The 71,080-nt window shown below is 47.6% G+C and overlaps 1 protein-coding gene across 5 annotated transcripts; it reads left to right on the top strand.

Annotated features, from left to right (window-relative positions):
- Window positions 1-25,181: 25,181 nt before the first annotated feature.
- Window positions 25,182-67,830, top strand: TBC1D9B (TBC1 domain family member 9B). 5 transcript variants are annotated; one of them, XM_010593261.3, is made up of 22 exons: window positions 25,182-25,314; window positions 28,793-28,903; window positions 32,758-32,876; window positions 38,121-38,349; window positions 39,304-39,562; window positions 41,110-41,317; window positions 44,389-44,601; window positions 48,571-48,741; window positions 49,224-49,374; window positions 49,880-50,094; window positions 52,377-52,494; window positions 53,861-54,146; window positions 55,663-55,792; window positions 55,922-56,020; window positions 57,019-57,087; window positions 58,176-58,416; window positions 58,792-58,857; window positions 61,061-61,132; window positions 63,543-63,605; window positions 64,145-64,251; window positions 66,340-66,451; window positions 67,162-67,830. In XM_010593261.3, exons 1-22 carry the CDS (start codon window positions 25,197-25,199, stop codon window positions 67,203-67,205), a joined length of 3,201 nt encoding a protein of 1,066 aa, XP_010591563.1. In that variant the 5' UTR covers window positions 25,182-25,196; the 3' UTR covers window positions 67,206-67,830. The 5 variants fall into 5 exon arrangements, with proteins under 5 accessions (XP_010591563.1, XP_010591556.1, XP_003404753.2 ...); XM_010593254.3 differs by having other exon boundaries at window positions 66,340-66,456; XM_003404705.4 differs by having other exon boundaries at window positions 48,571-48,729; window positions 66,340-67,279.
- Window positions 67,831-71,080: the final 3,250 nt, after the last annotated feature.

Below are 71,080 nucleotides of genomic sequence, written 5' to 3'. Positions count from 1 at the left end.
TAGAAGACATCAAGGAGGGAATAAGGAAATTCTTAGAAAGCAACGAGAATGAAAATACTTCCTATGAAAACCTCTGGGACACAGCAAAAGCAGTGCTCAGAGGCCAATTTATATCGATAAATGCACACATACAAAAAGAAGAAAGAGCCAAAATCAGAGAACTGTCCCGACAACTTGAACAAATAGAAAGTGAGCAACAAAAGAACCCATCAGGCACCAGAAGAAAACAAATAATAAAAATTAGAGCTGAACTAAATGAATTAGAGAACAGAAAAACAATTGAAAGAATTAACAAAGCCAAAAGCTGGTTCTTTGAAAAAATTAACAAAATGGATAAACCATTGGCTAGACTGACTAAAGAAAAACAGGAAAGGAAACAAATAACCCGAATAAGAAACGAGAAGGACCACATCACAACAGAGCCAAATGAAATTAAAAGAATCATTTCAGATTACTACATAAAATTGTACTCTAACAAATTTGAAAACCTAGAAGAAATGGATAAATTCTTGGAAAAATACTACCTACCTAAACTAACACATTCAGAAGTAGAACAACTAAATAGACCCATAACAAAAAAAGAAATTGAAATGGTAATCAAAAAACTTCCAACAAAAAAAAGTCCTGGCCCAGACGGCTTCACTGCAGAGTTCTACCAAACCTTCAGAGAAGACTTAACACCATTACTATTGAAGGTATTTCAAAGCATAGAAAAAGACGGAATACTACCCAACTCATTCTATGAAGCTACCATCTCCCTGATACCAAAACCAGGTAAAGACATTACAAAAAAAAGAAAATTTTAGACCTATATCCCTCATGAACATTGATGCAAAAATCCTCAACAAAATTCTAGCCAATAGAATCCAACAACACATCAAAAAAATAATTCACCATGATCAAGTGGGATTTCTACCAGGTATGCAAGGCTGGTTTAATATCAGAAAAACCATTAATGTAATCCATCACATAAATAAAACAAAAGATAAAAACCACATGATCTTATCAATAGATGCAGAAAAGGCATTTGACAAAGTTCAACACCCATTTATGATAAAAACTCTTACCAAAATAGGAATTGAAGGAAAATTCCTCAACATAATAAAGGGCATCTATGCAAAGCCAACAGCCAATATCACTCTAAATGGAGAGAACCTGAAAGCATTTCCCTTGAGAACGGGAACCAGACAAGGATGCCCTTTACCACCGCTCTTATTCAACATCGTACTTGAAGTCCTAGCCAGGGCAATTAGGCTAGACAAAGAAATAAAGGGTATCCAGATTGGTAAGGAGGAAGTAAAGCTATCACTATTTGCAGATGACATGATCGTATACATGGAAAACCCTAAGGAATCCTCCAGAAAACTACTGAAACTAATAGAAGAGTTTGGCAGAGTCTCAGGTTATAAAATAAACATACAAAAATCACTTGGATTCCTCTACATCAACAAAAAGAACACCGAAGAAGAAATAACCAAATCAATACCATTCACAGTAGCCCCCAAGAAGATAAAATAGTTAGGAATAAATCTTACCAAGGATGTAAAAGACCTATACAAAGAAAACTATAAAACTCTGCTACAAGAAATTCAAAAGGACATAGTTAAGTGGAAAAACATACCCTGCTCATGGATAGGAAGACTTAACATAGTAAAAATGTCTATTATACCAAAAGCCATCTATACATATAACGCACTTCCAATCCAAATACCAATGTCATATTTTAAGAGGATAGAGAAACAAATCACTAATTTCATATGGAAGGGAAAGAACCCCCGGATAAGCAAAGCATTACTGAAAAAGAAGAAGAAAGTGGGAGGCCTCACTCTACCTGATTTCAGAACCTATTATACAGCTACAGTAGTCACAACAGCCTGGTACTGGTACAACAACAGGCACATAGACTAATGGAACAGAATTGAGAACCCAGATATAAATCCATCCACATATGAGCAGCTGATATTTGACAAAGGACCAGTGTCAGTCAATTGGGGAAATGATAGTCTTTTTAACAAATGGTGCTGGCATAACTGGATATCCATTTGCAAAAGAATGAAACAGGACCCATACCTCACACCATGCACAAAAACTAACTCCAAGTGGATCAAAGACCCAAACATAAAGACTAAAATGATAAAGATCATGGAAGAAAAAATAGGATCAACCCTAGGAGCCCTAATACAAGGCATAAACAGAATACAAAACATTACCAAAAATGATGAAGAGAAACCAGATAACTGGGAGCTCCTAAAAATCAAACACCTATGCTCAATCTAAAGACTTCACCAAAAGAGTAAAAAGACCACCTACAGACTGGGAAAGAATATTCAGCTATGACATCTCAGACCAGCGCCTGATCTCTAAAATCTACATGACTCTGTCAAAACTCAACCACAAAAAGACAAACAACCCAATCAAGAAGTGGGCAAAGGATACGAACACACATTTTCACTAAAGATATTCAGGCAGCCAACAGATACATGAGAAAATGCTCCCGATCATTAGCCATTAGAGAAATGCAAATTAAAACTACGATGAGATTCCATCTCACACCAACTAGACTGGCATTAATCCAAAAAACACAAAATAATAAATGTTGGAGAGGCTGCGGAGAGATTGGAACTCTCATACACTGCTGGTGGGATTGTAAAATGGTTCAACCACTTTGGAAATCCATCTGGCGTTATCTTAAACAGTTAGAAATAGAACTACCATACAACCCAGAAATCCCACTCCTCGGAATATACTCTAGAGATACAAGAGCCTTCACACAAACAGATATATGCACACCATGTTTATTGCAGCTCTGTTTACAATAGCAAAAAGCTGGAAGCAACCAAGATGTCCGTCAACAGATGAATGGGTAAATAAATTGTGGTATATTCACACAATGGAATACTACGCATCGATAAAGAACAGTGACGAATCTCTGAAACATTTCATAACATGGAGGAATCTGGAAGGCATTATGCTGAGCGAAATGAGTCAGTTGCAAAAGGACAAATACTGTATAAGACCACTATCATAAGATCTTGAGAAATAGAAAAAACGGAGAAGAACACATACTTTTGTGGTTACAAAGGGGGGAGGGAGGGAGGGAGAGGGCTTTTTATTGATCAATCAGTAGATAAGAACTGCTTTGGGTGAAGGGAAAGACAACACTCAATACAAGGAAGGTCAGCCTAATTGGACTGGACTAAAAGCAAAGAGGTTTCCAGGATAAAATGAAAGCTTCAAAGGTCAGCGGAGCAAGGGCTGGGGTCTGGGGAACTTGGTTTGAGGGGACTTCTAAGTCAATGGGCAAAATAATTCTATTATGAAAACATTCTGCATCCCACTTTGAATTGTGGCGCCTGGGGTCCTAAGTGCCAACAAGCGGCCATCTAAGATACATCAGTTGGTCTCAACCCACCTGGAGCAAAGGCAAAGGAAGAACACCAAGGTCACACGACAACTAAGAACCCAAGAGACAGAAAGGGCCACATGAACCAGAGACCTACATTATCCTGAGACCAGAAGAACTAGTTGGTGCCCGGCCACAATCGATGGCTGCCCTGTCAGGGAGCACAACAGACAACTCCTGAGGGAGCAGGAGACCAATGGGATACAGACCCCAAATTCTCATAAAAAGACCATACCTAATGGTATGACTGCAACTAGAGGAATCCCAGAGACAATGCTCCCCAGAACTTCTGATGGCACAGGACAGGAACCATCCCCGAAGACAAACCATCAGGCATGAAAAGGACTGGTCAGTGGGAGGGAGAGAGATGCTGATGAAGAGTGAGCTAATTAAATCAGGTGGACACTGGAGAGTGTGTTGGCAACTCTTGACTGGAGGGGGGATGGGAAGATAGAGAGAGAGGGAAGATGGCAAAATTGTCACGAAACGAGAGACTGAAAGGGCTGACTCAATAGGGGGAGAGCAAGTGGGAGAAGGGAGTAAGATGTATGTAAACCTACATGTGACAGACTGATTGGAATAGTAAATGTTCACTTGAAGCTTAATAAAAATTAATTAAATAAATAAATAAACTACAATGAGATACCATCTTACCCCAACAAGGCTGGCATTAATCCAAAAAATGCAAAATAATTAATGTTGGAGAGGTTATGGAGAGACTAGAACACTTATACACTGCTGGTGGGAATGTGAAATGGTACAACCACTTTGGAAATCCATTTGGCGCTTCCTTAAAAAGCTAGAAATACGCATCGATAAAGAACAGTGACGAATCTGTGAAACATTTCATAACATGGAGGAACCTGGAAGGCATTATGCTGAGCAAAATTAGAGGCAAAAGGACAAATATTGTATAAGACCACTATTATAAGATCTTGAGAAATAGTATAAACTGAGAAGAACACATACTTTTGTGGTTACGAGGTGGGGAGGGAGGGAGGGAGGGAGAGGGTTTTTTTACTGATTAATTAGTAGATAAGAACTGCTTTAGGTGAAGGGAAGGACAACACTCAATACATGGAAGGTCAGCTCAATTGGACTGGACCAAAAGCAAAGAAGTTTCCGGGATAAAATGAATGCTTCAAAGGTCAGCGGAGCAAGGGCGGGGGTTTGGGAACCATGGTTTAAGGGGACTTCTAAGTCAATTGGCAAAATAATTCTATTATGAAAACATTCTGTATCCCACTTTGAAATGTGGCGTCTGGGGTCTTAAATGCTAACAAGCGGCCATCTAAGATGCATCAATTGGTCTCAACCCACCTGGAGCAAAGGAGAATGAAGAACACCAAGGTCACACGACAATTAAGAGCCTAAGAGACAGAAAGGGCCACATGAACCAGAGACCTACATCATCCTGAGACCAGAAGAACTAGTTGGTGCCCGGCCACAATCGATGACTGCCCTCACAGGGAGCACAATAGAGAACCCCTGAGGGAGCAGGAGATCAGTGGGATGCAGACCCCAAATTCGCATAAAAAGACTATACTTAATGGTCTGACTGAGACTAGAGGAATCCCGGTGGCCATGCTCCCCAAACCTTCTGTTGGCACAGGACAGGAACCATCCCCGAAGACAACTCATCAGACATGAAAGGGACTGGACAGTGGGTAGGAGAGAGATGCTGATGAAGAGTGACCTAATTATATCAGGTGGACACTTGAGACTGTGTTGGCATCTCCTGTCTGGAGGGGGGATGGGAGGATAGAGAGAGCTGGAAGCTGGCAAAATTTTCAGGAAAGGAGGGACTGGAAGGGCTGACTCATTAGGGGGAGAGCAAGTGGGAGTACAGAGTAAGGGGTTTATAAACTTATATGTGACAGACTGACTTGATTTGTAAACGTTCACTTGAAGCTCAATAAAAGTTAATAAAAAAAAAAAAGCTAGAAATAGAAATGCCATAAAAAACCCAGAAATAGAAATGCCATACGATCCAGCAATTCTACTGCTTGGAATATATCCTAGAGAAATTAGAACCATCACACAAACAAATATATGCACACCCATGTTCATTACAGAACTGTTTACGATAGCAAAAAGGTGGAATAAACCAAGGCGCCCATCAACAGATGAATGGATAAATTATGGTATATTCACATAATGGAATACTACGCAATGATTGAGAACAATGATGAATCAGTGAAACATCTCATAACATGCTGAGTGAAATTAGTTGCAAAAGGACAAATATTGTGTGAGACCACTATCATGAAGACTGAAGAAAAAGTTTAAACACGGAAGAAAATATTCTTTGACAGTTATGAGTGTGGGGAGGAGGGAGAGGGGTATTCACTAATTAGATAGTAGACAAGAACTATTTTAGGTGAAGGGAAAGATAACACAGTACAGGAGAGGTCAGCACAGCCGGACTAAACCAAAAGCAAAGAAGTTTCCTGAATATAACAAATGCTTTGAAGACCAGAATAACAATGATGGGGGTTTGGGGCCCATGGTTTAGGGGACATCTAGGTCAACTGGCATAAGAAAATGTATTAAGAAAATGTTCTGCATCCCAGTTTGGTGAGAGGGACTTGGGGTCTTAAATGCTGGCAAGTAGCCGTCTAAGATGCATCAATTGGCCTCAACCCACCTGGAGCAAAGGAGAATGAAGACATATGGTAAAGATGAGCCCAAGCGACAGAAAGGGCCACATAAACCAGGGACTACATCAGCCTGAGACCGGAAGAGCTAGATGGTGCCCAGCTACCACCAGTCACTGCCCTAACAGGGAACACAACAGAGAATCCCTGATGGAGGAGAACAGTGGGATGCAGACCTCAAATCCTCGTAAAAAGGCCCGACTTCATGGTCTGAGACTGGAGGGACACTGGAGGCCCTGGTCCCTAGACCTTCTGTTAGCCCAGTACTGGAACCGTTCCCAAAGCCAACTCCTCAGACCAGGAATTGGACTGGAGTATAAGACAGAAAATGATAATGGTGAGGAGTGAGCTTCTTGGCTCAAGTAGACACATGAGACTATGTGGGAAGCTCCTGTCTGGAAGTGAGATGGGAAGGCAGAGGGGGACAGGAGCTGGCTTAATGGGCACGGGGAATACAGGGTGGAGAGGAAGAGTGTGCTGTCACATTGGGGGAGAGCAGCTAGGAATACATAGCAAGCTGTGTATAAGTTTTTGTATGAGAGACTGACTTGATTTGTAAACTTTCACTTAAAGCACAATAAATAAAAAATAAAGAAAAGAAAAAGGATACTGTCGAGATTGGGATTGTATTATATCTATATATTGCCTTGGGTAGTATTGACATTTTCACAATGTTAAGTCTTTCTATCCTATGTTTTTCCGTTTATGTAAGTCTCTTTTGGTTTCTTGCAATGGTGTTTTGTAGTTTTCTTTGTATAAGCCTTTTACGTCCCTAGTTAGATTTTTTTCCTAAGTATTTTATCTTTTGGGGGCTATTGTAAATGGTATTATTTTCCTGATTTCCTTTTCACAGCTCTCTTTATTGGTATAGTGGGATCCAACTGATTTTTGTATGTTTATCTTGTATCCTGTGACTTTGCTGAATGCTTCTGTTAGTTCCAGTAGCTTTCTTGTGGAGTCTATATGTGCATACAATCATACCACCTGTGAACAGGGATAGTTTTACTTCTTCCTTATCAATGTGGATGCTCTTTATTTCCTTTTCTTGCCTTATTGCTTTTGCCAGGACTTCCAGTACAATGTTGAATAAGAGTGGTGATAAAGGACATCCTTGTCTGTTTCCCTTTCTCAGACGGATTGCTTTCAGATTCTCTCCATTGAGAATAATATTGGTTGTTGGTTTTGTGTAAAATCCCTTTATTATGTTGAGGAATTTCCCTTCTATTCCTATTTTGCTGAGAGTTTTTATCAGGAATGGGTGTTGGAGTTTATCAAATGCCTTTTCTGCATAGGTTTTAATAGGTTCATGTTATTCTTTTCCTTTGTTTTATTTATATGGTGGATTATGTTGATTTTCTAGTGTTGAAGCAACCTTGCATGCCTAGTATGAATTTTTTTTTTTTAATATACTGTTTTATTCCATCTGGTAGAGCTCTGTTGAGAATTTTTGCATCTATATTCATGAGGGATATTCGTCTGTAGTTTTCATCTTTAGTGTTGTAATTGCCTGGCTTTGGTATTAGGGTTATGCTTCATAGAATGAGTTCGGGAGTATTTCTTCCTTTTCTGTGTTCCAGAATAATTTTAGTAGAATTGATGTCAACTGTGAATGTTTGGTGGAATTCTCCAGTGAAGCCATCTGGACCAGATGTTTGTTGTTGTTGTTGTTGGGGGGGGGGGGGTTTATGGTCCTTTTTTTTTTTTTTTATGGGTCTGTTCAGATTTTCTACCTTAGTTTGTGTTAGTTTAGGTAGGTGGTATGTTTCTAGAAATTTGTCCATTTCCTCTAGATTTTCAAATTTGTTGGGGTACAATTTTTCATAGTATTCCATTATGATCCTGTTTAGTTCAGTTGGTTCTATTGTAATGTCACCCATCTGATTTCTTCTTTGGGTTATTTGCATCTTCTCCTGTTTTTCTTTTGTCAGTTTGGCCAGTGGTTTGTCAATTTTATTAATCCTTTCAAAAACCAGCTTTTAATCTTGTTGATTCTGTTTTTCTGTTCTGTTTCATTTATTTCTGCTATAATTTTTGTTATTTCATCTTTTTTGGCTACTCTAGGCTTTTTTTTTTTTTTTTGCTGCTATCTTTCTAATTGTTCAAGTTGTAGGGGTAATGTTTTGATTTTTGTCCTTCTTTTTTGATGCGTGCATTTATTGCTATAAGCTGACCTCTGAGCACTGCTTTTGCTATGTCCCAAAGGTTTTTGTATGTTGTGTTTTTGTTCTCATTTGATTCTAGGAGTTTTTGAATTTCATCTTTAATTTCTATTATTACCCAGTAGTTTTTAAGCAGGGTGTTATTTAGTTTCCATTTATTAGATTTGTTTTCCTTGGTCTTCCTGTTATTGATTTCTCCTTTAATAGCATTGTGGTCAGAGAATATGCCTTGTATTATTTTGATGTTTTTTAATTTGTTGAGGCTTGCTTTGTGGCCTAAAATGTGGTCTATTCTGTGGAATGATCTATGAGTATTAGAGAAGAATGTGTACTTTGCTGCTGTTGGGTGATGTGTTCTCTGTATGTCTATGAGGTCAAGTGGTTGATTGTGGTGTTTAGATCTTCTGTGTCTTTGTTGAGTTTATTTTTATTTGTTCTGTCCTTCACTGAGAGTGGTATGTTAAAATCTCCTAGTATTATTGTGGAAGTGTCTGCTTCTTTTTTGGGTGTTGTTAGAGTTTTTGTTTTATTTACACATATCGTTTTATGTATTTTGGAGCTCTGTCAGGTACATATGTATTTATTATGGTTATGTCATTTTGGTGGATTGACCCATTAATCATTATATAATGTCCTTCTATGTCTTTTATGGTGTATTTTGCTTTAAAATCTATTTTATCAGAGATTAATATTGCCACTCCTGCTCTTTTTTGGTCATTATTTGCTTGATATATCTTTTTCCATCCTTTTCAGTTTTAGTTTATTTGTATCTTTGTGTTTAAAGTGTGTCTCTTGCAGATAGGTTGTGGTTTTTTAATCCATTCTGCCACTTTCCATCTCTTTACTGATACATTTAAGCCATTTACATTCAGTGTGATTATTGATAGGTATGAGTTTATTGCTGTCATTTTCTTAGGATTTTTTTTGTGTTGCTGACTGTGTTTTTGTTCCACTTAATTTTCTGTGCTGAGTTTTTGGGTTTTTTTAATTGTGGCTTGCTTTTTCATTTCCTTGGTTTTGTGTGTACTGAATCTTCATGAACTTCATCTTTTATAATTTGAAGGGTAGGTTTGTTGACTTTGTGGTTATTCTGAAGTTTACCTTTGTCTTCCTAAGTTTAAAGCAGTAATTTATTTCTTGATATCACCTTGACATCCTCTCCATATGGAAGTTCTAAACCTATCCCCTTTATTCCCCCTTTATGTTTTGAAATAGTCGTCAATTACAGATTAACGTCACTGGTTCCCTGTTTTCCATCTTTTAGCTTTATTTTATTTTTGAAAGTTTTTTATCTGGATTGATATTTGTCTGATGTTGTCATGTATTTTAATCTCAAGTTTTTGTCTGGTATGTTATAAAAAAAAATTTTATGTTATTAGTATTCTGTCCAAAGGACTCCCTGTAATATTTCTTTTAAAGTTGGTCTGGTTGTTACAAATTCCTTTAATTTCTTTTTATCTGAAAATGCCCTAATTTCACCATCATATTTGGGGAATAAGTTTGCTGGATATGTAATTCTTGGTTTGCAGCTTTTTTTCTTTCAAGGTTTTATATTTATATATTTTTTATAAATATAATTTATATATATGTATTTATATACATTATCTTTCTTGCTTGAATGGTTTCTGCTGAGTAATCAGAATTTAGTCATATCAGTGCCCCTTTGTAGATGATCTTTTATTTTTCCTGAGCTGCTTTCAGGATTCTTTCTTTCTCTGCAATTTTGGAAAGTCTGTATGTCTCAGTGTTCTCTTGGAATCTATCCTGTATGAGGTTCGTTGTGCTTCTTTTATCTTCTCGTCTTTCATATTAGGGAATTTTTCTGTCAACACATCTTCCACAATTCTCTCTGTACTTTTTGTTGACTCCTCCCCTTCTGGATCCCAGTCACGTGTAATTATTCCTCTTTCATGGCGTCCTACATAACTCTTAGGTTTTCTTCATTCTTTTTTTTTATTGTTCCTCGAACAGATTAGTGTCAAGAGATTGGTCTTCTGTTCCACTGACCCTGTCTTCCATTGTTTCAGTTCTTCTCCTGTGACTTTCCATTGAGTTGTCAATTTCTGCAGTTTTATTGTGAAGCTTCTGGATTTCTAGTTGCTGCTTCTGTATCGTTTCCAACTGTGTATTTATTTTGTCCTTTTGTTCTTGTATTGTTTTTCCTGAATTATTCTAGTATTTTGTATGTGCATTCCTTGGTGTTGTCTATGTTGTCATAGTTTTGTCTGTGTTTTCCTTCATTCCTTTGAGGACCCTATACATAAGCCTTTTAAATCCCTTATTAGGAAGCTCCATTACCTTTTCTTTCTCTGGGAGGATTTCTGGCTCTTTATTATGGTCACTTGCTGGGGCCATCTTGCCCTGCTTCATTAGTTGGTTTGCTATTGCCTGTTGTCTCCAAGACATTAGGGGTTATTGTGTTTATTTTTTATTTGTATAATTGTTTGCAGGGTCCTGTTTTTGTTTCCTTTTTTGTTTGTTTGTTGTTGTTTTGCTTTGTTTTGGTGATTCCTGGCAGGTGTGGCTGAAGTGGTGCTCTGGTCACTGGACTAGGCGTGCTGGAGCCCTCCCTACCTGTCTTTCTTTGGGTGGGTTGAGTTGTGGGTAGGTATGGGAGCTCGGGTCTGTTTACTGATCTTGCAGGGCAGCTAAGGGTGGGTTGGTTTGGCTTTGGCCTCCGTCCGTCTTCAGTTTGGTGGCTCAGGAAGGGGAATAATGCTGTAATGCTCTCCATGCAGGTGGAACAGCCCATGTTATGGGTGTGGTGGAGCTAGTGGGAGCATACTCCTCTCCTCTCCCTAGTTGGAGGGGCAGTGGTAGAGGGAGAGCAGCAAGGGGATGTTCACACAGTGTTCTATCTTCCCCTCATCCTGGGCAGGGGGAGGGAGGAAGGAACAGCAGGCAGGTGTTCACTCAGTCTCACTGCATCTGTCAGTTGCAGAAAGAGGGAGGAAGGTACAGCAAGTGAGCAAGTGGGTACATGCATACTCAACTCTTCTTCTGCCCTGCTCTGGGCAAGGGGAGGGAGGAAAGGGCCTCGCGGGGGGGGGATGCACATGTAGTCATAGCTCCGTTGCCCCTTGCTGGGCAGGACAAAGGATGGTGTAGTCCGCAGCTCCTCTGCCCCTTGCTGGGTGGAATAAAGGATAGATTCAATCCTGGCGGATGCACTGTTGCACATACAGTGGTGTTGCCTCATGTCAGGCAAGGGGAGGAAGGAAGGGGCTGTGGAGGATGCACGCATATTGCATCTCCTCAGCCCCTCCTCAAGCAGGTTAAGAGATAGAGTCATATATGGCGGGTGCCATGCTCAGAGGTGCTTCCTCCCATCAGGCAAGGGGAGGGAAGAAGAAGCTGCTGGAGGATGCACGTGCGGTCGCATATCCTCTGCTCCTCACTGGGTGGGTTAAGGGAGAGGGTTGCACCTGGCAAATACAAGTGCAGTGGTGTCACCTTGTGTCAGTTGGTGGGGAGGGAGGAAGGGGCTGTGGTGGGTTGTGCACACAGCCACAGTTCCTCTGCCCCTTGCTGCGCAGGTTAAGGGAGAAAGTCACGCCCAGTGGTTGAGCTCACAGAAGTGCCACCATGTGGTGGATGAGGGGAGGGAAGAAGGGGCTACGGGGGTATGCCTGCACAGTCATGGCTCTTCTGCCTCTCACTGGGCAGGTTAAGGGATGGAGTCACACCTGGCGGTTGCACCCACAGAAGTGCTTCCTTGCACCAGATAGGGGGAAGGAGGAGGGAGCAGGCAGTGAGCTCTCTCACCATCCCGCTGCTGCTGTCCTCTGCCTGGCCCTCAGGGCAGGGAGTAGGTGGCAAGCGGGCATACACATGGGGGCACACCCAGTCTTGCTGTCAGGTGGACAAAGAGGAGTAGTGAACTAGTGAACGGGGTTGGCTGAGGTGGGGGGAGAGGATATGCTCATGTTATGGGTCCCCCAGTCAGAGAAAGCATTTGGGATATGGAGCCCTCTTCCGCCCCTGATCAGGAGGTTGGAGTGTAGGGGAGTGCATCCCTTCAGCTAGGATATGTAGGTGCCATGGCACCTTATGTCCGCTGCAGCCAGTGAGTGGGACCTGTCCTCCCTTGAGTGTGAGGAAAGGGACCGCCCAAGAACCAGTTGGGTGGGAGAGCTTCCGCCGACACTGCAAGTCCACCACCTCGTGCATGCGCTCACTCTCTGGGGTCAAGGTCCGCCACTCTTGAGTATCTCCAGTTCCGGATCTGGCACCCACCCTTGTTTCTGCTTCTTTCCGTATGTGTCTAAAGAGGTTTCTCTATCCGCTTTGAGAAAGTCGTGAAATTGCCTTGTTGTTTTATTCACCCAACTTCGCTGCTGGCTTTGTCCTAAATTAGCTGCAGCAGCCAGGACAGCTGGCTGAGCTCTACTGTTCTGTTACTCCTTTTTCATTGCTGCCCTTATTTCTTCCAGTCAGTATTCAGTTCAGTCCTTACTTTCTTTTTTGATGTTTAGGGTTCCTGGATTTTTATCTGCTTCTGTTTTCTTGGTTTTTTTTTTTTTGTGTGTGTGCAGGGGGACGTTATAGTGCCTGTGACTAACATCTTGGCTCTGTCCCTTCCGGAGATTATTCTTAACACTTGTGGAATTAATTAAACCCTGTAAAGTTATAGCCTTAATATGAATAAGAACTTTAAAATACATTATGAGAGCCTTGAAGCCACAGCCCCCAGTCTGCCTACCCCAGAGCTAATGGAGGTTCAGCCCAGAACAGGTTTTCAGACTGGGGGTAGGGTACATGGAGGAAGTTCACCATATGATCATGTGTCCCTAGGAAGAAGTCTTAAAATTTGAAAGCAGAGTCTTTGTAATAGCACCAGGAAGCTGTAGAGCTTCAGTAATTAATCTTGTGATCCTGAGTGTTGGAATTTACACCTTTAAAGTGTGCTTAAATTGGAGGAGGCCTGCGTTCTTCTCATTTCTCTCATGATAAGCACCCGAAATGAAGGAGATATTTGAGAAAATGTGATGCCCCAAAGGAAATCTGCACTTCTTCCTCCAAGCCATGTGGGAAATGTAGACCTGATGACCTAGTAAGTCTATTTTTCTTGTTCCTTTTTCAGGTGGCCATTTCTTTCATCGAAACTCTTTGTCCCCTCGGAGTCTGGTGTATGAGAGTGAATTCTCCACGATCGAACCTTCTTTGGACATGTATGATGAGAACAAAACCTGATTTTAAAAAATGGGCTGTTGGGGGTCACTTCTTTTGTGATTTGGTTTATGATCACCTTTCTTATTTTGTATTCTCCTGTCAGCTTCTGTTTCGGAAGAATGGCAGCGCTTTCCAAGTACAGGTTGGGTCGTGGGGCTAAATTGCAGAGTTCCCCCAATGTGGGCCTTTGAGAACAGCATCATTGCCCAGGTGAGCCTCGCAGCACAGAAGACCCACCCAAAGCTGGCCCTGAATGCTCCTGGCTGTTTCCAGAGAAGAGGCGGGGCCAGGGGTTAATGTTGCAGACATTGTCTCTTGAATGATAACCATAACGTGCTCTTCTGGGTAGGTGTGAAGTTGGAGTTTTAAAAGTCCTTTTTGTGATCCCTACTTAGTGCATACTAAAGCCTGCCCGGTGAAGCTTCTTATTGATGCAGAAGATCACAAGCTGCTGCCGCTTGACATGCTCCATACTTTCCTCTGCCTCTTATTTTCTTACTGTTAAAAGGCCTCATTCTAAAGGGAGTTGAGAGAAAGCAGTGCCGTCTGCGTCTCCTTGGAGACTCTGGCCCAGTTTCCTGCCAGAGCACCACCAGGAAGAAACAGCAGTGTTGGGGCTGGGGGCTGGGCATGGGGGAGGGTAGTCATCTGCGCTGTCGTTTTCCAGCCTCCATTGTTGAGCATGACGTATGGTGGCCAGTGCATTTACAACCCCTAAAATACTGAAGGCTTCCCTGTGCCCTTAGCCTGTGGACTTGTTCTGTGAGGAGGTGGCACCCAGAGCCCAGTCAGGTAGCCCCTCTGGGGACACTGATCTCATGGACAATGACCAGCAGGTCAAAATCAAAACAATTTTGAATTTTTTATGGTGAAGATAAAGCCACCTTCATGCCATTAGATGCCAGATAAGCACCTCTCTTCAGTTTGCACTGGCCCAGCCCAGTCGCCTCCTGCCAGCAACAGCATGAAGAAGGCACAGGAGGATCAGCAGCCAGGTGTACAGACAGACGTGGAGGGCGCAGCCTGGTGGACATCAGGGACACACATTGTCTTTCCACACATCTCAGATGGCAGCAAGTTAACGACTTCAAGAGAAATGCTTATCTTACGAGGAACTGCCAACACTGAACCATGATGAATAAATTTGTAAAACAAATCTAAGCACCTTTTTTGCTAAAGGACATGCCATAGTTTAGTCTGCTTCTCCTTATTAACGTGAGTTATATAGATGTGTGAATGCTTTGAGGTCCTTGTTATGAGAATAGAGACTTCAGTCTCTTTATGCCTGGACTTAAATTTGACAGCAAACCAAGCAGACAGATGAATCCCCTGCCTTGTTATTTTTTGACTCCGTGGAACATAAATTTGAAGTGAACACTTGCATCCTTCCACGTGCGGCTTTTCCTCTTTAACAGTGTCTTTTCTTGTAACATGTGCTCCAGGATTATCTTCCTCAGACTCAGGTGTGCCTGACACAGAAACTCTCAGAGGTCTGGGATGGTCACAGCCTTTAAGAAGGTCACCAGGGAGTGAGTAGCAGCATTTTATTTTTAATAATTTGAGATTGGGACAGTGCAGATTTTTAAGGTCTTAGCAGCTTTTTCTTTCCACCTTTTACCAAGGGCTTTTTGTTTGTTTCCTTTTTATAGTCTTTGTACTATAAAAATATTTTTGATAAACAGTTTGGACAGCACATCATTCAGAAAGACAAGTTTGCCCTCCCTGGGTTTGCAGTGAGAAAACACGTCTCCAGGAGGTTAGAACTGTCTGCAGGGTTGCTGACCTGCACCTGCCCTGTGTTTGGTTTGGCTCATCTGACCAGTAAGATAACTGGGTCTGATTATGCCCATGTTGTTCACAGCATGACCTTGTTTTCCTGAACCAAAATGCACCTCCCATTATTGTAGCATTTTCTTCTGATTTGTATAGTACAAAGGCGTATACATCAAATTCCTGTCAAGACAGTTTATTTACTGAAAATAATAAAATTACTTGAGAAAAAGTTAAAAAAAAAAAAAAAGGCATTCACTGTAGAATTACCAGGAAGGCATTTCTTACAGGGGAATTTACTCAGAGCAGTGCTTCAGGTCCCCGCTTGACACCCTTTTCCTGAAAAATTGGGGCTGCCTCCCTGTGTAACTACAGAATGGCCTTTGTTAGGAGTGGCACTGACTTCTCCATGAAGGTCATATACTTGAGGAGTAGAGAAGATGGCATTATTTATCCCAAATAACAATTGTCTCTTTACTAGCCGCTGTGCTGAGGGGAAATCCTCCACTGAGCCACCCCTGGGGCCTTGGAGCGGAGGTGGGGGGTGGGACCCTGTCACTGAGAAGCTTGAAGTTTGTGGAGCAGAGTTTATTGACAAATGCAAGCATGCTTGGGGGTGTGGAGAGACACTGCTTCCGCAATGTATTAGCATCTCAGTTGCTGTAAGCCTTATCGCCAGCAGTGGTTATTAGCCAGGAAATGTATGATAACCTCTAATTGTTTTCTTGGGGGGAAAAAATCTATTTGAAGAAAGGAAGAGGCAGAAGAGCAAGCTACTTACATTGCATACCTGCCTCTGGCCAGCCAGTGGCTGGGCCTGCAGTGTTCTTCAGGCATTGCCATCCCTGTGGCAGTTGCTGTCCCTCAGTGGACTGCTCTGAACTATTTGTCTCAGCCCCTTCTGCCCTGGCCCCAGGCCTTTGCCCCCTCCCCAAGGCAGAGCAGGATGCACTCAGAGGGGCCTGTAGCAGGCAGAAGCAGCAGCTGGAAATTGGACTGTGACAGTTAAAATGCAAATAATTAAGATTTGGTGATTTTTAACTTCTAAGGGAAGGGCTGCCCAGCCCTCCTTTCAAAGAGGAGAGGTGGTTGGCCAGACCACAGCAAAGGGATCAGCAGTAGGAGGGGCTGGGCTTGATGCCAGGGCTGACAGCCTCTGTCCCCACTGGGAAGTGAGGCTGAAAGCAGCCTCTCAGAAGACCAGCACTGCCACTCAGTGGCTAAACACCTTGCAAGGGTCCCACTTTTGAAGACAGGCTCCATCTGACCAGGGCTCCATGGTCACCCTCAGGCCTAATCCTCAGCACTTCTCCTGATCACCAGTTTGGACACCGGCTGAGACTGTATCTGCCGTCTGCCCTGAGGATGCAGCAGAAAGTTTAAACAAAACACAGTGACAAAATTTAGATAACTCCATCCTTGTATGGGCTTTGTAAGCTCCTCTCATGTTCTTTTTGCCTCTCACATCCAATTCTCTCATTGATCTCATGTAAAATGAAACTGGTTTTAATTGAACAAAATCAAAATGTTCTCTTAGTATTAACTTTTTATTATTGTTTAGGCGGAGGTTTAATTCTTTAGGCAAGGAGGTGATATTAATGCCAAGTGTCACCTTGACAAGTGACTGCTGCTTATAAATGTCATGAATCAAAACATGGATTTCCAGGAAATTGGCTTTAAAAAACAAAGTAAGATTAGAAAATCAGTAAGCCTTTATTAAGTTCTCACTGTGTACCAAGCACACTAGGAGTTCAGATGAATCTGACGATCAATAAGATTTTGGCTATTATAGAAAACTGGAACATTAAACAGCCACCTGGGATACGAGGCCAAATGAACTAGGGTGAGTTTTGAAGAGGGTGATTTCCCAAGGCATTGCAGCCATAGAAAGGCCCCAAAGGACCTATTGGAGTGAAGACAGCAGGAAGAGCCTGAGACTGGAAGGACCATAAGGGCAGACATTAGGCCAGGAGGCTTGGGTTTTGCTTCCTGGGCAGGGACAGGCTTCTGCAGTAGGGAGGGCACACTCTTCCAATCTTTTTGGAAAGAGTGAGGTAAGGATGAGAGGCCAGGTAGGTGACTCCAAAGCCTTGGGTCTGGGGCCTGTCTTAGGGACCCCGCAAAGAAGAAGCATTGCACTGCTAGAGCCCCCAACACTGGGGCTGACTGAAAATAGAAAAGGAGTACATCGGGACTGAAGTGGAAGCCCAGGTTTCTAGGCCCAGGAAGACAAGTGACAAAGGAGAGCCCTTGTGGGAGCACTTTAGGGCTGTGAACTGGCAGGGTCTCTAGAGGAAGGTATGGAGATGCAGCCCTGAATCTCAGGACAGAAGTTACATGGGGGCCAGGTGGTCAGAGCATGGCTCCCTATGCATCAGAATTCCTGGGAAGCTGCTTTTAAATGTACGTGCCATCCAGACCTACTGAAGTAGTCTCTGTGCAATTATAGTCCCCCCTTTTTCAGATGGGCCAATCTTCATTAGTGTGTTTCTTTCCATCTCTCTCTCTGTCACACACACGTATGTACACACATGCACACAGGTAGGTACACAGGCACACACTTGCACACACACATGTTGAAGTTAGACTCCCCAGTGGGTGTGCAGCCAGGCGTGGTCCATCTGTTCAGATGAGGCCGGAAATCAGAGTGGGGCTGAAATTGCCCAGTGACATGAGCACTGGGCTTGGGATAAAGTCCTAGGGAACACCAACATTGAAGGGAGGGACAGAAGGAGCTACTGCAGGCAACCGGTGTGGAAAAACTGTTGAGCATAGTTCCTTTAAGAAAGGTGATACTCAACAGTGGTGCCAGAAGCCAACTGGCTCTCACTTATTCTCCCATATTCAGAGAGTCATCCAGAAAGAGTTTAATATGACTAAACTCAACATTTTCTGTCCTATAGGGTCGCTATGAGTTGGAATCGACTCGACAGCACTGGGTTCTGGGCAAACTCAACATTTGCCCCCATTCTGAGGGAGTGTGGGGAGATAACCAGCTGTGCATGTGAGTAAGGGAACATTGTCACAGGATGACAGACTCCCACAGCTTAAAATAAGTATCTTCTGTTCCCAGATTCCATTGAGGGTGATTGTTACAAATGAGGTGTGTCTACTTCTGTCTTTCATCTTGGCCTTGTTGGACAGTCATTCCAAATCATCGACACATCCTGGTTTTAGCCCATTTGGAAAAGGATGAATCTGTTGAGTATGCACACTTACATGGTATCTTTATATATGGTTAAGATCACTTCAGAAGCACTGGGAAAACACCCTCTATACTTTAAGCATTGAAACATCAGGACAAATGCAGAGAGAAGCTGACAGAGAGTAAGATGCCTGTGTTTGCTGGGTGGACTTGTGCTTTCCTTACTATCAGACACAGCAGGGACAGCAAGCCACGCAGAAGCCAAAGGGCCTATGCTGGGGAAGGAGGATCTTCTCTCATAGAAGCCATGTCCCTGACTGGCAGACCCCTTGCCTTTCTGGCCCTCCATGTCCCCAGGTCACACAGGCCTCCCAACGACTCAGTAAGGGGCCTGAGGTTGGGGTCAGGAGACCCCTGGTGGCTGTGGAGCTCCTCTGGGGCATTGGGGAGTTGGAAGGTTTACCTTCCTTCTGAATGTCCTGGAAGATCCCAACAAACTTAGCCTTGGAGAAGAGAGAATGGGTGGGTTTCTAGCAGAAGTGGGGATAAGAGTAGTCACCTGTGTGTTTCCAGAGCTGCTGATCTCTCCAGCCTTCAGGAACTGTGGAGGGAAAGGGCTGCCACCAGCCTCAGCTGCTGGAAGAATGGTGCTTCTACACCCACGGCTTGGCTGTTATGGTCCCAAGACCTGGGGGCCATCCAGCCTGTGCTCCAGGATTATCTGGCATTTCCTTCTTGCAGTTCACCCTTGCTCAAGCCATTTTTTCTGTTTTCTAGGCTCTGATTTGGCGAAGAAGGAAATTGCTTTATGATAAAAAAAAAAAAAAAAAACTTTGCACTTCATGCAACTTGAGTATAAATAAGACTTTCAGAAGGATTCAGTGCTGCTGGAGTTGCCCAGACCTCTCTGCCCTGGGCTTTCTTAGTTCCTCGTGTTAAATCTTCCGCATGCGCATACCACCGAAGACAGAAGCTTGAGGTAGCACACCCCCAGTTTACAGCCTGAAAGGACTGACTTCCTCAGAAACAGCAAGCCCTGGGAAAGCATTGCTGGCAGCCCAGAGGCAGCTGCAAAAGCTTGTGTGCTTGAGCCGAGGGTGGCCATCTAGCTCAGAAGTGAGCACCTTCATAAACCACACAGCTTCCTGCTAAACTCAGAGCTGGGGAATATCATTAGCATACTTTCTCTGCTGCCAAAACCAAATCTGTTGCTGTGGAGTCAATTCCAACTCATAGTGACCCTATAGGACGGAGTAGAACCGGCCATAGGGTTTCCAAGGCTATAATCTTTGCAGAAGCAGATTGTCAGATCTTTTCTCCCATGGAGCAGCTGGTGGGTTTGAACAGCAGATCTTTTGGTTAGCAGCTGAGTGTTTTAAGCACCACGCCACAAGGGCTCTTTTTCCTCAGCTCCAAAAAAAAAAAAAAAAACTCTAAGGGACCCTTAATCCCCTGGGACACAGCTTCCTGACGTGGGATGAAGCGACTCATCTCCCTCTTGAGCAGTAAGGAAGGGCGGGTTGATCACCTAGTAAACCTGATTCAGCCTTACCCCTCTCAGAGGATTAACACCTTTTCTATCCACCTCTCTTTACAGAAAACTATAGTTATAGATGATTGTTCTGAGCTATTTGTTAGAAATTTAGCCCAATGTGAAATTAATTCTAATTTGCTTTCAGGATTGTCCTTCATCCACATAAGTTCATTTACAGTATGTGATTTTAAAGTAGGTACTGTGTGATATTAAAGGAGTGCTCTAGTGAGGTACTGAACAGACATGTTTGTTAAAAAAAAAAAAAAAAAAAAGGTCGGGGGGGTGCCTATAACCATCCCAGGCCATTGCTTTTCGTTCAGTTCAGTAAGCTCTTCTCACAGTAGAAAAGTTAATGCCAGTTGACTGGCCAGCCAAGCTGTGTGCACCATGTCACTAGATGTGTCCTGATTCCAAGTTTCCTTGCACTATTGCTAGGGTGTCCAGCTTGAGATGACACCTGCTGCCCTGAAGAGAAGGAGGATTATCTCCCTTCATCCTCCCTGACCGTCCAGGGCTGACCTGCTGGCCCAGTAGGAGAAGGGGCTCTATTGGTTGGTGCTTGGGGCCAGAATCTGGTCTCTTAAGTCAAGAATGGGAAGAAGGATCTATCTCTAAGAGAACTTGACAAATGTGATCACAGAAATAGGAAAAACTCCAAGCTAGGAAACAGTTTGGAGTATAGTGAAACATCATCACCTAGTAGAAAAAACCTGTTTCTGTAAGACAAGGCATTGGTCCAAAGCCTAGGCCACATACATCACGATTGTTTCTGACCCTCAGTAGCTTTTGTACTCATAGAAAATACTAAAGTTACCCCTTTCATATTTAGGTCACTCAAAGAGCTTCTCTTACTCTGGGTTACTGCTAACTATGCACAATGTCTCAGAGGATGGCATACAAAAATATTTTTCTAACAATAGCATAGCTAATTTGGGGCGGGGGAGGCTTGGGATATTCCTAAATGTGACAATTGACTTGAGGGATGAAAGGAAAACTATGCATTTGAATTTCAGTTCACCGTTGGATAGCTTGTTCCAGAAAGAACACACATCAAATATTCAAGAAGCAAAATTGGTAATTAGTTTAATTTGGAGGCTCACTATCGGGGCAGTTGACTTGTCTAGAAAACTAACACTTGCAAGTAGACTGTGACAATCAGATCTTACAAACACTTTGAAATATTCTGGACAGCATAACTCCTAGGTCAACATGGTTGATGTAAGTATAATTAAGTAGTGAACTTGTATGCTGATAGTGTATACCTGTATGTGTGGGTTTTGCTAATATAGCCATTTCAATAAAAACCTATTGAAAAAGCTGTTCTGGCCACGTGGAGTACTGTTGGTGGTAATGTGTATCAGTGAGGACTCTTTTGGTTGCAAGTGACAGAAAACCCAACCAAAACTGGGTTAAGCAAAAGCAGAATGTATTGGCTCACCAAAGCCAAAAATGCCCAGGGGCAGGTATGTCGCGATTTGGCCTTCAAACATTGACACCAGGACGCATTTCCCAGCTTTGCTTCCTGCCATTGTCAGGCTCAGAGTAATGGGAGCCCCATCAGCACAAGAGGGGGCCTGCTTCTCCAGGAGAGAGCTCGAAATGGCATCTCCTTGACTCTGTTCGGCTTCGTCGGAGGCACCTGGTCATAACTGACCCACCCCCGATGTTCACAGAGGTGGGATGCACTGATTGCCTAGCCGGGACGGGCTCCACTTCTGTAGCCTAGGAGTGCAGTTAGCGTGACCTGGAAGACAGGAGCTGCGAGTTCTAAGATGAGGTTCCCACACAAAATCACACTGTACCTGAAGGGGAAGTGGATGTGAATGTTGGGGGGCAAAAGCAGCAAATGTCCATTACATGTAGAAAAGAGTAAGAGTTGGTGCCAGAAAGGCCAGGAGGTTAGTACCACCTTTGCCACATACTCTCGTGAACTTGGCAAATCATTTCACCTCTCTGGATTTCAGTTTTATCATCTCTAAAATAGAGATCGTAAGATACCTACCTAATAAAGTTTTTAGAGGGGTTAAATTTAAAGTAATATAAGAAGTAGACTTAATATATCTGATAATGGTCTTGTATCTGAAATACATAAAGAACTCTTAAAAGCAAAAAGAAAAATAGCCCAATTTAAAAATAGGGAAAGGATTTGAATAGACATTTCTCCAAAGAAGATATACAAATGACCAACAAGCACATGAAAAGATGCTCATCAAAATCATTCATTAGGGAAATGGAAATCAAAACCACAGTGAGATATCACTTCACACCCATTAGGATGACTGTAATTAAAAGGACAGATAATAACAAGAGTTGACTGGGATATGGAGAAACTGCCACCCTCATACATCGCTGGTGGAAATGTGAAATGGTGCAGCTACTTTGGAGAACAGTTTGGCACTTCTTCAAAAAAGTTCAACATAGAATTATCCTATGACCCAGCAACTCCACTTCTAAGTATATACCCAAGAGAATAGAAAACAACGTTCATTCAAAAACTTGGACACAAATATTCAGAGCAGCTTTGTTCATAATAGCCAAAAAGTGTAAACAACTGAAATGTCTATCAAATGATGAATGGATAAATAAAATGGTATATCCACACAATGGAATATCATGCAGCAATTAAAAAGGAAAGACTAGTCACTGGAAAAGGGCACGTCATGGTTGGTAAGGTAGAGATCAGCGAAAATGAGAGAAACTCTCAATGGGAATAGATCAACCCAATAACCACAACAATTCACTCAAACACACCAGTGTTCATGAAGATGGCACAGATCTGCGTAGTGTTTCTTTCCATTATAAATAAGGTCACTATGAGTCAGAGCTACTCCACAGCAAGTAACAACAACAATTATTGTTAGGTGCTGTCGAGTCACTTCCAACCCATAGCAACCGTATGTAGAACAGAACAAAATCCTGCCTGGTCCTGCACCGTCTTCATGATCATTGCTGTGTTTGAGCCCATTCTTTGTACAACCTGACAAATATACTGAAAACCACTCAATTGCTTTTAAATGGTGGATTTCATGGTATGTAAATTGCATCTCAAAAAAATAAAAAAAGGAATAATGCTTATGTTGAGGAATGGTCTGTCTAAGCCTCCCATCCAGACTGCCTAATTAAAGGCCTTGGGCCAGAGCATTCTCTGATAAGGAGGCTAGAAATTGGGTCACCTTCTCTCTCCCAGTTCTTTCCCTTACCAGAGCAGCCTTCCCCTTGTTTTGGGCACACAATATCTTTCTCTGTCTCTTGCACATGCAGGGGCACCATACAGCATCTGGCCACCCCGACTTCTGTATGTTTCTGGCAGGGAGGGAACTGGGTCTCTTGTGCCCTGGCATGAGTGGAGGAACCTGCCAGATTGTAGAAGCTGGTCTGGAGGAATGGACTGAAGGGGAAATGGACTCTGCAAGGCCAAACATGAGCGCCCTCATGTGGTCTCCTAGTTCACTACCATTTACTGAGCCATTTTTATGTAAGCCCCTGGCTTGTAGCCACTGTTTTCCACCACCATTATAAAACCTCTGCCCTCCCACTGCAGGGGGCACAGAGATCTGCTTTGGTCCTGTGGCCAGCCCAGACTCACCTCCTATGTAAGTCTCCCTAATAAACCCTTTTCCTGCCACCCTGGAGTTGCCTGCCTCTTTCTTTGGTCTCTCTCAGCGTCCTCCATTTTTTGAGGCAAATTTCACATTACTGATCCATGCCTGGACAGCTTAGCACATCCTAGGTGCTCAATAAATGTTTGTTCTTTTTATTCATATAAAGAATCGTTCTCAAAGGGTGATCTCCAGGCTAGCAGCATCACTGTTATCTGGGAACTTGTTACAAATGCAAATACTGTGCAGCAGTCTGTGTTTCAACAAGCTCTCCGTGTATTTCTGATACGCACTAAAGTTTGAGGACCACTGGAATGAAGGAACAAGATAACCTTTTACTTCCTTTCAGAGTGTTAGCAAGAACTTACAAATTCTTGAGGGTAGATTTCTCTCAGAGCACAATGACATTATCCGTTTAAGCTTCCAAGGTCTTAAAGAAAATCGGCCTCTGCGTCTTGAAAGTTGATTCAGTCTCAGGCAACATTTCAGAGGACTGTGGTCACTTTAAGGAGCCCTGGTGGTGCAGCGGTTAAAGCACTTGGCTGCTTACTGAAAGGTTGGCGGTTCAAGAAGCCATTCTGTGAGAGAAAGATGTGGCGGTCTGCCTCCGTAAACATTTACATCCTGGGAAACCCTGTGGGATAGTTCTACACTGTCATACAGGGTCACTATGAGTTGGAATCGACTGGACGGCAATGATTTGTTTTTTTGGTTTGGTGGTCACTCCAGTTGTCATCCACGTAGCCACCGTTTTATACCTACATCTCTGTTAGGATTCTTGAATGCAAATGACGGAAACCCAACTCAAAACCTCTTTAAGCCTGCCTAGAATGATTCTAATGTGCCCCCCTTCCCTGTGCCCTCCTGCCAGATCCTGGTGGGTGCACACGCCGCGACACCGCATCCCAACTGGCCTGGGACAGCCCAGGTTAGTGTTTGTTTTCCTAGTCGGAATAGTTAACAGCACACCCTGTCCTTCAAAAGTGTCAGTCTCTGGACTGTAAGGTGTTCAGGCTCCCGACAAGGCAGCACTGGAATCCGAACCCTCAACCAGAACAGAACCCTCCACTGTCCCAGGGCTGGCCCTGTCCCCACCCCGAAGCCGCCCAGCCTCGGTGTCTCCATCTGTCATGTGAGGGGACTACACTCAAATACACTTATTTCTGAGGAAACTGCCAACCCCAGGGCTTCCCAAAAACCTGTCTCTGCTCCTCAAGGTTTCAAGTTTAAGCCTGTCATAATTCTAAGAACCATCAAATCATCTAACCCTTTTCCAAGCTGCCCTTTGCAATGTTAACAGGCTACTGTGTTGTACTCCACAATCAGAAAAAAAGTATCTCCAAAAGCTATTGCTTTACATTTTTTCCCAAACCCTGGAAGTGTTTTCACGTAACGCCAGAGGCCCTGCTTTCCGCACAACCAGTTCCTCCGGTCTCTCTAGCCATTCTGGGCGGAGAGGCCCACGGCATTGGGACTAGACCACTCAGTGGAGGCGAGGCCTGAGCGCTGGGCCCTCGGAAGAGAGGGGAGGCGGACACTATCGGCCCCGGGCGGCGGGCCTCGCCAGCGAGTCCTGAGGCTCCGGGATTGGACGGGGCCCGACAGGCGTCCGGTGTGGGTCGGGCCAGCCAGGGGGCACCGCCCCGCGCTACGCTCACCCTGCCGGCCCCGCCCCGCCCGGCTCAGCGCGGCGCTGCGCGGCGACGGCAGCGGGCGTTTGCGTCTGGCGGGCCTCGTCTCGGTGCGAGCGGCCCGCGATGTGGCTGGGCCCGGAGGAGGTGCTGGGGGCCAACGCGCTGTGGGTGACGGAGCGCGCCAACCCCTTCTTCGTGCTGCAGCGACGCCGCGGCCACGGCAAGGGCGGTGGCCTCACGGGTGAGCGGCCGCGCGGCAGCCGGGCCTGGGGCGAGGGCCGGGCCGGGACAGGACCGCCGGGACGGGCTGGGCTGGACCGCGGGCGAGCACGTCAGCACGGCGGGCGAGTGGGCGGGCGGGCTGGGTGCGCGAGGAAGGCGAGGGCGCACCGCAGGCTGCCCCGGGGGCTGGGCTGCCCCTCCGACCCCGATGCGGCCCGGGGGAGGGGCTGGCAGCGGCCTCTGCCCAGACTCTGCCCCCTTGAGCTTTTCGTGCCTGGCCGAGGCGGGCGTGAGGTGCACGGCGTCCTCCAGTGGGATTTCATCGCTGAAAGTCAGCGAGATCTCCCTGTCCTTTTTTCTCCACTCCTCAGTTTCACCACTTGCCACAATGAATGAAGTGACAAGAGCAAACGTTTTCTTTTGCCCCCTTCTTCCTTCCCACCTCACCAAGGAATCGCCCTGTAAGCAAGACCAGAGGTCCCTGATTTGCCCCCATCTTCCACCTTCTCCTCACTACTTTACCTGCTCCTTGGTGCCTTCAGAGTTTCGGCCTTGACAGTCGCCAGGATGCGGTGTGCGGGCCAAGGTGCCCTTTGCACGTCGTGGGGCTCCATTTACACAGGATGAGACTGGGCTTGGAGGTGTGCGGCATGGGGGCTGTTGGATCCAAGGAACGATGTTGTCCGAGGCCCCTCTTTCGGGGGTCTGCGTCGTGCGCCTCTGCTCCAGGCAGTGCAGAGATGAGTCAGGCACAGACCTGCCCTCAGAGAGACACCGGTGCCCAGAGAGTAAAACGGCCATGGCACTGTGTAGCACAAGCAGGGTCTCCTAACCGCGCCCTGTCAGTCGCTGTGGAAGTGTTCTGTAAAGTCCCATACACTGTGTTTTAAAAGGATGAGCTCAGTCAGCTGGGAGAAGTTGGAAGCCTCACATTGGGTCATTTAAGATCTGAGATGTTGTGACACCCTTGCCTGTAAGACGGAGGTTGGGCAGCCACATAAATGCATCAAGTGGCTGATGGGGACTGTGGCCAGCTGGGGTACACGTGGCCTGCCCGGGGGCGGGGTCAGCCATTCCTCGGGGTTGCTGATTGTTCCTGTACAAGAATGTGGGGCCAGTGTTGCCAGGTCATCCAATTTATCAAAAGAATCTCCTGTGATATGCCCTGATTTTAAATGTGAGCACCTAATGTAGCCCTGCCAGATACAGACAGAGCTGTCCTACTGTGAGCCACTTGCCACACCTCTTAATGTGGAAGAGGCTATACTATCCCCAGGAAACTCAGTGTTCCTTCCCTTCAGTGCTCTGGGCTCTGCACTTAACTGGGCCTCTACCAATCATGGAGCTAGGGCTGGACCTTCCTCCTGAACCAAGCTGTTCTATGGTGGTTAGACGGCCCCTTTGGAGAGACCAGTGGTCAGCATTGGAAGCTGCTTCAAGCCTGCTTTGGAAAGTGGAGGTGCCAGGTGCATGGTGCCTTTTGTTATGCCAAGGTCCAATGCATCATTGGCCAGTGTGTGTTGAGCCCTTGTCCTGGGCTAGGCACATTTTCATAGGTCATCTCAGTGGATGGGTGGGTGCTGGCACAGGTGTGGCCAGGCTTCGAAATGCACCCTTCTTGATGCAGAGAAGCCTTCCTTGTTCTTCTCCTTTGTGCCTCACTCATCTCTTTCTGTCCCCGAGACTGAGCCTTCAGGGTCCCTCCTTCAGGGAACGATTCCTTGAGCCCCCTGCCTTCCCCCACCCCATCTCACCATGCCTCCCTCTGCTTGACCTTCCTTATGCTTTCATAGGTCTCTTGGCCTCCTGAAGACTCTCCTGGGAATGGAACAGTTAATTCTGTGGTTTTATTCAAGTTTGCCTTGTTAAGACAGATGTCAACTTGGATTTTTCATTAAAGGGTCTAAGTATAACAAGATGGTCTGCCCATTGAAAAGCTTTTCAAATTTTGCAACATAGATATGCCAACAGCTTCCCAATAAAATTTCCAAGACTAGAAGAATAACTCCAACACAGTGAAAAAATTTATTCCAAACACTTTTAAAGCTCGACTATGCCATTTTGGAAACCCTGGTGGCGTAGTGGTTAAGTGCTACGGCTGCTAACCAAGGGTCAGCAGTTCGAATCCTCCCGGTGCTCCTTGGAAGCTCTTTGGGGCAGTTCTGCTCTGTCCTATAGGGTCGCTATGAGTCGGAATCAACTCGACGGTACTGGGTTTGGTTTTGTTTTTTGTATGCCATTTTAACTGCATTGTAAAAAAATATAAACAATGTAGAGAGACATTTTAGAACATTTCAGTAAAACTAAAGAAATTACAGACTCCTGATTTGGATATATGTGAAGAGTACTTTCTCTTGTAGTTGTTAATTTTATTTATTAAAGACTAGAGAAAAAAATCAAATTAAAAATTAACAGAATATGAAAAAAGTGTTGAAGTCAACTAATAAAATCAATAGGAAGTATTCTGACATCAACAGGAAAGTGAAAAAAAGATATTTTCAGATCATAGCAAAAACAGCACTTTATTAAAAGAAAAATTTCAAGTAGGAACAATGAACAGGTTTTGAGATTGCTTGATAATTCAGTGAAGAGAACTGAATCAGACAAACACAATGGTAGAAGATATGTATTCCCACTGATCCGTCAGCAAATAGTGACACTGAAAAAGTTAGCACTTGCCACCACAAACTGGTTAACGTGGCATCAGTCCAAAGGGTCTGTGTGAGGAGGAGGAAAATTTATAATGCCCTAAAACGCTTCAGCTCAGAGATAAAAAAAAAAAAAAAACTGGGTCAATATTTTCCCAAATTTCACAGTTCTCAAAATGTACATGTTCTTCTCGGTCATGACTTTTGAGGCTGAAAGAAACTTCCCCAAACTTTCAGTGAGAGAAAATTGTGGTCCTGTGGCAGAAGCAAGACTACCTCATCATTCTGTTCTCTATGTGGAAAATGATGTTATAAAAAAATCATTGTCTTATGAAGAAGCAATGAGAGTACACAGCCAAAAATTCAGGGGCAAAACGTATTTTAAGAGCTGTGTGTCTGGCAGTTAGTAAAAAATACCATGTTATTTTTCTGGATTTGGGAATGTTTGTGGTCTTGCTTGCTTGTTTTTAATTTTGAATTTGTTGTACTTTCTCATTGTAAAGAAATACTCATTTTCAAACTTAATTTTGTACTTTTCTTAAAGAGTGCCTTCCAAAATTGTTAAAGCTGTGGGTTTGTAAAACCTGGATCTCCCCTTGCCTGCAGGTGTTTCTGAGTGAGGAGCAGAAGCAGAAACTTCCAGGAAGAAGTAGGGAGAGCTTTTTTGGTAGTGACTAGACCCAGGCTGAAGGCGTCTGAGGAAAAAGAAGTCATTTGACTGAAGGGGTGATTCAGGATGTCTGTCTTTCTCTCCTGGGTTAGGACATATAGGGCAGTGTCCCACACCAGGGGCCTCTTTCAGCTGGGTGCCCACTGACCTTTCCTGACCCCCTCTCTGCCTACTTCCAGGTCTTCTCGTCGGCACCCTGGATGTGGTGTTGGACTCCAGCGCCCGCGTGGCCCCTTACCGCATTCTGCACCAGACCCAGGACTCGCAAGTCTACTGGACTGTGGCTTGCGGTAGGTGCTGGGGTCATGAGTAGGCAGGGACTTCCAGAAGAGGCGGGCATCTGGGAGGTAGGGATCCCTGAGCTGGGGTCACTTACTGAGAACCTGTGCTGCCACAGCACATGTCCATTGAGACAGCACAGCTCACACCCACAGGAGGGATGCGGAAAGAGCCATCATTTTCAGCCTAGGAAGGCAGCCCTGGTATTCACAGGTACAGGGCAGATGCAGGAAAGTTCTGGAAACCTGCGTGCCTCCCTGCATGCTCAGCTGGGATTTCTGTAGTGCCCACCCTTCCTCAAGGTAGATAGGTGTCCCACTAAGAGGGAGTACACCCACCCTTCCGGAGAGTTGGGGAGGAAGTCCCCTTTTGGTTAGTCAAGGGGGCTCTAATAAAATAGCAGTAATAGCCACCACGCAGACAGCACTCCCTGTGTGCTAGGCACTTAGGTGAACCTCCCAGCAACTCCTGAAAGTAGAATTTACCCATTTCGGAAACTGAGGAAACCGTGGCACAGAGGGATTATGGAACTGCCCAAGGTCAGACAGAGCTCAAGTCCAGGCCCAGTAACCCCTGTGCTGTTCCAGAAGCCTCAGTGTCACTGGCCTCTGGGCGAATGATTTGCCTTTGGGGCCTGTGAAGAGGTGATGAGACTCAAACATTGGTAGAGCTTGTAGCTGGACTCCAGCTCAAGGGACTTGAGTAAAGCACAGGGTAGCAGCAACCTGGGAACAGCCTCGGCTGACTGGGGTGTATTCATTCAGGCCTGGCCGAGCAAGTGCACGGTATCTGCCATCCTATTGGGCACCCTGAGCCCAGGTGTCCTTTCCCCTTTGTGTAATGGGTAATTGAAGGCTTAGAGAGGTGAGTTTGCACAAAGCCAAGCCTGGTAGGCCCCAGATCTGCTACTTTCAGAGCCTGCGTGGCATGCCTGGGATAGCAAGCAGACCTGTGGGGGTAGCCCAGAGGGGGGCTGTCCCCCCGATTGGGGACGGGGAAGTCGGTGTGTGCCTGGACCACAAGGAGGTGCCTCACTCTGAAACTGGCCCTGGGGATGGTCACCTCTGTCTACATGAGGAGCAGATGGGGAGGGGGCAGTGGCAGCAAGGCATTCCCTCTGTAGGAGAAAGAAGAGTGGGCATCCCTCTGACCAGCAGCAGACCTGGCCCCAGGCTAGAGGCCCAGCCACACCAAGAAGCCCAAGTCTTTAGCCTCCTGGCTCACATGCTGACCTCCTTCCACTCCTACTGGACTCACAGCCCCAGCCCTGGTTCAGGTCTTCCCCTCCCCTGCAACACATCTACCTGTGCCTCCCTCTCCAACAGCTGGGCCCCAGGAGCCGCTCTTCAAAACCCAGACATGCCTGCTGGCCCCTGCCCAATGAATCCTGCACTCCTAAGCTTGGCATTTAAGGATTTCCAGGGGCCTGGCACTGCCTATGTTTCTGACCTGTCTCCCCAGCTCATACCCTGGTCTCAGGCAGACCAGACCACCTGAGGGGCATGAATTTCCCAGCCACACTGCCCTGACTGGTGAGCATGCAGAGTCCTGAGGCATGAAGGCCATCCTCATCCTCCTGACCTGTTCCTTCTGCTCTGTTGAGACGCCGCCCAATGTCACCTTGTGTAAAACCTTCCCAGATCCCCAGACCCACACCCTGCCTTCCTACTCCTCTAGAGTTTATATGTCTCTGCCAGCACTTTCACTCCTTGCGTCTCACATTAGACCAGGAGTTCCCTGAGGGCAGGGGTAGGCTCTGCAGCCAGATAGCCTGGGGTTGGTCACTTCCTACCTGTGTAACCTTGGGCAAGTTACTTAACCTCTCTGTGCCTCGGCTTCATCCCGTAAAATGAAAATAATGGTACCTGCCTTTGAGATGTTCTAAGGGTTAAGATAATCATGAAATGTTAGGAACACAAAATGTAGCGCTTAATAATTAGTTATTATATTTTTATTATGACTTCCCAGCACCTAGCATAGCAATGCCATAGTTTAAGTGTTTCCTTAGTAGTAAATGAAGATTGAGTTACTTTTAACTACTAATTATTTTAAATGCACGTGTATAAATATTTATAATTAAAGTGCAGACAGACCCACACAGCAGTGTGGGCAAAATTTCTTGTTTGTAGCTTGCCAAAAACGTATGTGTGTACAAGAAAATGAGACAGAGTTGCAGCGTGTGAAAATTTAACTTCCGAATTCAAACATGGGTTTTGGCAGAGAGAGAGAAATCTCTCCCCAACTACCAGCCAGACCTTGACCACCAGGCACCAGGGGGAGGCAGCCATGAAAGAAATGCAAAGGAAAATGAAAAAAAAAAAAAGGCTATTGATGGATGATTTAAGAGATTTTCAGTGCTAATTTTGATTGGCAATTGTGACTCACTGTAAATTGTATGTGAGTCAGGATTTAATAGTTTTCACGTGGGCACCCTCCCCTTGGCCAGTTGGGAGAGGATCTTCCTGTGGAATTTTTTGTTAGGGTGATGAGCTGCTTGAGCCAAGGTAAAGAAAAAACAAATGAACCCTAACAAGGACCATGGGGCTGTACAGAATAGATGCCAGGGGCTGATGGAGATGGCAGGTCCGACCTGGCCTGGCCTGGCAGGCATCGAAGTGGATGGTCAGGACATCAGGGTGGTGCTCAGGGCTGGCAGTCAGGGTGTCGGCGCGGGTGGTCAGAGCTGCAGTCTGGGCTAAGTCATCAGCGCGGCGGAAATGTTGCCAGACAGAGAGGGTGGGGTGGTAAGGAGTCAGGTCCCCAGTTCACATGCCTGCCTTCAGCAGTCGTGTTGACCTTGTTGCTCTGCAAAGGCTCCCTCCGAGCCCAGTCTGTGGCCTTACTGGGCATCATGTGAACGACTTGGCTTTCTGGTCACTCCCAGCCCGTGGACCGTCCCTCCCCAGTACAGCTGGAGATGGGTGCAGGATACCGTTCTTTTTCTGATTCTCATGTTCTTTCATTCAGAAAACAGTGCTTGTCTGCAGAGCCCATGCCAGACACATGCAAAATGGCATGGGGCGCTGGAGGGTAGGAGGAAGCTGGGCCAGGTAGAAAACATCCCTGGTCACTTTGCTTCCCGCCTCAGGCTCCTTTCTCAATTCCTGGATGGGAAGAGAGAAGACAGCGGCCTTGTAGAGTCTGGTAGAGACTTCTCATGTCCACAGGGACCCCAGCTACGTGGCGCAGACACAAGGAGAGAGGACCAGCCAGGAAAGGCTGAAGGGGTCAGGGAGGGATTTCCTGGAGGAGGCAGGAGCGGGCGGGAATGCAAGCCAGGATGGGGAGGAGGAGCATTGCAGGTGAAGGCCTGAGCTGGCACACCTGGCTTTAGAAAGATGGACGATAGCCACCTGCCCACCCAGCAGGAAGCCAGCACCAGGGGCCTGGAGTCCTGCAGGAAGTTCCAGTTGGTATCCTGGACACCTGAGTCCTCAGGAGAGGGCCAGAATCATATAAACCAAGTTTGATTGTGTCTGAGTAAGCACAGATAGTCTTTCAGCTCAAAGAAAAATCTATGTAAGTAAGCAGCTTGCAGGTGCTTAAACTATTTCTGGGATGACACGTAGGAATCTAATGACAGCGTTCACTCCTGGGGCTGGGGAGTAATGGAAGCTTCACTTTCCTGGTTGGTGAATCTCTGCAGTTCAGCCTGAATTTTATTTTTTGGTTTTTTACCAAGACCATTTATTACTTTTGTGATCTATGTAACATTTAAGAAGAAAAAGAGTAAGTACCTGGAAGATTCTAGGCATTTGACTATAGCAAATGAGGTCACCCATTTAATCTCTCTTCTTTTAATTTATGTTTAAAGCCTGATGATTGTATGATTTTCCTTTTCTTTACTTCACCAAACCTCCCCTAGGTTCTTCTCGCAAAGAGATCACGAAACACTGGGAATGGCTGGAAAATAACTTGCTCCAGACACTCTCCATCTTTGACAATGAGGAAGATATCACCACCTTTATCAAGGGCAAGATACACGTAAGATTTCCATTCAGTGCGCAGTGATCGTTCCCCTTCTCTGGCAGTGTTCATGTAGGTCATCTTATTTAATGTTTGAAATAGCCATTGTGTACATTTCACCTCCATTTTGCAGAGGTGGAAGCTGAGGTTGAGTTCCCATTCACTGGAGGTGCTCAGTAGAGGCTGGGAGAGCCCCTTAGAAGTAAAGGGGACAGTTGAACTCTGCCCATGAAGGTCCTTTCTTATCCCAACCAGCCACTGTGTTCTGGCTAAAGCTTAGCTTGAAGTTTTTATTCTTTGCAGAGTGTCTTAGAACAAATATCCAGATACGCAACTCTGTTTACCTATTCTTTGACTAATAGAGCAAGAAGCTGGAAAGGATAGGATATTTTGGGGTGTATTTGTATTATAAAACTAGCAATTTTAAATGCGCATGGCCTTTGGCCCAGCAATTCAGTTCCTTGGAATATACCCCACAGTAGATTCATGTGTGCAAAATGGCATGTGTGTATCAGGGTGTTCTCTTGTAGCACTATATTAGCAAGAAGATGAAACAGTGTCTCCTGTTACATGATAAGAGAGGAAAGTGGCTGTTCTCGTCTCTGAAAAATGAGAGTACTAATACTTTGCTAATATTTCTTGAGTACTCTCTGTATACTTGGAGTCCCTGGGTAGTGTAAACAGCTCATTGGAGGTTCAAGTCCACCCAGATGCACCTTGGAAGAAAGGCCTGGTGATCTCCTTCAAAAAAATCAGCCAATGAAAGCCGTATGGAACACAGTTCTACTCTGACACACTTGGGGTCGCCAGGAGTTGAAATTGACTCGACAGCAACTGGTTTGGGTTTTTTGATTCTGTATGCTTACTGTGCTAAGCACTTCATATCCAAGGCACTGGCTAAGTCACATATGGTATGCTTAGCTGAATATTTTGCAGCCATCAAAATAATGATTATGACAGTTATGTTTTTGTTAGGTGCCATCAAGTCGGTTCTGACTCATAGTGACCTCACATACAGCAGAAGGAAACACTACCCTGTATCGCGCCATCCTCACATTTGTTGTTATGCTTGAGCCCATTGTTACAGCCACTGTGTGAGTCCATCTCGTTGATGGTCTTTCTCTTTTCACTGACCCTCTACTTTATCAACAAGCATGATGTCCTCCAGGGACTGGTCCCTCCTGATAATATCCAGAGACATGAGACAAATTCTTGCCATCCTTCTAAGGAACATTCTGGCTGTACTTCTTCCAAGACAGATTTGTTTGTTCTTCTGGCAGACCATGGTATATTCAATATTCTTCACCAGCACCACAATTCAAATGTGTCAACTCTTCGGTCTTCCTTGTTCATTGTCCAGCTTTTGTATGCACATGAGGTGATTGAAAATACCACGGCTTAGGTCAGGCACATCTTAGTCCTTAGTCCTCAAAGTGACATCTTTGCTTAACACTTTATTAAAGAGGTCTTTTGCAGTAGATTTACCCAATGCATCCTTTGGTTTCTTGACAGCTGCTTCCATGGGCATTGATTATGGATCCAAGTAAAACGAAATCCTTGACAACTTCAGTCTTTTCTCCATTTATCATGATATTGATTATTGGTCCCGTTACGGGGACTTTTGTTTTCTTTATGTTGAGGTGTAATCTATACTTAAGGCTGTAGTCTTTCGTCTTCATCAGTGAGTACTTCAAGTCCTCTTAACTTCCAGTAGGCAAGGTTGTGTCATCTGCATATTGCATGTTGTTAATGAGTCTTACTCTCACCCTGTTCCTTCATATAGTTCTTCTTCATATAGTCCAGCTTCTCAGATTATTTGCTCAGCATACAGATTGAATAGGTATGGTGAAAGCATACAACCTGCGCACACCTTTCCTGATTTTAAACCATGCAGTTTCACCTTGTTCTGTTCGAATGACTGCCTCTTGGTCTATGTACAGGTTCCTCTTGAGCACAGTTAAGTGTTCTGAAATTTCCATTCTTCACAATGTTGTCCATAGTTTGTTATGATCCACACAGTCAAATGCCTTTCAGCCAGGATCCATCTGACATCAGCAGTGATATCCATCATTCCACATCCTCCTCTGAATCCGGCATGAATTTCTGGCAGTTCCCTGTACTGCTGCAACCACTTTTGAAGATCTTCAGAAAAATTTTACTTTTGTATGATTTAATGATATTGTTTGATAATTTCCACATTCTGTTGGATCACCTTTCTTTGGAATGGGCACAAATATGGATCTCTTCCAGTTGTCTGCTCAGGAAGCTGTCTTCCACATGTCTTGATGTAGATGACTGAGCACCTCCAGTGCTGCATCTGTTTGTTGAAACATCTCAATTGGTATTCCGTCATTTCCTAGAGCCTCGTTTTTTGCCACTCCCTTCAGTCCAGCTTGGACTTCTTCCTTCGGTACCATCGATTCTTGATCATACGCTACTCCTGAAATGGTGGAACGTCGACCATTTCTTTTTGTTTCAGTAACTGTTTTACTTCCATCTTCTTTTGATGCTTCTAGTGCCGTTTGATATTTTGCCCATAGAATCCTTCAGCATTGCAACTCAGGGCTTGAATTTTCCGTCAGTTCTTTCAGCTTGAGAAATGTCAAGTGTGTTCTTCCCTTTTGGTTTTCTAACTTCCAGGTCTTTACACATTTCAGTATAGTACTTTCTCTTCTCAAGCTGCCCTTTTTGAAATCTTCTGTTCACCTCTTTTACTTTATCATTTCTTCCATTCGCTTTAGCTACCCTGTGTTCGAGAGCAAGTTTCAGAGTCTCTTCTGACATCCATTTTGGTTTTCTTTCTTTGCTGTCTTTTTAATGACCTTTTGCTTTTTTCATGTGTGATGTCTTTGATGTCATTCCACAATTCATCTGGTTTTCAGTCATCAGTGTTCAATGCGTCAAATGTATTCTTGAGATGGTCTCCAAATTCAGGTGGAATACACTCAAGGTCGTATTTTGTCTCTTGTGGACTTGCTCTAATTTTCTTTGGCTTCAACTTGAACTTGCATATGAACAATTGATGGTCTTTCCACAGTAGGCTCCTGGCCTTGTTCTGATTGATGATATCAAGCTACTCCATCTCTTTCCACAAATGTATTGATTCGATTCCTGTGTGTTCCGTCTGGCAAGGTCCATGTGTATGGTCACCGTTTATGTTGTTGAAAAAAGGTATTTGCAATGAAGAAGTCATTGGTTTTGCAAAATTCTATCACCCAAGTTTCTATGACAGTTATTTCACTGCGTAAAAACATACTACGATACGTAGGTTGTTTCCTCTTTTGAGGATAATCAGCACTGGAATGAACATTTATCTGAGTCTATATGTGCGGTTTTACTTTCTGCTAGATTATTGCCTTAGATTAGATTTCTGGGAGGGTCAGAGTTTCATGGTGCAAAGCTGCTTTGGGCAAACTCTTGTGGATTCATTATACCAGAACTTTGTAGACCGGATGAGATGCGCCAAGAGTCTCTGCTCTTCTGTACGTATTTGGGGGCCAGAGACAGCCCTGTGTTGCCAGAAGCTCCATGAAAACAGGCAGAGAGGGCAGAGGTAAGCCTCTACTCTTCTGGAGAGCAAGTTGGGCAGTAGGCGTTATAATACAATAATAGTGGTACTCTTGAGTTCTAAGCCCAGACAAACTAATCAACAAAACAAAACAGTTGTAAATGACTCAGGGGTCAGAGAAGACATGGAAATTAGAAAATACTTAAAACTGAATGACAATTGAAATACAGCTACATGTCAGAATTTGTGGGATGCAGCTGAAGCAGCACATAAAGGGGAATTTAAAGCCTTAAATCTTATAAAACAAGAAAAGGCGAAAATAGTGACCCAGGTGCCCAATTCAGTAAGTTAGAAAAAGAACTACAGTGAAACTGGGAAATTAGAAAGAAGGAAGTAATAAGGGGCAGAAATTGATTCCATAGAAAACAAAAGAACAGTAGAAAAGATTAGCAAATCCAAAAAGACGAATAATATAAACAAACCTGTGACAAGAGTGATCAAGGGAAGTAGAGACCTGAAATAAGGAATTTTGGAAATGAAATATGAGAAAAATGCAGGATTTTAAAAAAGCATTTTTTTTAAAGCTAATAAATTTTAAAATTTAGGCAAAACGGGTACTTGCCTAGAATCATGTATATTAGTTCTCTGTCGCTGCTGCTACAAATCACCATAAACTTAGTGTCTTCAGACAACACAAATTCCCTTACTGTTCTGGAGGTCTGAAGTCTGGAATGGCTCTCACTGGACCAAAATCAGGGTGTCAACAGGGCTGGTTCTTTGCAGAAGCTCTAGAAGAGAATCCATTTCTTGCCTTTTTCAGCTTCTGAAGGCCACCTGTATTCCTTGGCTCACAGCCCCTTCCTTTATCATCAAGGCCAGCAGCGTAACATCTTCAAATCAACCAATTTCTCTCTCATTCTGTTTCACATCCCCTTCTCTGACCCTGCTGCCTCCCTCTTTTAAGAACCTGTGATAATTTTTTTTTTTTTACTGTGGTAAAATATCTATAACAAAACTTTTGCCATTTTAACAATATTTAAGTGTACAGTTCAGTGACATTAATTGTATTTACCATGTTATGCAGCTACCACAACTATCCTGAAAATGGACACTCAGTGCGGCTTAAGTAATAACTGCCAATTTCCCCCTCCCACCTGCCCCTGGGAACCACTAATAAACATTGATCTCTATGCATTTGCCTATTCTAGATGTTTCATACAAGTGGAATCATACACTATTTGTCCTTTTGTGACTGACTTATTTCACTCAGCATAGTATTTTTGAGGTTCATCTATGTCATGGTATGTATCAAGACTTCATTGCCATTGTGTGACCATTTAATGTTTTTTATTTATTTATTATTTTTTTTAATTTCCTCTGGACATCTTTCAAAAACATGACAAAGTACCCAGCCTACTGGGCTGGCCCCTCTGTGAGACAGATGCTTGCCCTGTCGTAACGAACAGATCTCAGTTCAGAGAGTTGAGGAAACTTGCCCAGTCACACAGGCAGAGGACAGCTGTTCATCTGTCCGTGTGTCTAGACCACAGACCAGCCTAAGTATAGCTGCCTTGTCACCCAGAGTGGCCAATTTCACGCCCACCTGTTCTCGTTCCCCTGAGACGGCAGCCCAAGAGTCCTGGGTTCCCATCTGGTGTCCCAGTCTTCCCTGACTCCCCCGACCAGCCATCTCTGCCGCATGGCACGTCTCAGGGAACATGCCCAGGCAAGCCAATCCCTCTCGTCCCCTCCAGGGTATCATTGCCGAGGAAAACAAGAACTTGCAGCCCCAGGGAGATGAAAACCCTGGGAAGTTCAAGGAGGCTGAGCTGAAGATGCGGAAGCAGTTTGGGATGCCCGAGGGGGAAAAACTGGTCAACTACTACTCCTGCAGCTACTGGAAGGGCCGTGTGCCCCGGCAGGGCTGGCTCTACCTCACCGTCAACCACCTGTGCTTCTACTCCTTCCTGCTGGGGAAGGAAGGTGAGCACACACCAGGTGCTCACAGGGTAGGGAGAGCAGTGGGCACCATTCTGGAATCGTGGTGAAGGCTCCCGTTCTGTCTCCCTGGTCCCCACACAGCCACCAGAGGGTCTCCTCTCAGCAGCCCACAGCTGGAACAGCCAAACTTGAGCTTGGCACTCCTGGCTCCTGGGGCTCTTAGTGTGTCTGTAGCCCACTAGGATGATGCTTTACATATAACTGTCTTTAAAGGGCTTCCTCTTTTTCCTTTAAGTCGATGCGTTCGAGGGCATATGTTTTCCTCTGTGATTCCAGGTGACCCTCTGCCTTGTCCCTGTGCCGTTGCAGTCCCCTTCTGCAAGTCCCTCCCTTTGGGAAACCCTGGCCTCAGGATGCAGACAAGCCTCTCCCCCCACCAGCCTGTCTGCTCCCTTCTGCCACTGTCACCCCCCAGAAAAGTACCCAGGGCTTTGGCTGTTGCAAGTAGTTGCCATTTCCCAAGCCTGGCAAGCCCCCCTTCCACCTCGGCACACAGCCTCCTTCTGCCTGCTCTTGCCCTCCTCACCTGGCAGCATGCCTCACACCTGTCAAGATCTGGATGCCGGTCCCCTCCTGCGTCTGGGGGAGCTTCCCCTGGTCCTCACCAGGCAGCAGTGTCGTCTCTGTCCTGGTCACACCTTCTTGGGACTTCTAAGCTTCTCTGGGCCAGGGTCTTCCCTAGTTCACCTCTCTGCCTGCACTCATTTCACTCTTCGTCCTCTCACTGGGCACGTGCTTACAGAGTATATTCCCCGGCTGGGTTCTGGGTGGGACTGGAATGCTGTGGAGACCTGGTGGGCAGCCCCTCCTTGCAGAGCATGTGCCCAGTGGAACCAGCAGAGCCCTCTGGCAGGTCCAGGTGTGGGTGGAAGTCAGAGCCCCCTAGCAAAGCTCCCTGCCTGTGGTAACCAGCAGTGTGTCTGCCTGCATGTCCAGTGAGCCTCGTGGTGCAGTGGGTGGATGTCACGCGGCTGGAGAAGAATGCCACCCTGCTTTTTCCCGAGAGCATCCGTGTGGACACCCGGGACCAGGAACTCTTCTTCTCCATGTTCCTCAACATCAGCGAGACCTTCAAACTCATGGAGCAGCTGGCCAACCTGGCCATGCGGCAACTCCTGGACAGCGAGGGTTTCCTGGAGGACAAGGCCTTGCCCAGGCCTATCCGGCCGCGCAGGAACATCTCGGCTCTGAAGCGGTGCGTTGCCCCCTGGAGCAGGAGGGCCTCCAGTATGCATGGGTGGGTTCACCCAGGCAAGATTCATTGCTCCTGCATGGTGCCCGGCCTACAACCAAATATGGAGACTCAGGGACGGTTCTAACCTCCTCACCCCTCACAGGCTCACCACTGAGGAAAAGGGTCATCACAGTATTGGATGCGGAGGGCACCAGGGAAATTGGCAGTGGTGCATCATAAAATAGCCACTAATGTGAAGGAAGCACTTTACACTTCCTGTCTTGCAACCCTATCATGAGTAGGTGCTTTTACCAAGGTTTCAGGTGAGGAAGCTGAGGCACAGAGAGGTTAAGTAACTTGCCTGAGGTCACTCAGCTACTGAGTGGTAGAGCCAGGATGTGAACCAGGAAGCTGGCCCCAGACCCTGTCTTCCCACCACCTGGGTCAAGGTACCCTCAGGTGCTCTGAGACCCTCAGAAGGCTACACATGGAACACTCCAGTGAATCTGGGCTCAGTACACACAACCTCCATCCCATTATGAGTGACCACTATACATGGGATCCTCTTGGCCAGAGGGCCCCTCACAATTGGGGGCCAGGCTTCCTGGGTCTCCTTTCACACCAGACTGGGGAGATGGACTATGTATGTGGTTGAGTTCACCGCTGGCCTGACTGGGGATAGCCAACCCCTTGGAGCACTTCTGCTTGGGCATGCAGGTTGTAGTGTTACAGCAAACCTGCAGGGCCGGCCTAGAGCTCAGGGCTCAGTGATGCGCTGGGATCCCACAGGCAGTGTGTGGCGCCAAACGCTGGGAGCCCTCATCCCAGGCTACTTCTCCCGGGTCATAGCTGGAGATGTAGTCTAGGCCCTAGACTCTGGGGTGCACCTTTGGACTGCAATGGTGTCCATGGGAGAGAAGGTGTGGCTCTTAGGACCTTCTGGAAAGAAATGAGCAGGGCTGGGTCATTTCAACAGTCCTTGGCACCAATCAGTGAGGTACACTGGGCACGCCTGCAGCAGCCCACGGCAAGCGACAGGCCCCGTGGGGAGAGTGGAGAGAGTTTATATGGACTGAGTCACCCAAGGGGCAAGGACCAAGGTTCTGGGCTACAGCCTCACAGCCACCGCATATTTCAGTTTAAACTTGGAAGCTCTTGTCTAGGGTTTCTAGATAGGGTTGGGCTTTCCCCAATTTAAAGAAGCAGCCTTGGGGCCAGAGTCTAGCCTAGATGTCCTCGGTCTGAGTGGGGCTGGGTGCAGGGTCCTCTGATCACTGCCCGGGGTGACCCCTGAGTCTTCTGTCAAAGGAGTTGGGTCCCAGGGCCATGTTATAACCACTTCTCAGCTTGTCTTATGAATAGCCTACATTTGACTTGCTCACTTAAGGGTACATTTTTATTGAACTTTGATATCCCTGGTCAGGTGTTCCTCATGAGAGGACCCCCCCCGAGACCCCAAATTCCACCCTTCTCTGTAAAGATGAGGAAACTAAGGCCCAGTGAGGTCCTGGGCCTCCCACATGTGAGTGTTGACCCTGACTCTTGCCCCTTTTCTTTCATCCTCCCAGGGACCTGGATGCCCGTGCCAAGAATGAGTGCTACCGGGCCACCTTCCGGCTGCCCAGGGATGAGCGCCTAGATGGCCACACAAGCTGCACCCTGTGGACGCCCTTCAACAAGCTGCACATCCCCGGCCAGATGTACATCTCCAACAACTACATCTGCTTCGCCAGCAAGGAGGAGGACGCGTGCCACCTCATCATACCCCTGAGGGAGGTGAGAGCTTTCTGCTCAGGGGCAGAGGCCACAGGGATGTGGGGCATGGGCACGGACGGCCCATGAACCGGCCTCCCAGAACTACCTGACTCACGGGGGGGCCATCAGTGGGAGTGCCCAGCGGTGGCTCCCGGGATCCTTGGGGAGTGTAGGGCAGTGTAGAAGGGCCTAGCTGGTTGAGTCAACCTCTCCCCAAGCACCTGCCCTGTGCCAGGCCCCAGGCTCAAGGCTGGAAGTGGGGTGCACTGGTACCCTTCAGGAATTGCTTCGCCTAGTTGGGGAGACAGAGTACAAGGGCCTTAGGGCACACTGAGGGTGCCAGGAGAGCACACACTGCAACAGAAAGGGAAGGACGAAGCTTCCTCCTCATCTGTGCAGTATCTGTCAGCCCTGCCTTCCCCCATCCCACACTGGGGTTTGGCAAAGCCCCACTCCATAGGTACGCTGGAGGACCCTATCCTGCCGTGACCTCTGGAAGGACAGCCCCTCATGTCCCTGCCCCCACACACATGTATAGCTACGGCTCAGGCCCCAGCCGTGCCATCAGTTGGCACATCTCCCAAGTCCAAGTACTCTTGAGTTTGTGGGGCTCCCCGGTGACCCTGGGGCATGGAAGGCAATTGGCTCAGTGGCTTTGTTGAAGGAGTCTGGGCAACAGTGGAGAGGACCCTGCCCACATGGAGGCACTGACACTCTGGATCAGGCGCATCTCAGCAAGGCAAGGCCGGTGCTTAATGCCATGAGCAAAGCAAGGGTTTTCACTGTCGGCCATTGCTGAAATCTCCGTGTTGTGGTTTTATTAAAATCCTGGAGCAGTGAGACCTCCCTGGCACTTGTGCAGAGCCCTTAAGCTGCAGTGCAACTGTGAGTAGGTATGGGAGAGTTGGCTGCCTCAATTTCCCTGAGGGCAGTCAACAGCAAAGGACTCAAAAAACCAGTTTTTTTGATGGCAGAGAAGCTCTGCTGAGCTGGGGCAGCAGGACTGCCTTGCACGAGTCTGGGCCCAGCATCTTGGGGCACAGATGTGCAGAGAGTTGAGGTGACGTCCTGGCCCAGCACTGACTGTCCTAAACTGTCCTACTCCTTGTGGTCCCAGCCAGGGGGCCTTGGTGCCTCCCTTGCTCACAGGTGCCTGTTCAGGTGTGTTGGGGGAGAGCCGGCTCCACCTGTAAGACGCCCTTCTCTGTGCAGGCACCTCAGGAGTGTCCTAACCGCACCCTGACCCCTCTGACCTGTTCTCCTACGGCCACCCAAGTAATTTAAAGTGGAAGTCAGATCATGTTGGTGCCTGCTTAGGATCCTCCAGCATCTTCTCCTGCAAATTAGAGTAATCCCCCTCTTCCCACTGTGACCTGGAAACCTTCAGTGACCCAGGGCCTCTCTCCCCATCTTTCTCACTCTGGCCCAGCCTCTTCGGCCTCTTCTTCTCCATAGAGTCACTGTTACTGCCACCTCAGCTGGTTTCTGTGTCCTCTGCCTGGGCACTCTGCCCTAGCCTCGCCCACCACCATGCACCGCTGTGAGGTCTCAGCCCAGTTGTTATCTCCTTAGAGCTGCCGTCAGCCGAACGGAGCCCCTTTACCTCCCCAGCTCCCCCTGTGGACAGCACTCATCACCTCCTCACATAGGTCTGCAGTCTGTTCCCCCACTGGACGGTGGTCTCTGCAGAGGTGCCCACAGAAATGTCAGTCCTGACCCTCTGCACCTCAGAGGGGCACCTTGGAGCTCACATGCACATGCTAGTAAAGAGTGCTCACTTGGAGCAAGGGCTGGGGAAAGCCTTCAAGCTCAGGGGCTGCTCATGATGTTCTAAAATAGGGAACAACTGGGAGGCTTTTGGAAGCCAGTAACTGCCAGCAGCTGGGCTCAGCCCTTTACATGTTACATTAAAACCAGTTGCTGTCAAATCCACTTCGACTCACAGCGGCCTGGTGTTTGTCAGAGTAGGACTGTGCTTCGTGGTATTTTCATTGGTTGACTTTTTAGAAGTAGATCACCAGGCTTTCTTCCAAGGTGCCTCTGGGTGGACTAGAACCTCCAGTCTTTAGGTTAGCAGCCATGTATGTTAACCATTTATAAGGGAACTCCATACTGTACGTTGGAATCCTTATAACAGCCCTGCAGGGTGGATGTGCTCACCCCACTGACAGGTGAGAGAGTGAGTCTTAAGGAGGTCAAGCAGCTTGCTCAGGGTCAGGCAAAAAGTGGCAGAGCCAGGGTAGGAATACAGTTTGGCCTGGAAAACAAGGCCCTCCCGTTCACCACTGTGTTCAGGGAGGACAGCCTGAGGACCACAAATGTCTCCTCATGTTCCTAAAAATGCCCAGCCTTCTCCTGGACAGAAGAACTCAATAATTTGTGCAGATACTCCACACTAAGGGAGGTGGAGCACAGCTCCCCACTCCCTAAGTGTGGGCTACGCGCACACAGTGACTTTCTTCCAAAGAGGACAGTGCGGCAAGGGGGAAAGAGTAACTTCACAGTGGAAAAACCTGACCAACACTAGCCCAGCCAGGCGATGAGGGTCTGCACCGTCAGCGATAAGTCATGTTAACAATATGTACCTTAATACATGCGGTTGTCCTCCCAAAAGCCCATGCCCCAGTCTCATCGTGAGAATAACATCAGACAAATAGGTTCTACAAAATGCCTGCCCTGTATTCCTCAAAACTGCCGAAGTCATCCAAAACAAGGAAAGTCTGAGAAACTGTCACACCCAAGAGGAGCTTAAGGAGACATGACGACTAAATGTAACGTGGGATCCTAGTTGGGATCCTGAGACAGAAAAAGGACATTAGAGAAAAACTAAGGAAATCTGAATAATGCATGGACTTTAGTTAATAATAGTGTATCAGTTTTGGCTCATTAATTGCAACAAATGTCTAATACTAATGTAAGATGTTGATAATGAGGTGTTTGTGTGTGTGTGTGTGTGTGAACTCTGCTGTCTGCTCTAAGAAATTTTTAGTTTCTAAAAGTGGAAAGTAAATCTTTCGCATAATACCATAAAAAAGAGCCCAAATTTTATCCCCAAGATGTAAATAACCAAGGGAGATCTTTTTCCTTCTCAGGTGACCATTGTTGAAAAAGCTGACAGTTCCAGTGTCCTGCCCAGCCCTCTGTCCATTAGCACCAAGAGTAAAATGACCTTCCTGTTTGCCAACCTGAAAGACCGAGATTTCCTGGTTCAGAGGATCTCGGACTTCCTCCAGAAAACGCCCTCCAAGCAGCCAGGCAGCAGCATCGGGGAAAGGAAAGCCAGCATAGTGGACGCAGCCCCCGAGGTGAGAGGAGGCCACCAGGAGAAGCAGGGCTGGGAGAAGAGCCAGGGGCAGCCCTGGGCATCCCCTGGAGTCTGACCCCATGGTATGTGATGGGGTCCCCTGGCTGGAGGAGCCCCTGCTCTGTGCTCCTTGGCTGGAGAGCCTAATTTAGGGCCAGAAACCTGTCATTGAGGTCACAGGCCTCCCCTGCACCCTGTCCATACCCCCCCAATCCTCCTCCCACTTGGGGTCCTGTCTCCTCCTAAGCATCACCCTCATGTCCCATTTCACATGAGAAACTTCTGGCCACCCTCATCTCCATCCTTCCCGAACTTCTGCTGCACCAGGGCAAGAGCCACCCTGTTTAGGCCTCAGACAGCACTCTGTTTTTCATGGTTGCTAATCTCACAAGGATGGACCAGTCCCTGGAGAAGGACATCATGCTTGGTAAAGTAGAGGGTCAGTGAAAAAGAGGAAGACCCTCAACAAAATGGATTGACACAGTGGCTGCAACAATGGCTTCAAACATAGCAACGATTGAGGATGGCGCAGGACTGGGTGCTGTTTCGTTCTCTTGTGCTTGGGGTCGCCACAAGTCGGAACTGACTCACCGGCACCTAACAACAACAACAGTGTTGTGTCTGAAGCCGTAAGATCTCCCAAATCCAAAGAACCCCTGATGGGCCAGAGGCTATTGACCAGCAGTTTGCAGGCCAGAGGGGGCCTGCCAGTAGGTTTGGTTTGGTTTGGCTTGACTTGTTCAGCTTGGGTTTGTTGTCTACCTGTCATTTCACTTGTCAGTCATACAATATGGAGTGCTTACAAATAAAGGCCCCTCTTTTTTATTTTGTTGTTGAGGATATACACAACAAAACATATACCAATTCAATCATTTCTTTGTGTACAATTCAGTGACTTTGATTACATTCTTCCAGTTGTGCAGCTGTTCTCATCCTCCTTCTCTGGGTTGTTCCTCCCCCATTAACATAAACTCACTGCTCTGGAAGGTTCCTATCTGATCTTTTGAGTTGGTATTGTCAATTTGATCCCGTATCCCAAAACCAAACCCATCGCTGTCGAGTTGATTCATAGCGACCCTGTAGGACAGAGTAGAACTACCCCATAGGGTTTCCATGTAGCGCCTGGTGGATTCAAACTGCCAGTCTTTTGGTTAGTAGCCGTAGCTCTTACCCACTACACCACCAGGGTTTCCTTGATCCCGTATAGATCTTAAAAGACCATAATGCTCAAGCAGACATTTTTCACTTTAGTTAAGCTAAATTATTGTTGGTTTTTAAGAAGATTTCAGGGAATATTTTTGGTTTAAGGTTTAAAGATTACCTCAGGGTAATAATTTCAGGGGTTCATCAGCCTCCATGGCTCCAGAAAGTCAGGAGTCCATGAGAATTTGAAATTCTGTTCTACATTTTTGCCCTTTTGACCAGGATTCTTCTGTAGAGCCTTTGATCAAAATCTTCAGTAATGGTAGTCAGGCACATCCAGTTCTTCTGGTCTCATGGCAAAGGAGGCAGTTGTTCCTAGAGGCAAGGACCTCTTAAAAGACTTAACAGCAGTACCATTATTGTACCAACAAAATTAACAATAATTCCTTAGTATCATCAAACACTTGTATTCGCGTTTCCCCACTTTTTAGAGTTTGCTTGTTTGAACTGAGATACATATAGGCCATGCATGCATTATGATTGGTTCATGTGTCCCTCATTAGCTGCTGTCAAGTTAGCCCCCACCTTATGGTGACCCCAGGCACAATGGAATTGGACCATCGTGATCTGTAGGGCTTTCTTTGGCTGATTTTTCAGAAGCAGATCACCAGGCCTTTCCTCGTAGCCTGTCTCTTAAATTCCTTTTAATCTTACAGGTTTCTGCTCCATTTCTCTCTTGCAGTATTTTATTGAAGGAATCGGGTCATTTTTACAGGAGAGTTTCTCGTAGTCTGATTTTTGCTGATTGCATATTCTGTATGCATTTAATACCTTCCTTTGTCTCCTGTTCCTTGTGAGTTGGTAGTTGAGTGTTGATCAGATGAGGTTCAGCTGGGGTCTTTTGGTCAGATCTGTTCCTTAGGGTAGAGGCGCTGTGTGTACAGCACCTGGCCATCTCCTCTTCATGTGTTACCATCAGTCATTGATGATCTAGTCATTCATTCAGGACTGCAAAATGGCGGCACTCTGATTCTGTCCTCCTGTTCATGAGCTGGAATACCTCTAGAAAGATAACCCTCCCCTTCTCAACTACTGGTTACCCTGAGGCACAGTTTATACAGGAGGGGCAGAGTAAATATTTTATTCTGTTCTTGTATTCACCAGTGTCAAAATAATGAGTTGGTTTTCTAGTGTCCTCCAAATGTAACCTATTAGTTTTTTATTTTATTTTAGTGTAATTATGAACTTACAGATTTAAACAGCCAGGTGTGTTTCATGCCATTAAAATTGTTATCCTTAAGGATGTTTAAATTGTCCCATCTTGAACCAGGGGAAGCTTACTCAGATCAGCTCCTGAGTCCTTTTGACACAACACTAGTGGTCTTTGATAGCTTCCTTGCTTCCTGTTATGGCAAGGTGGGTGTGTTAGTGTTCAGTCTGAATTTGTGAAACACTAATACATTAAGAGAGTTCATGTAAAAACCCACATATCTAGTCCCCTGGAGAGATCAGCAGTGCTGGCATTCCAGGGCCCGTGTTCCCACTGGGCGGCAGCCAGTTGGAGCTGAGAGGTAGCCTCTGCTCTCCAGCTCTCTAGAGCGTGCCTGGTCTCGCCCATGGAGACCTTTAAATTTCTGAGCTCTGTAGTAGATGCTCAGTAAATTATTAAGTAGATTAGTACTATGTGGGGAGAGGATGGGTGGAGTCCATGTGTATTGGAGACATTAAGGAAAGGCTCTTAAAAATCTGGAAACAGATAGTGGTGATGGTTGCACTGCGTAGTGAATGTAATTAATGTCACTGAATTGTACATGTAAAAATGGTTGAAATGGAGAATGTTTTGTTATATATATTTCATCATAGTAAATTTCTTTTTTATGGAAAATGGTTCCTTCGGAGAGATGGGATTTGATCTGGAATTTCAAGAAAGGGTGAGGCAGAACTGGGTGAAAGGGTACATAAGCAGGGTTGTTGAGCTGCCTCTGCCCTTAGGAGGCTCAACACAAGTTATAGGGCCTGACTATCAGAGTGAACATGGCCCTGTGGCGCATCCAGCACTCTCCATGCTCAGGGTCCATCCCTTTGCATGGCCTTTCCCAGGGGCTCTGTGCCTGGGCTTGTGGGGGCCCCAGGACCTCCAGGGTCCCACTCCTCTCCTGCTGTGTGCTCTCTCCCAACAGTCCCAACAGGCATGGCTTGATGCCCACACCTGAACTGGGCACTGCAGCGGGCAGAGGGGGTGCTTAGACAGGCTGGGTCTGGGTAGGGGCCATGCCTTGTGCCCAAGGGCTCAGCATTGCTGCTTCCTGGAGCCAGTGGGAAATCAGGACAGTGGGCACAGGGCAGGTACCAACAGTAGCTGCCCAAGGCAGAGGTTCAGCAGGAGGAAGGGGCCTCAAGGAGCAGGGAGCAAGGGATGGGAAGCAGGTGGAGTCAGGCTGCCCACGCTGACAGCCTCACCCTGCAGGGGGCGCCCGGTCTCAGGGAGAGGTCAGGAGCAGCTTCAGGAGGGAGGGGTCTTCTTTCCTTTGCCTGGAGAAGTCCTGTACAGTGTGCCCCTGAGCCCATTTTGTACAAGACCCTGACTCACCGTTGTAGATAGGCTGGGTTACAGGGAAGGCAAGTGTAGGTGTACAGCTGGCCAGAGAGGAGATGTGGGCCACCCTCCTGCCTGCCAGACCAGGTTCTCTCTTGGACACACACACCCCGCCAGAACCCTTGCTTGCCAGGTGACTTGGTCCACCTCTGTGGTTTGACGTGCACGTAGAAGGACCTGCGTCGGGGCCCTCAGTTGTTGGGTGCTAGCCTTCCCTGTTTTATTTTCTAGTCTCCCTCAGCTCCTCAGGAGGTTTTAGAGCAGCCCACCTGCCCATCCTCCACCCCCAGTGGCTGCCAGAGCTGTACACAGGAGGCGCCAACTGCATCCCAGGGCCTGCTCAAGCTCTTCCAGAGGAACTCGTCCACAGAAGTCCTGGGGGCCAAAGGGGTAAGCGCTAAGGTTGGTGTTTCGGACGAGGGCACTGATGGGAACAGCGATGAGTCAGGGCAAGACTGGTTCAGCCTGGGGGCTGTGTCTTACAGCTGGTACAGCCTCTGCCAGGCCCCCTCGAGGCTCACTATGGGCACTACCCTTCTGGGACTGTAAGATGGAGCTCTGAGCAGTCAGTGTCGGCCAATAGCCCAACTTTCTCAGTGGATGAGTGGGTAATCCTCACCGTGTGGCTCTGGAGCTCTGAAAGGGGAAAGCCCACAGCGTCTTCTTTTCTGATGATTTAGGAGGGTATGTGGCCAGGTCAGCCTGGGCCTAGCCTGCATATTTCCAGTAGTGACTATGAAATCTGAGGTTGCTGGTCAGCCCTTGTAGATGATTTATGTGGGAGTCTTCCAGCACTGCTGGGAGGTAGTGGGGGCGGGGCTTTGTTGTCAGGGCCTGTTGAGGTGGCCGCACCTCGCCCACAAGCCTCACCTCCTTTCCCACAGGCCAAGGAGAAGATGAAAGAGGAGTCATGGAACATTCACTTCTTTGAGTACGGGCGCGGCATGTGCATGTACCGCACCGCCAAGACCCGCGAGCTGGTCCTGAAGGGCATCCCCGAGGGCCTGCGAGGGGAGCTGTGGCTCCTCTTCTCTGGTGAGCAGGGTGCACTCCCAGCCTCGCACAGTGAGCACAGCCGACACACTCCCCTCCTGCATTAGCTTATTTGATCTTGGGCCATCTCCTTGGGTGGCCAGGTGGGAGCTGCTGCCTTCTATTCCAGAGGGGAAATCAGAGCTCCAAGCAGTGGGGCAGCCTAACCCAGGCTCCAGCCAGGAGGGGTCCTGGGAAGCAGATGTCAAGGGATTGCCTTCCACCCACAGCAGGCCGAGTAGGCTCCCTTGAGCTTCCTTCCTTCGGGACAGACGCTGGCAACATTTGTACTCTGGGCTGCTCGAAGGCTTCAGGGAGAGGGCTAGTTAGCCACGGGAACGTCCTGGGTGGATGCACCTTCCTGGGTGCATGAGGGAAGCTCTGCCCACACCTTCTAATGAACCCCAAAGGTGCGCCTCCTCTACGGTGCACTGACGTCTCCAGCCTGCCCTGCCGTGGCCCCCAGAGTACCAGAGGAGTAGAGAGACAGCTGCCAGTGTCTCCACAGGGGCCTGGAATGACTTGGTCACTCACCCCGGCTACTATGCCAAGCTGGTGGAGAAGTCCATGGGGAAGTACAGCCTGGCCACTGAGGAGATCGAGCGAGACCTGCACCGTTCCATGCCGGAGCACCCTGCCTTCCAGAACGAGCTTGGGATCGCAGCGCTTCGGCGGGTGCTGACCGCCTATGCCTTCCGGAACCCCACTATTGGCTACTGCCAGGTAAGGGGCGTGGCAAGGCCTGGAAGCAGCATGTCCCCATCAGGGCTCCCAGGAGCAGGTCCCCACGGCCTAGGCCTGCAACCATGCTACCAGGGAATCCCAACGATGTTATAGTACGTGCTGCAACATGGATGAACCTTGAAAACATTATGCTGAGTGAAATGTTGGTCCCAAAAGGGTATATCGTGTATGATCCTACTTATTTGAAATATCTAGAATAGGTAAATGCATAGAAATCAAGCTTATTCATGTTTACTAGCTAGGGACAGGGGAAAAGGGGATTCATTGCTTAGAGGGTACTGAGTTTCTGTTAAGGGTGATGGGAAAATTTGGAAACAGTGCGATGGTTGCACAACATGAGGAATGTAAGTAATGTCACTGAGTTGTACGTGTAAAATAATGTTGAAATGACAAATGACGTATGTTTTGTTACGTATATGTTCACCACAATTTTTTTAAAAAAACCTTAATACAATACCCACTATGTATCAAGCACATCTCCTGCCCTTCTTGTCCTTATGTCCAGTAAAGCTAAAAAACCGAACTCATTGCCATCAAGTCGATTCCGACTCATAGCAACCCTATAAGGACAGAGTAGAACTCCCCTACCGGGTTTCCAAGGAGCAGCTGGTGGATTTGAACTGCCAGCCTTTGGTTAGCAGCCGAGCTTTTAACCACTGCACCACCAGGGTGCCTTATGTCTAGTAGGGAAACATTTAAATAAAAATTATGATGCAGGGGAGAAAAAAAAAAAAACATTATTATGGGGCGAGGGAATAGGGACTTATGCCTTAATGGGTACCGAGTTTCTGTTTGAGGTGATGAAAAATGTTGGAGGTAGTGGTAATGGTTATATACCATTATGTAGTTAACGCCGTTGAAATGTACGCTTAAAATGGTTATAATGGCATGTTTTAATTTTCTTTAAATGACGTAGGGAACCAGAAAGGAAAACGTGTGTGTGTGTATCTGTATAAAAAAAAAAAATTTTTTTTTTTTTGTATATGTATGTATAAATTGCTTATCTCATCCCTGTGCTGTATACTGCGTTTTACTTCATGTGCTTTTCTAGTCTGCGTCCTGGCAGCATTTGATTTTAAATCTCGTGAGCATTCCTGGCCATGTCATATGGCTTCTTCTTGCCCTCACCTGCACCTGGGTCTCAGGGAAACAGGCCAACTCCCTAAAAATCATTTCTGAATGACCGGTTTCCCATTCACAGAAAGCCAGTGTGCTGAAAATCAGTTAGTCAACCGATTGGAGCTTTTTCCTTTAAATCTGTCTGTCAGAGGCTCCATGAGTTAGAGACCTCCCTGTGTCCATGGTGTGGGGACCTGGCCGGTTAGCACAGTCACACATCAGCTTGGCTCCACTCCTCACCCAGGTACCAGATGTGGCTCCACAGCAGTGTTCTGTGCTAGCGTCTTGCCTTCTCTGGTTTCTCAGGGCCTCTGGTCCCATTTGAGTGCGGACTCTGACTGCTGTTGTCAAATTGATTTCCTGCAAATTGCCTTTTGGCACATTTCCCTGGAGCTGGACTTGGACAGTTTCTTGATGCTGCATCCCTGGGTGCTCCTGAAGGGGCAGACTTGCTTGTAGAAGGAAGCTGGAAAGACAGTTTGACTTGATAGCCAATCGTGTGAACCTTACTGTCTTAGTTACCTAGTGCTGCTGTAACAAAAACACTACAAACAGGCAGCTTTAAAGACCAGAAATTTATGTTCTAACAGCTATGGAGATTGGGAGTCTAAATTTAAGGCATCAGCTCTAGGGGAAGGTTCTTCTCTGTCTCCTTCAGTTTCTGGTAGCTCTCTGCAATCCTTGGGGCTCCTGGGCTTGCGATTGTACCTGCCTCCATCTTCACGTGACGTCTCCCTCTGTGTGTGTCTCTCTATGTCTGTTCTTCCCTTATAAAACACTGCTGAGATGGGATTAGGCTTAGGACCCACCCTACTCTGGTAGGAAACCCTGGTGGCATAGTGGTTAAGTTCTATGGCTGCTAACCAAAAGATTGGCAGTTCAAATCCACCAGGCACTCCTTCGACACTCTGTGGGACAGTTCTACTCTGTCCTGTAGGGTCGCTATGAGTTGGAATTGACCCCACAGCAACGGGTTTCATTTTTTCGTTGTTGTTTTTATGCCCTCATTAACATAAAAAAAGAAAAGCCCTATTTCCAAACAGGATCATATTTACAGGTACGGGGGTTAGGAATTCCACATATCCTTTTGGTATCACAGTTCAGTCTGTAACACCTGCCTCTCCCTGTCCATGTGCCTGCAGGCCATGAACATCGTGACGTCTGTGCTCCTGCTCTACGGTAGTGAGGAGGAGGCTTTCTGGCTGCTGGTGGCCCTCTGCGAGCGGATGCTGCCCGACTACTACAACACCAGGGTAGTGGGTGAGTGTCCTGAGGGCTGGCCAGGGCAAGAAGGAGGCATGTCCCCCGCACCCTCCACCCAGCCCTGAGTTGAGGCTCCAGCTGGCGATGGCTCTCCATGGGCCAGTGGCCTCCTCTGGCGGGGCACTGTGCTGAGCACTCTCTGCGTGAGCTCCCACAGCTCTCACCATCATCCTGCAGTCCCATCTGCAGATCAGGAAACTGAGACAATCACACACTGAAATTAGAGGGACAAAGACAGCCCCCAAATACTCCACACTGCGGCCCACACTTTGTGTGGATCCCTACCAGTGACTGGCAGTGATGGAAGATAGTACATATTCAGGTTTTTTTTAAATCTGTTTTGGGCCTAAATTCCCATCTGACTTTTTAAAAGGTTTTTTGGTATAGGGAATTTTAAACATACACAAGTAGAGAGCATAGTAAACCCCCTTGTACCTACTACCCAGCTTCAATAATTATGAACTCAGCCCATGAGATCTGGGTTATTCAGTGGAAATTGGCTTACACATACATGTAATCACTTGTGTAATTAAGTCTGTTATTTTAAGATGTTCTTCCCCTAACTTTCTTAGTTTCCTAGGACTGTCATAACAAAATAGTACGAAGTGAGTGGCTTTAAAGAACAGAAATTTACTTTCTCAGAGTTCTGGTGGCTAGAAGTCCAGTTTCGAGGTATCAGCAGGGCCATGCTGTCTGTCTTTCAACTCTAGGGGAAGATCTTCCATTATCTCTATCGGTTTCTGATAGCTCTGAGCGTTTCTTGGCTTGGAGGTGATCCCCACATGGCTATCTTTCCCCTGTGTGACTCCCTCTCTTCTCTCCAGAAGGGAATATGACCCACCCTACTCCAGTATGACCTCATGTTAACCTGACTTATAACATCTGTAATGAAAAACCCTATTTCCCCAGTAAAGGTCAAGTTCACAGGTATAGGGGCTAGGATTTCAACACACCTTTTAAGGGCAAACAGTTCAATCCATAGTACCTGCTGTTTAGTTTTTGGAGTTATCATTCCTGTAGTCCTTTAAGGTCTCATCCTGTTTCCCGAGAGTTATGACAGGACACACAGAAATCACCATGGCAATTGTTTACTTAGGCTCTTTTAGGGAGAATTTCCCCAAAAGAAAAACCAAGTGTAATAGAAGAAGTAGTTCTTTGCACACAATGATATGAATTTATAGAAAGAATACTTACGGGATTTGTTTGTTTTTCTTGTCATCTTTCTCACCTTCCCTGCTCCCTTCAGCCATTCACCATATGTGAGGCTGGACAGCTTGCTGTCCCTCAGGCCCTGGGGTTCCACATATGCCTGCTTGTGGCCTGGGTGTGGGAGCCCATTCACACTCCTCCATCCTCTCTGCAGGTGCCTTGGTGGACCAAGGCATCTTCGAGGAGCTTACGAGAGACTTCTTGCCGCAGCTTTCAGAGAAGATGCAAGACCTGGGGGTGATCTCCAGCATCTCACTCTCTTGGTTCCTGACCCTCTTCCTCAGCGTCATGCCCTTCGAGAGCGCCGTGGTCGTTGTTGACTGCTTCTTCTACGAGGGCATCAAGGTGGTTCTGCAAGTGGCCTTGGCCATCCTGGATGCCAACACGGAGCAGCTGCTGGGCTGCATGGATGAGGGCGAGGCCATGACGGTCCTGGGCAGGTGACCACCGCCTGCTCCACCTCCCTCCTGCCAGGGAGCGGCCACACACTGTCCCGCAGTGACTGTGGTCACCATGTGCCAGGCTGCTCCCAGGGCAGGAGAGAACCTCCACCCTGGGGAGAACAATAAATGCTGGGGAAACTACAGCAAGGCAGTGGCAAGTACATGGCGAGTGGGGCCACCACATAGCCATGTTCTCAGGGACACTTTGGAGGGCGTGGCCGGGAGCTGAGGTCCAAACAAGGTGACTTCTGTTGGTGATCAAGAGACGGCTGGGATGGCAGGCCTACAGCCAAGGGAGGCGGAGTGCCCTTGGGTCAGGAAAGCAGCCTGCTTTGTGCTTCCCTGGCTCAACAGCAGTGTCCCCCCTTCCACCCCGAAGGAGTGGCTCCATGGCCTTCTCCAACATTGAACACGTTGACACCCAGCCAGCCTCACTTACAGCTTAGGCCTCTGCGTCTCGTCCTCCCTGCATCCCATGTCCCATCCCTCATGGCTTCTTGCCATCCCCACTGCCCAGTGCAGCCACCACACCCTCACCTGGACCCCGGCTTCCTTCACCACGTTTACCCTGCCTCCGGGTGTACACCTGCCAGGTCTCTCTCTAACCAGGATCTGACCCTGGCCTTCCCCAGCCTGGCCTCCTCCAGCCCCTCCCGGCCTCATTCGGCCCCATGCTCTGCGGCTGCACAGTCCTGCCTGTCCCTGCACGTGTTTGCCGCCATGGAGCCAGCCCAGGCATCTGTTGGACTGGGGCTCTGTGGTGCTGTGGGGTTGACACATCCCTGCTCAAGGCTCAGGTAGCACTTTGTCCACACTCATGTTAGACCACTCAGCCCATGACCAGCATCTATGGCTGGTCACTACTAGACAGATTGGGCCCTCCTCAGGAGCCAGGCAGCTGGGAGTGAAGCTGGGCTAGTTGGTATGGCAACTGGTTACTGTTGGAGGCTATGACTCACAGGTACTGCCATAGTAGGTCCCTCCTACTATGTGCCTTTTTGCTCCTGTGGGCCTGGTTCTTCCTGGCTGGGGTGGGCAGTGGCTCAGCAGGGCAAGAAGGAGAAGGCTCCCCCAGGCCCCAGGGGACCCTTGTGGCTTGATTTGCAGCCCTGCAGCAGCCAGCGGCTCTGCCCAGTGCCCTGTGTCTGACCCCAGGTCAGCCTCTGCCCTTCCAGATGGGACAAGACTTTATCCTGGTGTGGTAGGGTCTGGGCCTATAAGGGATTCCTGCCCATGCAGCCCAGAAGGTGGCCTTACTCTTCAGAGTTGGTGATCATGCCTCATGGTGGGGCTTCTCTCTTCAGGCCTCCAGCGAAGATCCTGCCTTGCCAGGGCACACGCCTCTCTCCTATCCTCAGCCCATTTCCCCCCTCCCTCAAGGAATCCCAGTCCCCTCCCTTGAGGAATCCCAGTCCTTTGCACGCTCATTCAGTGGGAGTCTACATGCAGACAAGACCTGTGTGCCTATGGGTTGTCTAGACTGATAGCTACCTTTTGTCCTGTGCCACTGCAGATACCTGGATAATGTGGTCAACAAGCAAAGTGTTTCTCCTCCTATCCCACACCTCCATGCCTTGCTGACCAGCGGTGACGACCCTCCTGCAGAGGTGGACATCTTTGAGCTACTGAAAGTGTCATATGAGGTCAGCACTTCTGGGTCCAGTTGGCTAGGGTGCTCCAGGGCACATGGGCTCCACGGGGCAGTGAGAAGGCTGGCCGTGGCTCGGCACTGGGGTCACACCTTGTCTTACTGAGTCCTCTCTGGCCTGCAGAAATTCAGCAGCCTGCGGGCTAACGACATTGAACAGATGCGGTTTAAACAGAGGCTGAAAGTGATCCAGTCCTTGGAAGACACGGCCAAGCGAAGCGTGGTATGGATGAGGCTCCGTTCCTAGGGCTGTGGGCAGGGGTCAGGGTAGGGTGCAAGCCCTGGGGAGAGGGCAGCTTGACATCTGCAGACCCCTTTGCAAGCGGGGTAGACTGCAGAGCTCTGCCTGGGAGCCTGCCTGGGTGTCCTGGGTCTACATTTGAGGATGTGGTGTGTGACTGGAATCCAGGGTTGCAGGCGTGGATTTGAGGCAGTGGGAGAGGTCCCAGTCATTTTTTTGCTCACGGTTTAGTCTGTGGAAAAACACCTCTGATGCCCCACTACCTGTAGGCTGTTCCCTACCAGCCTGGTCTTCGTCCCTTCCCCTGGGGTTGCCACCCTCTGCTGCCCAGCATGCTGTGTCTCCGCCCTAAGCCTTCTCCTCATCCCTGGAAGGAGTCAGGTCATCTCTGGGGATGCCCTCTGCCTAGCACCTGCCACCCTGTGCTGCCGTGACCTGTTCACCGTCTCTCTGCCCACCATCCCCACCCCACCCCACCCCACCCCACCCCACCCCACCAAGCCGGGGACTTCTTGCTTTGTCTCAGTATTCCCAACCCTTCTTTTCAGGTCAGTAGCTGTGAGAGCACTTTGGTCTCAAGTACCAGAAACCAACTGTGACTAATGTAAAAAAGAATTATCTGGGAAGTTCTAGAACACCTTCCATAGACCGTGTACCAGAGTCTTTCTAGGGATCCATGCAACAGGAGCTAAACAACTACTACTCACTCCATGTCCAGGAGAGAAAGGCTGACCAGTTACCAGTGTGTCACAGGCCACACTGAGGCTTGTCTGTGCCCACCCCAAGAAGGAGCTCGGGGAGGCTCCTGAATGCCCCCCAGCCACTGGACCACCCTCATGTGTATGCCCAGCTAGAGACACCGAAAGGGTGATTGGTGTCTCTGTCCTTATCGACAGGGTGATGGTTGTCTCAGTGTCTCGTTTGTACTGGAGCAGGAACTTGAGAATCCACCAGCATATCCTGTTTCTCTTTCCTCTTAGGTCCGAGCTATACCTGGAGACGTTGGCTTCTCGATTGAAGAGCTGGAGGACCTGTACGTGGTGTTTAAGGTGACAGCCAAGAGCAGGCACACATCACCTCCCCTTCACCCCGGTGCAGTTAGTATTAGTGCCCCATTCTGGTCCCCTGATGCATCCTTAGCATAGCAGCCTCCTGCCAGGAGAGTAGATACAAAGGCACATTCAGATGTAACGACCGTGAACCTCTCATGGTAGAGTTTAGTTATTCTTAGAGTTTAGTCAGGATGCTGCTTCAGGAACAGAAAATCAAATCAAGCCAGCCTACACAGAAGAGTAACTGAGAAGTCTAGGATTGGACAGCCTCGGACATGGCTGGATCCAGGTGCTGAAATGTTCTGTCAGTCGTCCCCACCTCACGTGTTCCCTGGACTGCCCTTCCTACAGAGTAGAAGGGTGTTGGCAGCAGCTCCAGGGTCATCCCATTCTCTCGGTAACCCCAGTGAAAAGAATTTTTTTTCCCAAGTGATTTTAGCAAAAGACCCAGGATCAGTTGTTGGACTGACTCAAGTTGGGTCCCCTTCCCTAAGACATACTCTGGCCAGAGGAGGGCATGTTCAGCTAGGCAGACCCAGGTCACGTGGCCACCCCACCCGTCACCAGCAGTGGGGCTATTCAGTACCCCTCTCAACCCACAGTCTAAGAGTGGGGCTGAAGAGCTCCCCCAGAAAATTTGAGGTGCTGTTAACAGAAGAAGGAGAAAGGGTGTTGAAGAGGGGGCACAAACAGCAAACGCTACACTGCCTTTCCTCTCTATCTGCCACTTCCCTTTTGTTTCTCCAGCTACCTCTAGTTCAGTCCATGAGGTGGCTGCAGTGCTATGGCCTTAGGTCAGAAGAGTCAAGCCCCAGCTCTGCCATTTGCCTGCCGTGGCCCGCTGTGCTTATGGTTGTGGCCCGCTGCATGAGCTGCCAAGTGCTCTATCAGCATCTGTAAACGTGTTAAACGTGGGGTTAGTGGCACCTCCAAGAGAGGTTCTGTGAGGGTGCCAAGTGTCTGGCCTGGAGTTTGCCACCCCTGGGGCTGGACGGAGCGGGGTTTGACACACCATCTGGCCAACTCAGCTGTCCTAACAGCCTGGGCAAGGGGCCAGGCTGCTCATCGGACTGTGTCCCCTGCAGGCCAAGCACCTGGCGAGTCAGTACTGGGGAGGCAGCCGTACCACCGCCATCCGTAGGGATCCCAGCCTGCCCTGCCTGGAGCAGTACCGGATTGACGCCAGCCAATTCCAGGAGCTCTTCGCCAACCTGACGCCCTGGGCCTGCGGCTTGCACACACCCGTGCTGGCAGGGCGCATGTTCCGGCTCCTGGACAAGAACAAGGACTCGCTCATCAACTTCAAGGAGTTCGTGACGGGCATGAGTGCGTACTTCAGGGCACAGTCCCTACCTTCACCTTCTTGGGGGAGCTGTCCAGTGCCTTCCCCAGCCCATTCACTCCACTGCAGCCAGCAGAGGGCAGCCTTGAGCCCTCCTCCCTTGAGGAGGTACCTGCTGGAGACTCGCAGACATCAGTGGGTCCCCTCCTTTTCAGCTCCCATTCCTAATTCAGCCCAGGGCTGCTTCACCCCAGGTCTGCATGCCCAGAGGAAGGCTGGGCTTTCTGGCAGTGCTCATGGGGAAGCAGGAAACAGGGCTCCAGGGGGCCCAGCTACAAGGTGGGAGGTGCCCTGAGTGCAGCCAGCAGCAAGGCCTTGGAGCCCTTGCCAATGGGCTCTCCTCTGGGCTTTCTCCACAGGTGGGATGTACCATGGGGACCTGACAGAGAAGCTCAAAGTGCTGTACAAGCTGCACCTTCCCCCAGGTGAGAGCCTCCCTACCCACGCCTGGGTGTGGGCTTCTCACCTGTCCAGAGTTTGGGATGCTGGCGTTCCAGGGCACACATGCTTCTGTGTGACTGACGGGCCTGAGAGAGCACAGTGGGCTTGCAGAGCGTGATCGAGGCCACTGGTCCCGATGAGGCTGTTTGCGGCGGAGGGGAGGAGGAGGCAGAACTCTGAGAGCAGGGCCATGACCTGGGGAGGGATGTGGAGGAGAGTCCTGTCAGTGCTGGGCATCACTGGGTGGCAGAAAGGAGGTCAAGGTAGACCCTCCCCACAAACAAGGGTCCCAGACAGAGAACTGGCAGCTCAGCCGAAAACACCATGAGGGACTTGTGGGGGATTCACATTCAGAACCTGGGCCTCTTGAGTTTGTCTTAAGTTTCTTAAGGATTCCTGTGTATTTCCAGACAGTCAGCCTGTGGGCACTGCCCAGGGCTGCAGGGTTACCCAAGGGATCACATCAAGTGGGCATGAGGGGGCCCGCTTCTCTCTGGCTTCTCTAAGCAGACCTTGGCCTTACTAGGGACACCAAGAGACTGGCCCTGGGGGCACAGATCAGCTACCGTGGCCAGGTCCAAGCCAGGGACAGGGAGGGAGACTCAAAGAGGAAAGGCCGAATCCCACACTCACCAGGGTCCTGCTTTGTGCCAGGGACTCACACTGGCTCAGGAAAGGCAGGCGACACTCAAGAATTCTCCAAGGAAGGGGTTATCCCATTTCCATAGCACCCAGCCACCTAAGATCCCTTGCATGGTGACTTTGGGGCCCTAGGGGTCAGCTAGAGGGATGTTCAGAATACTGGTGCCTGGCCTGCACCCCCAAGATTCTGACCTGATTGTTCAGGGATGGGCCCAGACAAGTAGTTTTTGAAAGCTTCCTGTCTTAGTGTCCTACAGAGTCCTGGTGGCACAGTGGTTCCAACCACCAGCCTTTCAGTTGGCAGCCAAGCTCTTAACCATTGCACCACCAGGGCTCCTCCTCTTATGTAAAACCAAATCTATTGCTGTTGAGTCGATTCGGACTCATAGTGATCCTGTAAGACAGAGTATAGCTGCCCCATAGGGTTTCCAAGGCTGAAATATTTACAGAAGTAGACTGCCACATCTTTCTCCTGTGGAGCAGCTGGTGGGTTTGAACTGTCAACCTTTTGTTTAGCAATCAAACACTTAAGCAGTGTGCTACCAGGGTATACTCCTCTTATGTAAGGCACCAATTATATAGGATTAGGACCTACTTTTTTTCTACTCTAGTGTGACCTGGTTAGCTTGACTGATATCATCTACAAAGAAAAACCCTATGTCCTCAAACAAGGTCACAGTCACAGATACAGGGGCTGGGACTTCAGCGTAACCCCTAACAGTCCCCGGGTGGCTGTCCTGTGCAACGGAGCAAAAAGCCCTGCTCTTGAGCTGTGTTCTCCCCAGTGGCTGGTTTTTCCCCTTTAATGAGGCCAGGAGCAGTAGCCTCTGGGACCTCCAGGAGAGGCTGGAAGGTTGGTCTCCACTGCCTCTTGAGTCTGACTCTGCCGAGGGAGGAGGCCAGTGCTAGACAAACCGTATCTAGGCTGGATCCTATGGGTAAGGGTGCACAGGGCTGCTTCCCAGCCTCTGCCTGCCCTGCCCCACCCTGCAGGGCTAGGGGATGTTGGCTCAGGTGACTGTGGCTCACACCCACACACACCCTCCTTCATGAGTGGCAGTGATGAAGCCTCTCCCACTGTCTAGCTCTGTTCCATGGACGCAGAAGCCCCCTCCTAGAACTGTGTGGGTCGGCACCCCCATGTAGTGCCCTAACCACTATCAGCTAATACGGGGGGAGGTTGGCCAGTATGTAATGTGACAGGAGAATGTTGGGCATGGCCGAGGTCTGTGAGTGTGTCTATAGGAGCAGAAGGTGTCTGAGAGGATCGCTATCAGGGAGACCAACTTCACTGCCCACCCTTCGTAGCGGCTGCTTCAATCACAATGTAAAAGTGAAAAAGTAACCCATAACTAAGATCAGCCCTTGCCGTGAGCTCGTTGCCAAGTGTTGTGATAAGTGGGCCCTAAGTCATGGGACTGGCCGTGGGGGCAGGCGAAGCCTTAGTCCAGGACTCGCAAGTCATGCTCTCTTCAAGTGTATGCTTGGAGTCTAGAGTCCACTTGTATCTTCCCGCCCTCACTTTTCCTTCCTCCCTGAGCACAGCTCTGAGCCCAGAGGAGGCCGAATCAGCCCTGGAGGCCGCCTGCTATTTCACAGAGGACAGGTCCTCAGAAGGTGAGCCAGCTCTTCCACCCCACGCCACAGGCTGCCCCAGTCTCCTCCTGGTCCACGGAGGTGGACCTTGCCCGGGGAGGGGCTGCAGGCCTAGGCCCTGCCCTGAGGGCAAGAGGAGGCCGCCTCTCTCCCAGGGCACTCTACCTGAGGCCTTTTCTGTGGGCCCTACTCTCCCTGAGACAGCCTGTCTCCCAAGGTGCCCCCTTTTCCTGAGGGCCTCTCTCCTGGGGTGCTGTACTCTTCCTGAGGCCTCTCTACCAGGGCACCTCCACTCCCTGAGGCCTCTCTCCTGGGGCACCCCACTCTACCTGAGGCCTCTATCCTGGGGCACCTCATTCTCCCTGAGGCCTCTATGCTGGAGCACCCTACTTTCCCTGGGGCCTCTCTACCAGGGTACTTCCACTCCGTGAGGCCTCTCTCTGGGGGCGCCCCCACCCTCCCTGAGGCATCTCCAGGGGCATTAGGCTCTTCCTGAGGTCGCCTCTCCTAGGGGCGCCCCCACTCCGTGAAGCCACTCACCTGGGGTGCCCCCACTCTCCCTGAGGCAGCCAGCCCCTCTGTGTTCTTACTCTTGTCTCTCTGTGTCTCTGCCTCCTTGGACCTTGGCCTACCTTCCCTGTGCCCTCCTCTCTGCTGTTTCCTCCAGTCTCTTCTCTGGCCTCAGATCTGGATCTTTTCCTGCCTTGGGAGGCACAAGGTCAGTCCCCAGGAGCAGCCAGATATGCTCCCTGGCACTGGGCTTTCCCAGAGCCTCTGGCTTAGCCTCCTGCCACCCGCCATGTGGTCAAAAAGCCCTTCGGGACTTCACCTTGAAAAGGACCAAGAGCTGGTCTGCCCCTCTGTCCTCAGTGTCTGGTGGGGGTGGTTAGTGAACAAGAACAGGATGATGGAGCATGGCTCAGGCATTAGGGCATCAGCTCTGGGCCACATGCACAACTTATTCTGATGTCACATTCTTAGAAAAAGAATTCAAAATACTGTGATTGTAGCAACGTGAAACAACAGATGGAGCCAGACATGGGGATGCTGGAGAGGGGATGGTTGGTAGGTGCTTGCCTCGGAAAACTTTTTAACGTTCCACATCATCTTTTCGTTAAAGGAAAAATACATACCCTGGATACCTCTTAGGACACAACCCTGTGCCCGTTGGGAGCATCTGACCAGGGAAGAAGGGGCATTCTGGGCCCTGGGGTTTTGACGATTGAACTGGTGGTGTGTAACGCACCTACAAAACAAGCCGTAACTGAACCTTGTAATTTCATGAGGAATTGGCCCAATAGGGAAAATAAAAATAGTATGTGTTAAGATATCCACAGCAGTCCTGTGGATGATGCCAAAGGCTTACTTGAATTTGAATATTCAGTTTGAGGACCTGGATTTCAAGTATACAAAACCAAAAAAGCAGGTGCCCCTTCTACTATTGTACTCAGAACCTGAGCAAGTCGGGGATGCTTAAGGCTTGTCCCTGGCCCTCCTGGGAGAGGCTGGGGACAGTGGCATAGAGCCCTGTCCTCAGACATCCCCCCCCACCTAGTATGGCTCTTGGTTGGTCTGGCAGTTACAGGTCGAATTGGTAATTAGGACTTCTCTGATTTTTGCCCTTTTTAGCAGAAACTACAGAAATCATTGGTTCTTGGACTTTTTGTCCACGATGTGCATCATCGTTCATTTAAAAGACAGTGTGGTCAACATTTCAAATACCAGGAGGGTCACCAATGGTAGATAGGTTTCAGTGGAGCTTCCAGACTGACACACACTAGGAAGGAAAAAAAAAAATCACAGTGTGGTGAGACTTGTCTTCCTTTGAAGAAGAGGAAGTGAGGGCTCAGTGACTTCTTTTAATGTAATCAGATGAAGAAATGATGGACTCCAGACTTTCTGGAGCCATGGATGAACCCGTGAAACGTTGCCCTGAGCTAATCTTTAAATCTTAACCAAGAATATTCCCCGAAGTCTTCTTAAAACCAAATTAATAGTCTAGCTTAACTAGCAACAAACATCTGCCTTGAGCATTATGCTCTTTTAAGAACAATCTATATGGGATCGAATTGACAACAGCAATTTGAAAGATTAGATTGGAACTTTAGGGGGCAGTGAGTTTATGTTAATGTGGGGAGAAATGGCTCAGAAAAGGAGGGTGAGAATGACTGCATAACTCAAAGAATGTAATCAATGTCACTGAATTATGTATGTAGAAACTTGAATTGGTAAATGTTTTGCTGTGTATATTCTCAACAACAACAACAGAAGAAACAGCCAGGCCCTTGCTGCTGGTGCTGATGGGGGCGGGCCCCACTGAAAGGCCCATACCTGAGCCTGGCTCTGCAGGAGGAACACACACCACACCTCTCAAGGAATCATAACATAAGAAGAATGTTCTCTTTGTTCTTTTATTTTTCTGGTGGTCCAGAAACACTCCCGCAAGAAGAGCAAGAGGGAGCTAGCAACGAGGATGTTCAAGAAAAAAGAGGAGGTACAGGCCTGTGGGAGAGCTGCCCCTGCCCAGGGGAGATGGCACACCTGGCCTCCGGCCTGGCCCTGTCCACCTGTGGGGTGGTTCCGATGCTGAGGTGTGACTGGCCCAGCTCAGCAGGTGCCCACAGAGGCGCAGTTCTCCATCAGTCCTGGGCCGTCACTGTGGTGGCTTGTACACCCCACCATTGCCTGCTTTCTGCCAGGACCCTCTAACTTGGCTTGCATCGTCCCTCCCGTGTTGTGCCCCCACCAGCCTTCTGAGTGGTTCTTTCACCACCCTGGGGAGGGAAGTCTGGGCCGTCTTCATCAGCTTAGGTCAGACCAACTTCAGCAAAACTCAGGGGAGCCCCATGGGTATCCTGTGTGTTTTTTCCCATCACCATCCCCAAACTCTAGGGTGTTTAATAATAGGGCCCACGTCACTCCATGCCCGGGAACAGCCAAGCCCACTTTGCTCCTACTGCCAGCCCCCAGCCCCTAGCCCCCTGTATCTCCTTTTATAGACAGAGGTTAATCTCTTTTTTCCTCACCATGCAGAGGAGAAGGGGACCAGCCCTCAGGACTATCGGCACTACCTCCAAATGTGGGCCAAGGAGAAGGAGGCTCAGAAGGAGACCATCAAAGATCTTCCCAAGATGAACCAGGTAGGCTCAATCAGAGCCCACAGAAGACATTTCTGGAGAGTTCCACCAAGACTGGAACCTGACACCCCCTACTTGAACCCCCACACTCCAGCAACCTCCAATAGAGTGGGACCCCTCTTCCCGACACCCAGAGCCCTCAGTGCAGGATGGCGGTCAGCAGTGATTTGAGAAAGACAGTGTCTAAGGCTTCAAGGTGTGGTACAGGTGGTATTTCCATGGTTATGATGTACTTAGATTTAATCCATACCCATGAACTAGAGAGACACTGGGAAAGGTTAGTTTCCAAGACTTCCTAGGCCCTGCCCAGGCTTCTGCACACGAGGCCCCCACCCCACACAACCAGGGAGGGCTCCTGCCCATTTGCTGGTCCCAGACTGGGGCCTCGGTGTCTATCCAGGGTGTCACCACCAGGGAGTGAGACCCTGGATTCAGACTCGAGACATCTAACCACAGCCATGGGCTAGGCCCTGCTCTGGCTATGTCTGAGGAAGACCCTGCAGCCTGAGGATGCCGCCACCCACAGGCCTAAAGAATAAGGTGCCCCGTGAAGGGAGGCCCCATACCAAGTGTGACGTTGCGGTGCCAACCCAGACCTCTCCACCCTATTTCACCCCACCAGCCCAGGTTACGCTCATGGCCCCTAGTGAGCCTCTTTGAAGGACAAAGCTGAAGTGCTTCTGATTAAAAATGTAAAAAGCCCGAGGCAATTCCTAAACACAATGAAGAAAGCCTTGTGGCAACTGCATTTAGAAAGTCACAACAGAAATAGATCTTTCTCTGCTGACTGAATGGACGTACAGAAAGGGAGAAGCCCCAAATCACACCTCATCCCTACATGCAGAAAGAGAGGCAGCTGGAAAAGAAAGTCCTTTTTTGTTGTTTTTATTGCGGTAAGGTATATAGTGTAACAAAACATTTGGCCCTTCAACCATTTAAAAAAACCAAAAAACCCAAACCTAGTGCCATCAAGTCGATTCCAATTCATAGCAACCCTATAGGACAGAGTAGAACTGCCCCAAAGAGTTTCCAAGGAGCGCCTGGCAGATTCAAACTGCCGACCCTTTGGTTAGCAGCCATAGCACTTAACCACTATGCCACATTACATTCACCATGGTGTACAACCATCACCGCTATCCATTTCCAAATTTTTCCATCATCTTTAGTAGAAATTCAGTGCCTCTTACACGATAACTTTCTATTTCCCCTCCCATCCACCCTGGTAACCACTAATAAACTTTGGCCTTTATACCATCACCTATTCTAGATACATTATGTAGGTGAGATCATGTAATATTTGTCCTTTTGTGTCATTTATTTCATTCAGCATAATATTTTCAAGGCTCATCCATATTGTACCATGTATCAAAGCTTCATTTTTCTTTATGGCTGAATAATATCACATTTTCTTTATCCATTCATCTGTTGATAGACACTTAGGTTATTTCCACCTTTGGGCTCTTGTGAATAGTGCTGCAGTGAACGTTGGTGTCCAAGTCTCTGTTTACATTCCTGCTTTCACATCTCTTGGGTATATACTAGGAGTGGAATTGCTGGGTCATGTGATGGTGCAGTGGTTAAAGCTCTCAGCTGCTAACCAAAAGGTCAGCGGTTCGAACTCACCAGCCACTCTGCAGGAAAAAGATGTGACAGTCTGCTTCCATGAAGGTTACAGCCTTGGACACACTGCGGTGCATTTCTGCCCTGTCCTATAGCATCTCTGAGTCAGAATTCAGTGGACAGCAGTGGGTTTGGTTTTGATTTGATTTATGGTAATTCTGTATTTAGCTTTTTGAGAAACTTCCACCCAGTAGCCATACCATTTTACAGTCCCATCAACAATGAATGAGTTTTGGATTCCCCACATCCTCACCCTTTTTAGAGCGATGTGACATTGGTCAAGTCACTTTGCCATTCTGAGCGTCAGTTTCCTAACTTGTGAAATGGGAATAATAAGGCACAGGTTTGTGGAGATGAGTAACAAGACAATGCTAGTTAGAATGATGGGCATCATCATTCTGGCTGAAACGAGTGCTGCCCGCCCCATTATTTACCATTTCCCTGTTCTCTTTTTGTTTTTCTCCTAAATAGGAGCAGTTTATTGAGCTGTGCAAAACACTTTATAATATGTTCAGTGAAGACCCCATGGAGCAGGACTTGTATCATGCCATTGCCACCGTGGCCAGCCTTCTCCTCCGCATCGGTGAGGTCGGTAAAAAGTTTTCAGTCCGGGTAGGCAGGAAGCCCAGGGACAGTGCCTGCAGTGGGGACCATGACAGAGCCACTACAGCCACCGTGGAGGAGGAATCCCTAGTGCCTGAGCCCCATCAGGACGCCGCCTGGGAACCTCAGCCACCAGCTGCAGGGGACCCCCAAGCCAAAGCTGGCGGAGACACCCACCTTGGGAAGGCACTGCAGGAGAGCCAGGTGGTGGGTGAAGGGGGCAGCAGCGAGGGGCAGGGCTCGCCCTCCCAGCTTCTGTCTGACGATGAAACCAAAGACGACATGTCCATGTCCTCCTACTCAGTGGTCAGCACAGGCTCACTGCAGTGTGAAGACCTCACGGATGACACAGTGCTGGTGGGCGGGAAGGTTAGCAGCCACACGGCCACGGTCCACTGTGAGGGCACTGTTGACACCGACTGGTGCATCTCCTTTGAGCAGATCCTGGCCTCCATCCTGACAGAGTCTGTGCTGGTGAACTTCTTTGAGAAAAGGGTGGACATTGGGCTCAAGATCAAGGACCAAAAGAAGGTGGAAAGGCAGTTCAGCACATCTAGTGACCATGAGCAGTCTGGGGTTTCCGGCTGAGCTCTACGTCAAGAGTGGCTCAGACCAGGCTGCGGAAGTGGGGACTGACCTCTCGTTTCCTACTTCCCTCCTTCTCCTTTCCCCTTTCTGTTCTCTCCTTAGAGATGCACCCCTCCAGATCTCCCCAAGAGAGGCAAGAGTTGTAAATGGAAAGAAGGCTGGTGCAGACCCAGTTGCCTAGATGGATTCCCCGGGCCTGGGTCTCCTGGGCCCCTGGAGGCAGGCAGCTGCCCCTGAGGCACAGAAGAGGTCCTCCCTACCCCAGCTTCCTCTCTGTCCGGCTGGAACCCACCTGAGCCTGGGCCACGGCCTGCAAAGCCTCAGAGGTTCTCAGATCTGCCTCCGCTTGCCTGATGCCCTCTGCGCCCTGCATCCTCTGCAGTTAGCGTGGGCGCACTGTGGCCAGACCACGCTGGTCTCTGTTCACAGGACACTCCCGCAGCTGTGCAATCCAGGGTCCTTGCCTGCCACTTGGCACCAGGCAGGGAGGTCATGTACTTGTTGGGCACCCAACGGGGTGAAATCCTCAAGGTGCTCTCCAGGATCCCCTGAGGTTGAGGGCCGAGAGAGGATTGAGGAACATGAGGCAGAAAACGGGAGCAGCGTGGGCTTGGCAAGCAGGTGTTACTTTAAATGCCCTTTCAGCTCATCATCCTCACCATTAACTTCAAAAGCACATCCCCCAGTCCAGAGAGATTTCCTTGTACTCATTTCACACGGCTAAAAATCACACTGCTCAATGCCTTAATAAACCCCTGAAAGAAAGAAAAACCATACTGTGTCCAGTGCCTAAATAAATCTCTTCTGCTCTGCATAGGCCTGGGCTCTCCCTGGCAGGTCAGGAGGCTCAGCAACACTCAGTCCCCTGCCTCAGGGAGAGAGCAGGGCCTGTGCTGACCTGTGATGGAGAACCGCCCAAGTGATTGCCCCACAGGGCTAAGTGCAGGGGGAGGCCAGTCTTCCTGGGCTGTAGTAGCTGACTGGGGCCACGGGTAACCAGAGTGGGCCTTGCAGGCTGCATCAGAGAGGGTGGAGCCGGGAGAGCCCCTGACCTGCAGCAGGACATGGGGCTGCTCTTGTCCCTACTAAAGTATCTCTGTGGCCATTTGCTTTAAATTTATCAGCTTTATTGAGGTATAATTTATATACCATAAAATTCACTTGTTTTTAATTTGGAATTCAGTGATTTTTGGTAAACTTACAGAGTCGTGCAGCCATCACTACAATCCAATTTTAGAACATTCCTATCATCCCATGGAGCCCTGGTGGCACAGCAATACAAACAGCTCAACTACTAGCTAAAAGGTTAACAGTTCGAATCCATCAGCTGCTCTTTGGAAACCCTATGGGGCAGTTCTACTCTCTCCTAAAGGGTCTCTCTGAGTCGGAATCGACTCGAAGGCAATGGGTTTGGTTTTGCGGTTTTTCTATCATCCCAGAAAGACAACTCCTGCCTATTTGCAGCCAATTCCTGTCACCATCACCTGCCCCAGCAACAACTGATCTTTTTGACTCTAGACTTCAGGCTGGTTTTTCAGGTAGCAAATGCTCTACATGATTTGACTTTGTTCACAACTGAGGTGTCGTATCTTCAATAAATGCAGCAAAACAACATCAAGGAAACTGAACGAACAACTGTTCTCATTCTATAAAAAATGAATAATAAATTGAACAATATAATTTCCTCTCCAGTATTTATACAACTGACCACGTGCTTTGCCATAAAGTAATTTCAATAAATTTCAAAGACCTTGCCCCAAAAAGGCTATGTTCTTATGACATAATGCAATTAAGTAAAGATACACATGAGAATCCCACACACTTGGCGATTTCAAATCTTAAATTGATTGTAATCAATTAAAAAGATTTGAAATAACTTGGAGTTTGGATAAATGCTTTAAATACCATGCAGAAGTATAAACTTGTGAGTACATCAAAGAAACAAAAAATAAAAGAATGCTTTTCACAAAATAAAAGAATAACAAAAATATATAGTAGTACTTTCATCTATTAATCATTCAACCTGGGATGATGTTAAAAATATTTAACAACCAGAACACTAATACTAAATAATATGTGGATAATCCAAATAAAAATTTTAAGTACTTTTTATTCCATCAGTGTGAATAATTAAATATTTTTAAACTGCTTACCAAGTGATATAAACTGTACCAAAATCATTCATTGAATCGTTCTAATTTCCAAGAAGAAAAAATCTGTCAGGAATTATAATAGATCACATGTTTATGGCAGAAAAAGTAAATAGAAAAAGAGTTTTTCCTGGTACTTAAAACTACTACTCAGTATTTTGGTGTCTTCTGTATCTTTTTAACATTCTTCGAAGTTGCCTTCTACTCTCAGCCACTATAATAACTCAAACGTGAAAATAAATGACCCCTGGTGGTACAGTGATTAAGCACTCAGCTGCTAACCGAAAGGTCAGCAATTCGAACCCACCAGCCACTCCACCGGAGAAAAATGTAGCTGGCTGCTTCTGTAAAGATTTACAGCCTCGGAAGCCCTATGGGGCAGTTCTGCTCTGTCCTGTAGGGTTGCTATGAGATGGAATTGTGAAAATAAATGAAGACCATCAAACAAGAACAAAGGCTAGTTATTCAAAGCTTCCTATAGCAAGAGAGTCAGTCACTATCACTTGCATCTGAGCGGCTTAAAAGCAGGCAGAGGAGTGGGAGAGCTTTACAATAAAAAAAGTGGGGGTGGGAGGCTTCAGGTATGCCTTGATTGAAGGTTGTTGGCAAGGGACAGCTGGAGCTGGGCTTAAAGGGGGATGTCATAGTTGGAGGAGTTTGTTTTGCTTTCTCTGGCTTGATCCTGAGATTCAAGTGGGGAGTATGATGCAAAAAACAGGGAGACTTGGCCATTATTGGCTGCTTGCTGTGAGGCTACAGGTCAGTCAGAGTTCTATTGTCATATATGATCCGGCCCTTGTCCCTTTGTATATTCAGCCTCTCGAACATAATTTTTCTAATTTGTTTTTTCTGATATATGCTTATCGTGCAAATTTGGAAAATAAATCACTTATAACCCTAGCCGATTCCCCAACCTGGAAATAAATAGTGGCCAATTTAACATAGAGATTACATTTTCCTTACCTCCTTGCTTCTCAACAACACACATGCTAGCATTTTCATTTCAAACTCTGTAATGACTGCACAATGGTATGATTTATCGTAAGCAACCATCCTTTAGAACATTTACTTCCGTTTTCTGTTAAACTTCAGTAGACTAGTTGTTAGATGCAATCAAGTCAATTCCGACTCATAGACCCTAGGTACAACAGGACAAAACACTGCCCGGTCCTGCGCCATCCTCACAATCGCTGCGTTTGAGCCCATTGTTGGAACCATCATGTCAATCCATCTTGTTGAGGGTCTTCCTCTTTTTCACTGACCCTCTACCAAACATGACATCCTGGTCCAGGGACTGGTCCCTCCTGATAACATGTCCAAAGTATTTGAGACAAAGTCTCACCATCCTCTCACCACCAGCCAGTATTCTGGCTGTACTTCTCCAAGAGAGATTTTTGTTCGGTCTTCTGGCAGACTATGGTATATTCAATATTCTTTACCAAACCAAAATTTAAAGGCATCAATTTCTCTTCGGTTTTCTTTATTCACTGTCCAGCTTTCACATGCATATGAGGCAACTGAAAACACCATGGCTTGGGTCAGGCTCACCTTAGTCCCCAAAGTGACATCTTTGCTTTTTAACACTTTAAAGAGGTCTTTTGCAGATTTGTCCAATGCAATGGGTCCTGTGATTTCTTGACTGCTGCTTCCTTGGTGTTGATTGTGGATCCAAGTAACACGAAACGTGAAATCCTTGACATCTTCCATATTTTCTCAGTTTATCATGATGTTGCTTATTGGCCCAGTTATGAGGATTTTTGCTTTATGTTTAGGTATAATCCACCCTGAAGGCTGTGGTCTTTGATCTTCATCAGGAAGCGCTTCAAGTCCTTTTTACTTTCAGCAAGCAAGGTTGTGTCACCTGCATATTG

This window comes from Loxodonta africana, chromosome 2 (assembly GCF_030014295.1).
Source record: "Loxodonta africana isolate mLoxAfr1 chromosome 2, mLoxAfr1.hap2, whole genome shotgun sequence".
Classification (NCBI taxonomy): Eukaryota; Metazoa; Chordata; class Mammalia; order Proboscidea; family Elephantidae; genus Loxodonta; species Loxodonta africana.
This window is presented reverse-complemented; position numbering and strand designations above follow the sequence as displayed.

What these genes read in the sequence shown, in the direction of transcription:
- TBC1D9B (XM_010593244.3), top strand. Translation starts at nt 25,197, where the DNA reads ATGTGGCTGGGCCCGGAGGAGGTGCTGGGGGCCAACGCGCTGTGGGTG. An exon ending in TACTGAAAGTGTCATATGAG is followed by an intron (nt 55,793 to 55,921) that starts GTCAGCACTTCT and finishes TCTGGCCTGCAG; the next exon opens with AAATTCAGCAGCCTGCGGGC. An exon ending in AGAGGACAGGTCCTCAGAAG is followed by an intron (nt 61,133 to 63,542) that starts GTGAGCCAGCTC and finishes CTGGTGGTCCAG; the next exon opens with AAACACTCCCGCAAGAAGAG.